This window comes from Quercus lobata, chromosome 4 (genome assembly GCF_001633185.2).
Source record: "Quercus lobata isolate SW786 chromosome 4, ValleyOak3.0 Primary Assembly, whole genome shotgun sequence".
In the NCBI taxonomy this organism is placed as follows: domain Eukaryota; kingdom Viridiplantae; phylum Streptophyta; class Magnoliopsida; order Fagales; family Fagaceae; genus Quercus; species Quercus lobata.
In genome coordinates, this window is record NC_044907.1 from 32661037 (window position 1) to 32733125 (window position 72089).

At 35.3% G+C, this 72089-nt stretch overlaps 1 protein-coding gene and 2 pseudogenes across 2 annotated transcripts; all 3 read left to right on the forward strand.

The window, feature by feature from the left end:
• The first annotated feature begins 36146 nt into the window (after positions 1 to 36146).
• LOC115987824 (UPF0481 protein At3g47200-like) lies at positions 36147 to 38630 on the forward strand. Its single transcript, XM_031111429.1, has 2 exons — positions 36147 to 36313; positions 36958 to 38630. Exon 2 carries the CDS (start codon positions 36972 to 36974, stop codon positions 38376 to 38378), a length of 1407 nt encoding a protein of 468 aa, XP_030967289.1. The 5' UTR covers positions 36147 to 36313; positions 36958 to 36971; the 3' UTR covers positions 38379 to 38630.
• A 7069-nt stretch (positions 38631 to 45699) lies between these two features.
• On the forward strand, positions 45700 to 47357 carry LOC115985058 (annotated as a pseudogene). The gene has a single exon (XR_004090563.1). The product of XR_004090563.1 is annotated as a UPF0481 protein At3g47200-like (transcript).
• A 9461-nt stretch (positions 47358 to 56818) lies between these two features.
• LOC115985059 lies at positions 56819 to 63493 on the forward strand (annotated as a pseudogene).
• Positions 63494 to 72089: the final 8596 nt, after the last annotated feature.

Sequence of the window (72089 nt, forward strand, 5' to 3'; positions counted from 1 at the left end):
GTGGAGAGGCGGATAATGCTAAAGTTACAAATTATTTTGCAATTTTTTTTTCAAACTATTGATGTTGTTAGATCCCAAATAATATTATCACAAATATTAGCAATCTAAAATAACAATCACACACATTAACACAAAATTTACATGGAAAACCCTTTCTCTTTGAAGGGAAAAACCACGGGACAAACTCTGAATAATTTCACTATTATCAAATCAATTACAATAATTTTTATATCTCTTGACTAAAGAAAAAATCTCTCTTATTTTTCTTTACTCTCACACACACAAATTATCTCTCTCAAAGGCGGCAACAATTTGCTTTCTCCTTTCTATTTTCTTCTCCAAGCACAACTCTCTCTTGGCTATCTTCTTTTCTCTAAGTGGCTCCCTCTTGGCTGCTCTCTCTTCTTCTTTTTTTCTTGTGTGGCTTCCTTTTTCTTTGCTCTTACACGTACTCTCTTCGTGTCTTCTTGAAGGCGGCAGTATCTTACTCTTTCCTTCCTCTTGTGTTCCTCCCAAGAGAAAAACCATTTTCTCTCTATTTTTCCTCTCCCCATAGGGAGCACCCATGGGACAAAAGCCAAAGCCATCGAATTCTTTGTAGCATTGTCTATTTATAACTCTCTTGCTATTCCCACTTAGACTAGGAATACATTACCTCTTTAATAAGAAATCTATTCCCTCTTGGATTAAGAATTGTACATAACACCACTAAAGAATGGGAGAATGCATAAGTGGTTGATTCTGGACCTTACACCTGGAATGGTTGTGAGCAAGGGGAGAGGAAGCATTGGCTAAGGGATTTTGTCTTGGTCTGTGCTAAAGGTGTGGCTACCTTGGGAAGGAAGTAAAATTTGCACCTGACATGGTACTCAAGCACTCATCAAAAAGGGAGTTAGTGACTTTCTAAGGTCAAAGGCTATGGGGACACCCTTTTATTGGTTGAATGCATGATGAGCCACCTCAAAGACACGTGTATCAATCACAGTACTCTTGATGTCCCTCTCAATGTCCAAGACTTATCTCCCAAGCAGTGGCAAAGTCACCTACCTATGGGTCCAATTCTTATCCTTTAGCCAGCAGATAATATCACAGTTGTGAAAATGTCCAAAATAAAAAATAATGACTTGACACCTATCTTTGTACTCAGCCACATTCCTTAGAGTATAAGAGGAACATGTAGTTGTGCTATTAGGGCAAGAACCCAAGTAGATATTTTGAGAAGAGTAAAGAGTTGATAGGAAAGAAAGATAACATGATTGTAAGAAATTGGTCTCTTTTTACACATAATTCAAGATGAGTAGATTAAGAATGTTACCTTCTTGCTCAAATCATGATTTTTTATCCCTTCTTTAGGGTTTTCCACATACATCCTGTGTTTTTTTAGTAATCGATTTCTTCTTCTTGTTTAAATGTGCATCTTTTTCATGTCCTATCATCACTTTCTTTTTTCTTGTTCGAGTATCATGTCAAAGCTAGCATATTTTCAAGCTTTTTCAATAGATGTACTATTAGATAACTTATTTCACTTCTCTATATAAGCTCAAATCTAATTTGCACAAAGAGGAATATATTACCTCTTTAATAAGGAAAAGACCTCATTCCACACCAAGGAATAGTCTTTCCTTCTACAATAAGGAAACCCTAATTAATTTTTCCTTCTTCAATTAGGAAACTTAATTGGCTTTCCAAGTCATAATTGTAATTTGAGACAATTTCCCAACAATCTTCACCTTGACTCAAATTCCATCAATTGTCCTCAACAATCTTCTTTCCTCCTGGGATAGCTCCTACCTTAATCAAGTAGTCATCTTTTCCTCTTGGAATAGCTCCACCTTAATCAAAGCAATCCCTTCTCTTCCATCTTAATTCACACAAAGAGTCATCTACTAAATCAACCAAGCTCTAATACCATTATTGGTCTTTTCTTTCACAGCATTGTGAGCAACTGATCTTAATAGAGTTAATCGAATAACTCCCAATACCTGTCTATCAAGAAGGTTCCATTCTTCACCCTTCATAGTATCAGGTTTCTTCCCCAAAAAAGGCAAATGCAATTTCTTCTCATAGAAATAATCTTCAATCTGCATCATCCAATATCTAAAGTCTGTTCCATCAAACTTTTCAATTCCTGAAGCTTTACCTTCTTCTCCGACCATCGCTTCTACTCTAACCTTAGCTTAATACTACTTGTTGGGTCCCAAATAATATTATCACAAATACTAGCAATCCAAAAGAACAATCACACACAAGAACACAAAATTTACGTGAAAAACATTTTCTCTTTGAAGGGAAAAACCACGGGACAAACTCCAAATGATTTCATTGTTATCAAATCAATTACAATAACTCTTGTGTATGTCTCATGGTTAAAGAAAAAATCTCTCTTATTTTTCTTTACTCTCACACACACAAATTATCTCTCTCAAAAGCGGCAATACTTTGCTTTCTTCTTTCTATTTTCTTCTCCACGCACAACTCTCTCTTGGTTGTCTTCTTTTCTCTTAGCAGCTCTCTCTTTACTTCTCTCTCTTCTTTTTCTTTTTTATGCGGCTTCCTCTTTCTTTACTCTTGCTCATACTCTCTTTATGTCTTCTCGAAGGCGACAGTACCTTACTCTCTCCTTCCTCTTGCATTCCTCCTAAGCAAAAAACATTTTTCTCTCTCTTGGTTTCATGCTCTATTTTCCCTCTCCATAGGGAGGACCCTTGGGCCAAAAGCCAAAGCTATCAAATTCTTTGTATCATTGTCTATTTATCAGACTCTTTTGCTATGCCCACTTGGACTAGGAATACATTACCTCTTTAACAAAGAATCTATTCCTTCTTGGACTAGGAATTCATTACCTCTTTAACAAGGAATAGACTTCCTTCCACACCAAGGAAACTCAAATTAATTTTTCCTTCTTCAACTAGGAAACCTAATTGACTTTTCAAGTCACAATTGAAATTTGAGGCAATTTTCTAACAAATGTGGTGAGTGGTTATTGGTATGTAAAAAAGTAATATTAGTGGTGGACTCTAATCAAAACCAATAAGAATTGCCTACATCGATAATGTTGGGTTAAGATAGCTTGACCCCGGTTAATTAAATCAATTACTCAAATTGATTAATTAGGTTCAATTGCATGTAAATCATGGAGGTGCTAACAAATCACCAAAAAGACTAAATGCAACAAAAAATAAATTTGACACGATGATTTGTTGACAAATAGGGAAAACCTCACAAAGCAAAAACCTCATCGGGTGATTTTAAGGTCACCACTCCCAAGAATCTACTAATCAACAATCAAGCGGTTAAAAGTATAAGGAATCTTACTAACTATCTTGGCTTATCTCAAAATACCAACCTAGAGTTGAACCTTCCTTCCAATACCCAATTGGACTTGATCTTGTAATAGCCTTCTTTCCCTTTATGCACAAACCTCCAACTTGTGACTAACTCCTTTGCACGGATCCTAGTGCATGGCTAACTCCAGCAACTTGAATGGCTGTTGCTGGTTGCAAAGTTCTTCACTTCATTAACAATGAAGATTAAGAAGTACTTGATTACAAAACCCAACAACGTACAAATGCAGTAACTTTTTACAGAGAAATTAAGCACTTGGTTGCTATATTTGATATGATGGCTTTTAAAATAAGCCTTATATAGGGAAAAAAAAAAAAAAAAAAAAAAAAAAAAAAAAAAAAAAAAAAAAAAAAAACCCTACATATACACATAAGCTTGGGCCAGATTTAAGATCTGAAAATTCTAAAATCGTAATTCTTGATAAATCGAGCTGGTGTCGAGCTATCTATCGAGCTTTAAATTAAGTCTCGATAGCAATTATCTGTCAAGCTATTTATCGAGAATTAATGAGCAGCTTTTCTTCACTTGTTTCTTGGATCAATCTTCATGTCTTTAATACTTTACTTGAACAACATGTTTCTTGAATTATTACCCATCTTATATCTACCCAATTACAAGTAAAGTGCATTTTGTCAAAAGATTAAACAATTACAAAAAATATAACCCTAACAAATAATTTGTAAAAATATTGTAAAATGTATTTGTTGTGGTGGTTTATTTGGTATGTAATTTAAAAAATAATAATAATAATTTTCCCATCATACGATTTTTTTCCCCTATTGACAACAAATAAAATGTTTTTGTTTAAGTGTGTTTAATTTTCACCATACCAAAAAACATTAGAAAATGAAAGGGAAAAAAAAGTTTTGGTCAAGCATATGGATTCTAAATAGAAGAAGATTTTAACCAATAAAGAAATGATTGTCAATGCAATAACAACCGAAATTGAACAATATGGAATGAAATTTTGAGAGAAATGATTATGCAATCTAAATCTAAACCTCTCTTGAAAAGTACGGCTGAGTTTGGTGATTGACTAGCATACAAAAAATCATTAGATATTTTTAGAGTATCATGATGCGGTAGTCCATCTTCTCATATAAATAGTAAACCACTATGAATTTAATTAATGAAATTCGCTATTGTGTGAGATGAATAAGTATCATGTCACTACACTCTCAAAGTACTAAATAATTATTTCAAACTAACATTAGATTTTTTTTTTTTTTTTTATAAGGGAATAGCGAGGCAATATTTATCCTAGAAGGTCTAGACCAAACAAAATTGGACTCAAACTAAAAGGAAAAATATGAATATTAGGTATTTTTTAGATCAGCTAAAAAATGAGTCAAGGCGTCGAAATGTCAAGTCGAGTCATGTTGGGTTAGGTTAACTTCCTAGTCACACAAGTTTATCCTTTTTCTTTCTAAGTAAAAGGCCCCCCCCCCCCCCACCCCCTTTGGTCTTCTAACTCTATATAAACATGTTTCTTACTTTTACTTCTTACTATTTTTTCTTTTTTTGAGATAGAGTTTCAATTTATGATGTCCAATTCTGATGATATCTTTTTATCATCAAACCAAGACACCAATCAGTTTTTAGTGTAGACGGGGATTGAATCTTAGATTTCTTATTCAACTATTAGAGACTTTCACAAGCACTCATAGCTTCTTTCTTCATTTAATGAAGTCGAGGTATGAAGACTTTAGTTTAGTAAATTGGACTATCTAAACTTTACAATTTATGTTTTTTATTTTTTTATTGTTTTTGTTTATTTTTTCTCTTTTTTGTATTGAAAGAGAGCAAAGACAATATTATCAAGTTTCGTTTATATTTTTATATCATTGTTTGCATGTAAAAAAAAATACGGGGCATAACAAATTTTGACAAGACCCTACAAAGACCAATTAAGATTCATAGGTTTTGCAACCTATTTAGGAAAATTATTTTCTCACTAAAACCCGAGGTAGGTGAACCTGAAATCTATTGGCCCAAAGCATTTGCCAAGTCTAGGGTAATTTACTCCCAAGCACAAAACAATTTCCAAATTATAGTAAGATAAAAATTGTTACACATATTTTTTGAACTGAAATTGTGAGTTAAAAACATAATTTTAGTATTGAAATCATGTCTCCAACTCACGATACAGTTCAAAAAATGGGCCTGTAACAATGTGTTTAGCAAACACTATTCATTACGTTATAAGGCTTGGTTGATATTGCCCATTTATATGGACCCAATAGTTCATCCAGTGTATTTCTCTCGAGTCTCAATCCAAAATTTTTGTAGTGAGAATCAGACCATCTACCCAAATTGCAGATGAGAGGTCTGCTGGACCTGGAGAGAGGGTTTGTTAGGAAACCAAGGAGAAAATTAAAGCCAAGCAATATCATTCTATGATTCTAGCCCAGCGATATCATTCTATGATTCTAGCCCAACTTGATCAAGCCAGTACGTGTTGGTTAATAAAAAATCAGGTGTGGAGGAAAAATAAAAGAAGAGGCAATTGGGACTTGGGAAAAAGATGGGGTACAAGTTGGGAAATAATTGTTTTTTAATTATCTATATCTATAATACTATTTAAGGGCTTTTACCTGTTTGGACTAGATATATATATATATATATATATATATTATTCCAAAATACCCCTATAGCCTATGTTTAAGTCAGGGGAGAACTTGGTAATTAAAAATGTTTCTTTAACTCCTATGTAAAATACTATCTATAAAATAGGACCACACTCCCAGTATACTTACGTTAGTTTTCAAACTCAAATTACTTCTTTTTCAGATCTCCAATTCTCTTAATTTTGTGTTAATCTTCTTTTCACCATTATCACCATTTTTTTTTCTATTTATCTTCTCAAATTTGCTCTTGCTCAACAGTATATGTATGTCAATGTAGATGGGTCTTTTCTATTTTGGTTTTCTAATTTATGAACAACTTATATTCTAGAAACAAATCAAATATTTTTGTAAAATAGCCCTTATATTTCAACCTCACCTTTAATTTCTTTCACATATTTCTTCAAGGAACATGCACTGGGGTGTCTATCTTCAAGATTTTCATATCTAAACTTCAAGGAATGTGCACTGGGGTGTTGATCTACAAGATTTTCGTGTACTCTGTCCTCCAACTCCAACGAATTGTTTGGACTTTGAACTTGAAGTGTAGTCAATGACAAAAATGTAAGTATCTTTGATCACTCTATTTAGATGTTTCATGTGTGTTGGGTTCTCTATGTTATTTTTGCTTTTATGAGTTGCCATTTAGTATTTGCTTTCCCGTATTTGGTTTCCTTACTTTATTATCATTATCCTTTCCATATCATTATCTAATCTTTAAAAAAAAAAAAAAAAAAAAAAAAAAAAAAAAAAAAAAAAACCCACGTTTTCTTGTATTCCTATTGTTTTGTTCAAATATGATTTCATATATTCACGTTTTGAAGTCATATTTGACAACGTTAATATAAGAAATCATATTTGAAAACGTGAATTTGAGTTCTTATATTCATGTTTTCAAAAAAAAAAAAGAAGAGTTCTATTTGAACTCAAATTTTCTTATATTCACTAGTATTATGCCCGTGCGATGCACAGCTTAATAAAAAAATTGTATATAAATTAAAATATATATTTTTTATACTATAATATAATTTAATAACAAAAAAAATAGTAATTTTTAAAAATTATGGCAAGTTTTAAATTTTTAGAAGCTCTTTGTAGTAAAATTTTAATTTGTTTTTTTATATATATATGGCACTTAAAAATCTTTCTATTATACTTGCTAACACGTGGAGTAGTAGAAGTGCTAACCATAAATAAATTTCTAGCATATATAACCAAAAACAAATTCCATAAATTACAAAAATAAAGTATCTAGATTGCAATGTAAATGTAAATTTTTGTCATAAGTGAGGAAATAATTAGCATAATCAATTAAGAACACCAAATCAAAAAATAATATCAATAATTAAGATGAATTGCATTATCTAAATTTTTTCAATAAAAAATCATAGAATTTAAGTAATAATTGAACTGCGTTAATAGAAAAAATAGAAACACAATCAAATAAAATAAAAAAGATAGCTCTTCTCACATAAATCTCCTAATTTCATATTGTAGATGAGTTCCATCCCAAATAGATTTGGTGATAAAATTTCTTGTATATATGACTGAACTAAATATTCCATAAATTACAAAAAAAATAAAATAAAAATAAGTATCTATACCTTCTAGGGTACTACACTCAAAATAATTTCAAAAATAGATAAATAAAGGTACATAAAGAGAAAAATATATATATCATATTGCAATATAAATGTAAAAGTTTACATATGAATCACCCGTGTCTAGCCATTTTGATATTGACATTCATGTCTAGCCATTTTGATATTGCCCTTAGTGAGGAAATAATCTGCACAATCAATTAAAAACACCAAATTAAAAAATATATATATCAATAATTAAAATGAATTGCATTATCTAAAATAATTTATACAAATAATAGAATTTAAACAATAATTGAACTACGTCAATAGAAAAATAGAAACACAATGAATAAAAAATAAAAAGAAGATAGCTATTATGAATAGAGATGAATAAATTAGAATAAACAAATACATATAGAAGAAGAGATGAATAGAGAAAAAAAAATTGTATGGTTCTATGAGTATATATATATATATATATATATGTCCACTCCACGTAAAAGAAGTTGATATGAACAAAAAATCTAATGTCAGTTTAATTTTGTGAAGGTGTGAAGTTAAAATCTAAATCTTGGAAGTCTGAAAAAAAAAAATAATAATCAATATGTACCGTAACAAAAGTTAAGAAAATCCCAAAAACCATATTCAAGCACAACAAATTAAATTATAAACAAACATTATCGTAGCTTTTAGAGTGAGGAAGATAGAAATTTACCTTGTAAATAAGAAAAAAACTGAAGAGAGGGATAGACTGAGCATGTCGTGTATATAGAATGAAAGTGTGAAATTGATATCATTCCCTTGTAGCAATGGAATTGATTTACGTATCATGATATCAAAATCCAATAACTGATCTACTTTAAATAGTGCTATATTCACATGTACTTGTAAGAGAAGTAGAGTTCTAGTTAAACTTTATTATATAAAATCCCATTAGGAAGATGATATTTGATTATATTTAATTATTTAATTATATTTTTCTTTTTTAATTGTGTTTATCTAAATATTTATAAAAAAAAAAAAGAAAAAAGAAGAATAACAAATTGAGAAATCGTAGAAATCAAAAAATGGGAAAAAAAGAAGAATAATTTTTATTTTATTTTTTTTAAAAAGAAGAAGACAAATTGTAGAAATCAAAAATTAGGGAAAAAAAGATGAATTTTTTTTTAATGGATGAGAAGAAGTTAAGTTGATATTAAATTATTAAGTTTTTGTGTCTATCAAGCTTTATCCAAAGAGGTGATTTCAAATTAAAATTTTTTTATGAACTTAGAAATTATAGGAAAAAAAAAAAAAAGATAACGTAGAAATAAAAAATTATGGTTAAAAAGAAGAATAATATTTTTTAATAGATGAGAAGAAGTTAAGTTGATATTAAATTATTAAGTTTTTGTGTCTATCAAACATTATCCAAAGAAGTGATTTCAAATTAAAATTTTTATCAACGGAAAAAAAAAAAGATAAGAACAAAAAAATATATTTATTTTTAAAAAATCTATAAAAAATTCTGCAATTTAATGAAGCCACTTGACGCAACCACGACTTCTAAGCCCAACTTTCAAAGAAGGAGTGGCTCAAGTAGAATAAAGAATTCAATCCTATCTAATTGTGTTATGAGTAATGATTATCACATATTAATTAGTATACAACTAAATTTTGGATATGATACATACGTACAAAGTGTACACATTGTTAAGTGTATAACAATTTTTTTTTCCGCACTATATGGTATACTTTTTCTGTTCTGTAGAAAATGTTTAGCATATTTAAATCACATTATGAATGTATAACAATACTTTTTCTCGTATCTCGTTTCGTATGTTTGTTTCTCAGCCCAACTTTTTTACGTGAAGCAGTATTTTTTTTTTTTGGTAGTATTTTTTTTAGAGATAAAAAAGAATTAGAGTCATGATTTTTTTTATTAGAGATAAAAATGAATTAGAGTCCTGATTAATCTAATATTAATCTGCAGTTTTTTTTAGACATGAATTAGAATCCTGATAGTATATTATTCCTTTTTAGTTCTTTAAAAATCTGAAAATTTAATAAAATTTTTGCAATTTGCATTTTTTTAAGATATGAATTAGAGTCCTGGTAGTATAATATGATATGATTTTTATCTCTCTTTTTTTATGTGAATTCTATCCTTAGGTAATTATATTCTATTGATTTTAGGGTTTATTGATAACATTTTAGATAGACACAATTGTTATTGATTTATCATATTTATCCAAAAAATTTGTATATATCTATTCTTAAAATCTAAAAATTTATTATAATTTCTGCAATTTGGTGAAGCCACGTGGCGCAACTACGACGTCTAAGCCCAACTTTTATTATATATAATAATATGATATGATGTTTTCAAATATGAGTTCTATTTGAACTAAAATTACTTTTTTAAAATTCAAATTGATATTTAAAAATAATAATAATAATTAGTTGAACACTAACTTAGAGTTTAGAAAAAAAAAAAAAAAAAAAAAAAAAAAAAAAAAAAAAACTAATTCTTTTATGTGATTTAGAGTTTGAAAGAAAAAAAAAAATTCTTTTAACTCCCATGTAAAATACTACCTACGAAATAGGACCACACTTTTCTTTTATTTAGTCAGTTTGATAAGTGTTTAATATTTTCTCTAATTAATGACTCTTTTTTAAAGAGTGGGAATGATAAATATTTTTGTCTACTTTTTTGTGGTTATTGGGTTTGACTAATTATTTTTGTGTATGCGTTCTAAGTGGTGCTCTCTTTTCCTCCTATTATTTTTGTCTCTTTTTTTTCTTTTTCTTTTTTTTTTTTCTTTACATTTAAGCCTTACTCTCTATTTTTTTGTTTTTTTCTTTGGGTGACATATCAACAATTTTGTTAGATTGCATAGCTGGTACATTGGATGAATTCAAGTGAACAAAGTGGTAGTCAATATATCAAGCAATTGTTAATGACCATTTTTTGAAAATATTCTACTATTTGAAATTTAATATTTTCCTTTGTTTTTTTTTAATGTGAAAAATTGGTCTTTAAAAAATGGATGCTTACCTACAATGTCAAGGTGTAGTATTAAAGAAATTGTTTCCCCTATCCAAAAATAAAATAAAATTGTTTCCAAGTAAAGCTCAACGTGCATGTGATGAGAAACATAAGAATCGTGGAAGAAATCTATGAACTTGTTTTCATCCAGATTTGGAATGTGGTTATGGATGTGTATGCCTATTTTTTAGGATTAAATAACTGCCATTTTAAAATTTTAATTAAAAAAAAAAATTCTGAGTTTACAACTTGAGAGCCTTTAGCATTTGAAAATTTTGTTATGGATGTGCAATAACTAAGAGTCTTTAGTTACCTTTTAGGACTAAGTGGCTACCTTTTAGAATTTTTTTTTTTTTTTTAATTGATAACTCTCAAATGATAATTGTGACACTCTATGACCCATATATCTTTTTATGTCACTACAAAGTTCACAATCGAAAAGGAACAATTTTCATTCATTAAACTTTTGACCTATTCTATGTTTCAAATGTAGTGAATTTTTTTACAATTTTACCTAATGTAAATATTTAAATTTTTTACATTGATCTATCAACTTCTTCATAATAGCTTTTGTAAATATTTTCACATCTATCAACTTCTTCATAACAGCATCATCTTTACACGCATGCTCAAAGACTAATATTCGGTAATTATCATCAATTTTTGTCAATTTTGTTTATGTAGTAATCAATGTTTTATTGGCTCTTTTATTTTTTTGGTAAAGGTTAATAATTTGAATCCATTATAATTTGGGATTATTACATTTTTCAATCACAAAATGCCTAGGGATGTGATGAAAAAAATACCTAAGAGTGTGATGAGTGTTATACATTTGTAGATGAAATATTTTTTTCATCATACCCCTAGGTATTTTGTAATTGGAAAATGTAGTGATCTCAAATTATAATAAATTTAAATTATTAACCAAAAAATAAAAGAACCTCTGAGCAAGCACATGCTCGGCGCGTACTCAAAGGCTAGTTTCATTTAAGGATTTACTCATTAGTTTTTAAATTGTTCAATTTTTTTTAAAAAAAAAACCCACTTTCCTTCCATCATTGACCATCCTTGTGAGGAAAACTTCCCCATATTACCTTGTTACCTTAAGTGCTTATGCGCATGAAACCCTAATTAATGGAGAATTCCTTTATTCTCCCTTACTTTCTCCCATTGACCATCCTTGTGAGAAAAACTTCCCCAAAATGCCTTGGTACCTTGAGTGCTTTGGTTTGCTAAAAACCACGAAGAAACCAAAAAAAAAAGTCTTTAAGAGACCTTGGAGTGTTTGAAAAATCATACTTGCAGTCAGCATACTTGACTTGCGTTTGGAGAGTATGGAGAGAACTGATAGGTGCACTCTATTGCTAGCAGGAGCTGAAGGCTCGAGTTCAAGTGAATTGCATGACTAGAGGTTTTTTAAGTCGTTATTTTATGCAAGTCTGCAACTATCTCAGTAGAAAATTTTGTTGGAGAATTTTTTTTCTCTTAGGCTTCTCTATATAATAAGATTTTGTCTATGCGTGTGTGAGTTGTAATTTATATTCTGCTCAGTTTTTACTTATTCTTGGTGCTTGCAACTTGGTTTTATTTGTTTAATCCCTTGGTTAAGGTTATTTTTGGATTAAACTGGTAGTAGCAAGTTGGAGCCTAAACGTGAACTGTCACTATTAATTGTTCAAATTTTCAGCTATCTATATTATTCATGATCTTCATGTTAAACCAAGAAAAGTAGGATGGTAGTTAGATATATAGGAGCATATGTATTTCCTGTATTTCCTCTCATTCAATCTTTTATAGTTTTAAAATTGATACAGGAAAATATCTTAAACATGTGCATACACAATAAAGGACAATTGTATTGAAGAGTCGTGTCCAAGAACAAAGAAATGAATTTGTCCACTACTTTGAAAGGCAACATGCCACAGAGTTTTGCACCACAACATCACTTATATAAAAAACAAAAAACCAAAAAAAGAAAAGAAAAGAAGAATGATTCTAGCTAATGTAACAATAAATATATATATATATTAGATTAAAAGGATAATGCAATAAAATTAACTAGCCATGAAAGGCAAAGTAGTGACTGAAAGCCTTAGGGAATACAGGCCATAAGCATCAGAGTTCACAATTACACTTAATTCAGTAGTGGGAGGTACATCTAAAATAACAAAATCAGCTGATAAGGAACATGCTCCTATAGCAAGACTGTCGGCACCATATAACAATATTACACACGCACCAATTGATCAATAATGAGGTGAGGGGTACGCAGAGCGAAGCACTGATTGTTCCAACGTTGGTGTTTTCCCACATAACCATGTAAGTTGAAGGTGAGCAATTGGTAGAATAGAGAGTTCACAAATAAGAATATCCTCGAAATCTTCACAATTAATGACCAACCTAAGCCGAATCATAACATAATTCTCTAACCCTAGTTGTAGGAATCATAACCCAATCAAGTCGTGAATAATGTTTGCTTACAATGGGACAAGGTAATGAATTTGAAATACTATGATCTTCTACATCAAAGACATAGAGGAACCTATCAAAACACTTCGTAAAATAGATTGAGTTCTGTCTAATTCCCTTTTCTGCTGCAAAACAAGATATAGCCTTACGCCCCACATTAAGATGCTGAGAAAGAAAAATAGTCCACCCTCCTATGTTGCTTACTTGCACCCACACCTGACTTGAAAAATCCATTCGAAATATGAGAAAACCAAGAAGCGTGTTAGCTTCCCATCCACCACACATCTTATGAATAAATAAGAGCTCACCACCACATTCAACAAGATAATCATTAATACGGTTTATTTCTGGAGTTGTCGGACTAGGCAAGTTCTCTCTTGTAATCTTTGTAAAATGAAGATTCGAACCCACAAATTCAGCACAAAACAATTCATAAATAGGTGATTGTCCTGAAAACCATGCCAAAAAGTAAACCTTCTCTCCAAATAATGTTGCTGCACATATTGTTGTCTTCCCATTCTCCCAAAGAAATTCAAACATTTGTTCACGAAATTTCATATCTCCAGGTTGACAAAAATAGAATTTGCATCTTGAATGATCAATGAACATTACATGAAAATCATGTTTGGATTCGCTTGATGGTGAGGATAGAACACAGATATCATAATCGGCAATAGAATCTAACCGTGGGAGCTGCACCACCTCTTTAGAGGTAAGATTCAAAAGGCACAGATCCTTTGAGCCAAGATCTTTCAACACCAACCATTCCCTTGTGCTAGTGCATATTGTTTTATTGCGCATCTCAGAAATCGTTCCTGTGTTAAACTTATTATTTGATATGTCAACAAAAGTTTGTCTTTCTTGATCTTTCCCATCACAAATTATAAGCCAAGGATATGATAGAGGGATGTGAGGAGGATGATTTGTACCTTCCATTTCCAAGACTCTGTTTATAAGGAGGAAAAAAAACAAGCAAAAGCTAAGCAGTTTTTAAAATGACAAAATGAACAAGGATAAATTAATAAGAAGAAGGAAGAGGTTTGGATAAGGAAAGTCAAGAATTTTTTTTTTTTTTTTTTTAATAAATATAATAGTATGGTTCAGTCGAGTGCGTAAGAATTTCCTACACAATAATAGTTAAGCCCTTTGAGTGTGTACACTATTGCAAGTCTTTTAGAAATCGTCTTCCCTCTACCTTGAACTACACATTCACGAATTAAGTCCTTTTGAGTGTGTACTTGAGACCAATCATTCTCATATTACAACTATATAAAATAATCAAAGTATATATACTGATATATTCTTCTAAACAATAATTGACATATTTATTGCAAGCTTTATTTCTTATAATGACAAGCTATGCCGCACTAATTTTAAAACTTTATTCCAACATTTTAAACTCTTTTTATTTTTGTTGTTGAGAAACACCTACTTTTCAAACTTAATTGAAAATATATATATATATATATATATATATTTTTCAGAATGCCAATATTCTTGTAAAACAATATTGTCTTAATGGTCTTTAACATGCTGATACTCTGTATATGTGTGTGCAGATTTTTTTTTTTTTTTTTTTTTGAGAAAGCATATATATAGAGTTTGGCTTCTAGGAAACCTAATGAAAAGCTAATTTTTGAGTCTTATTATTTGTTGCATTCCTAATTTAAAATACTTTCAATCAAGCAACGTTACTTTATTTCCTTCGGAAGGAAGAATATTTCAGGTAATCAATTCATAAAACATTGATAATTTAAGTGCAAATTCTTAAAAATATTAAAACAGAAAGACATAATCCAAGGGATAATAAAACAGAATCCATTATAATATCAAGGTAGCAATAACCAATAGCATCATTGTTATAATAATATGTTAAATAAGAATATGTTATAGTCAATGTGCAGTACATCCCTCAGCGCTGTACATGGAGTTTGATAGTCAAAAAGATTTAGCTTAAAGGTTTTTTGGCTCTAAAACAACATAACCAACAGTTTAATTCATTGAGTATTAGAATCTAAATAAGTATTGTAAAATTAAAAATGTAAGAGGAAGCACGTAACAAAAACCAATTAAGCAAACAACAAATCGATAGTCAAAATTATGCAAAGAAAAAAATAATCAAAATTATTCTTAACCAAATTTTGGGATGTATAAATAAACAATGAAGATTAAACTGTCTTTGGAAAATAATAGAAATTTTAATTATATGCGTACCTTCTGATTCTCTTGGTTTCGCTTGATACAGCTCTTGTAAGTTTTTCTTTTAATTTTTTCGTGAGCTCTTGTTAACTAGGTTGGGTCTATATATAAACGATTTTTTTGGAGGCTCACCATCACTTGGAGTCTGGGAATTCCTAATCCTAGATTAATTGGGATTGAAAATTCCTAATCCTAGATTAATTGGGATTGGAATTTTCTAATCCTAGCTAAATTAGGATTGGGATTTCCTAATCCTAACATATATAATTGGAACTGGGATTAGGGTTTCCTATTACTAATTGAAGTCGTATTGGAATTTGTACCTAACCGACTCAAGGTTGTATTATAAAAAAAAACCCAACCCCAACCAAAAGTACCCCTCCCTCCAAAACTAAGCTGATTCCATCGTTTATATATATAGAAAGGCCCTTCTCCTCTTTTTCTTTTTTCCTTTTTTCTCAAGTAATAAGGTTCTCTCACACAGCTCCATCATGCCCTTCAACCCTTTGTGTCCTTCGCAGTTGCACGAGCACGACCCTCAACTGAAGATGGTACGTTTTCTTTTCTTATAAATTTTGTTGTTGATTTATAGTCTTAGACATTAATTTTTCAAAGAAATCAGAAACCATAGTTGTTTATACTTTTGGGTGGTATTTACTATTGTTTTTTTTTTTTTATCGATAATTATTCCGCCATGCAGTACTAGTTAAAACTCTTTTTTTAATGTATTTCTAATAATATCATCAGTTTTAAGGAGAGGGTGTAGGATTATAGTTTTCATTGTGTCATGCTGCTAAATTGATCTCTGGACTCTTTTAGAGTCTAAATATATATTCTTTTGTTGTTCAATACCTTCACGTCGTCTATTCATATTTCGGAGTTCTAAAGAATTACTTTATTTCATTGTTTGGGCCAAAATGAATATTTGCCTCTTTCGTCAAAATTTTCCAGCAAAATGCCCCTATTCTGAAACTATCTAGCAAAATGCTCTTGTTTTAAACTCGATTTTCTAAAAATCAAGTTTAAACGAAAAACTCAATTTTTAGAAAATCGAGTTATGTGAAATCAAACTTATTAAAAAAAATAAAAATAAAAACATGAAACTCGAGTTTCATGTAAAATTTTTCACATTACTCAATTTTCATCAAATCGAGTTTTTCATTGAAACTCGATTTTAGAAAATTGAGTTTCAAAACAAGGATATTTTGCTACATCTTTTGGGCAAAAGGGATGCCCATTTTGGCCCATTAATGTTTGGCATTTTGAGTTTAAGTAATTTTTCTTATTGTTTTCTCTCTAAAATATTCAATACAGTACCTCATCAACGTCCTCAACAGAAGTATTAAAGGAGGTGACAACGATATATCTTCCAAATATATGATTGAAAATATTGTTCAATCTTTCAAGCAAGTGGAAGAGAAAGAGAAGGAAAAAGAGCTAGATAAATCATGGTCTGAGCTTCCACTTCATCTTCTTTGTCAATTTTCAGCACACCTCATTCTCAAAGACTTGAATACTTTTCGTGCCATTTGCAAATCATGGCGATTAAGTAGTCCTATGAGTCCACTTCTACCATTATTGGAACCCCCATATTCTCATTCTCCATGTCTGATGTACTTGGCTAAACACAAATGCACATTCTTTCATCCAATGCATGATAATGGCAGTTATCAAATGGATATTCCAGAGTTGCAGGATGCATTTATTCGCTATTCAAAGTATGGTTGGCTTCTCTTGTCTAAAATGGATGGAAGTGTCTTTTTCTTCCATCCCTTTGATAGAATTAAAATAGAACTTCCAAATTATCCTTGCAAGGAAATATTTGAATCAATGAGTTTTTCATCTCCCCCAACTTCTACTGATTGTTTTGTTATTGGAATCATATATTATGGATCCAAATTTAGCATCATTAGGCGTGGTGAAGTAGCTTGGACTTTGTGCGAATTTACAGATTATTTTCGACCAACGGGTCATTTCATCAATAACAATCCCCTACTATACAAAGGTCGTTGCTACCGGTTGGGTCTACAAGGGGATGCCCTCCCAGTTAAAGTGGGAGTATTTGATCCGCATGAATACTTGAGTCATCCTAATCAATACAAATGTCGATGGAAGTATCTTTCCTATATTCCTCCTCCGGAAGATTTCGATTACTCACTCCGAAGTAGTTATTTGTTGGAAAGTGATGGGAAGCTTTTTGTAGTGTTTGAGCTCCATGACAGTGAGCCAAGTATTCATATTTACTCATTGAATCTCTCCTCGATTGGACCAAGGATGAAATGGCATAAGGTGACAAATATTGGAAATAAAATGTTATGTGTTAGTTCCGGAGGTTCTTTCTTTGAATTGAGTGTGGCAAAAGGTATGAGTAATAAGATTTACGTGCCAAGTGTTCAAGACAACAATAACATATTCTACTCTCTCGAAACTAAGAAGTACCACTCTTGTTTTACTGATTATTCGAGTAGAAATAAATCTCACGGAAGAGAACTACCCAACTGCACTTGGATTAAACCCAGTTGCATAGATTTGGATGAAGGATTTAAATGGTGAGAAGTGGGATTATAGAGGTTGACGACCTTCCAAGAAGCTTATGCTAGATGGGAAGTACTTCACAAGTTTAAAGTTTAGTTTAGTTTTTGTAGGCATCGGTTATATCTTTTTTTTTTTTTTTTTAATTGATTGATTGTACTGTAAAAATTTTGAGTTCATAAGTGGAACTCTGTAACTGCAACATGTTATTTTCAAGTTTCAACATTATTTTTAATGAGCTCCTTTTCTTTTTTCTTATTTTTTCATATGATTATTAGGAATGATTATATTGCAGATATTCTTTTGAATAATATCATCACAAAACAAAATCAAATATTTGTAATAAAAATCCATAATGAATTGTTTAATTCAATTGGACGTAAGAAGAATCACATGGTCACTTATTGGTCGAAATCCAAAACATTTCTTGTTCATTGTCCTATAAATTGCCTTTTCCTAAAAGCACACCTTGATTCTCCAGCTTCATGTATACCTACCATGAATTCCCTACTCCTTTTAACCCAGGATCCCATCCCCCCTCTCAAGTGTTTACTAAGAAATTTGAGTTGGGTTTTTCATATGCATAGCATCACAAGTTCCCAACAACTTGGGCATGTTGGATGGTCAAGGTTAGTATTGATTAATGATATTTACGGACAACAATGTATACTACTGTATAGCGCGTACAACTAGCTAGCGACCTATTCAAATTCAACCAAGGAACAAGAAAAATAAAGATTAATGCTCCATTATTTTAATATGATATATATTGTGAAATAAAGAATAGAATGTAGGATGGATTGTAAACGTGCTTATGTAAAATAAAATATATAAAGGATTTTTGTTTTTTTTTTTTTTCTCTTTTTTGGTGTACAAATGGGAATGCTTTATTGCTCTAACAATAAAAGTAAATTAAAATTGTATGAAATTAAAAGGTTTTTCTTGATTGAAATGACATTTATACTTTTTTTTTTTTTGGTTGGAATGAAATTTACTAATTACTTACCATCATACTATCTTAATACATTCACACCAGTTTGTATAAAAATTCATGTTTATTCTAATATTAAAATAAATTGTCATAGTTTTTTTTTTTTTTTGAACATGCAAAATTTGTTTTCTCTTCCTTAATACTCAATTATTTTAATATGATATATTATGAAATATATAATAGAGCATAGGATGGCTTGTAAAAGTGGTTACGTGAAATAAAAAAAAAAATGTATATATATATATATATAAAAAGTGATTTTTTTATAAGATAAAATGTAATTTTTTTTTTTTGGCATAAACGAATGGGAATGCTTCATTGCTCTAACAATAACAATAAAGTAAATTAAAATTGTATGAAATTCAAAATGTTTTTCTTGGTTGAAATGATATTTATACTATTTTTTTTTGTTGAAATGACATTTATTAATTACCATCTTTTTATCTTAATTAGTGTGTTCGTACATTTTAGCAAAAAAAAAATTAGTGTGTTCGTACGCATTCGTGTTAAGATTCATGTCTATTTTAATATTAAAATTTACATTTTCTATTTTATAGAATAGTTATCTAATTCAATCCAGTCTCGGAGTAAAACCAAGAGTTTACACTATCTACTAACAGAGTATTACATCAGCATTTTACCAAATTATGAATACAAGCACCTACACACAATACCAACTTACAATATCATATATATTCAATACAAAATCAAAACTCAAAACCTAACCCTCCTTTCATGTTGAAAACCAGACCTCCACAATTCTACCCCACCCCACCACACATGCCACCACACAAGGCAACGAAGTCACTTTCAAAGCCTAAAAAACACCAGAGTTGTCGCACCACATCACTATTAAAGGCAAATTCAAGAAAAGGAAACCTGGCTAAGAAATCCAAGCACCACCACTCCACTAAGCCTAATTTACAAACAAAAATAGCAAAAACCATAAGACCCAACTCATTTCTATATATTGCTTATCTCAAATAAGTAACCAAAAACCCAAAAAAAAAAAAAAAGTAACCAAAAACCAAAATATATATGTGGGGCCCAACAATTCGTGGACCAGGCCCATTTGCCCTTAGAGAGTCCGAGGGCCCAATCCGAGGAGAACTGTGGCCCAAGCTCCATGACGCAGAGCACAGACCAATTTTGGGAGGCAGCCGAGGACAGTCTAGTCCTCGGCAGGCCCATAATCCGCCCAGAATAAAGGGATAAATTCGTAAGGAAATCCAAAATACCTTGGGGCGATTACCCTAAATACCCTTCTGGATAAGGCCCAATGCCTGACAGAACCGTACTCTGCAGCTTTATCAAGTCATCCCCAACAATTCCGGGATTAGACTGATGGGACCAATGTCAGTATTTGTAAAGACTGACCCTACATGTGGACGAAGGACATCGAATGCACGCTAGTATAAAAGGAGAAGTAAGTGAATCCAGTGGGTGGAGGAGAAAAAAGAAAGACTTCATGAATAAGATCGCCGGAACGATCCATGCACAGAACAGAGAAGGTCCTCCGTTGGACAGCCGGAAAGGATCACAAGGGTCCTCGGATCAAGTCCGAGGAGCCCATTCTCAGAAGTGGCAGCATGGCGGGGCTTTAAACGTTTAGGCCCAGTCCATTTTCCACAGGGACCTTTCTGAAATCCAGACCGGACCATCGCCCCGTGACCAAGCCCAAGCTTTTCAAGCCCACTCTCTACAAATCGTATTGTAAGGGATCTCTCCCGCGTGAACCCAAAAATGTCACTGGGCCGCGCAGGAATCGTGTCCTTACAATTGGCGCCGTCTGTGGGAAAGCATGCGCGCTTGGCGCAGGTGGCGGTGGAGTCAACTCTCTACTAAGTAAAAATTCACGGAGCTTCCTCCGTCTCCTTTGACGTGCAGCTGTTGTTCCGACATAAACTTCTGCTAGGGGCTACGCCTTGCAGCGCCCATGGCGTAGGCAGCCCTAGGGGCTCTTGGCCTCAAGCCGGCTCTCCCCGCCCTGATCTAGGGGCTTACATCCGAAAAACAAACAAATACAAAAAACAAATCTCAAAAGCTTTGGACAGAACCAAGGTCTTGCATGGTCCTCGGACTCAAACCTATGGGGAAACCAAGCACAAGAGATCAAAATCAAAAGTTTTGGACAGAACCAAGGCTTTGCATGGTCCACGGACTCAAGCCTGTGGGGAAACCAAACACAAAAAATAAATCTCGTAAGCTTTGGACAGAACCAAGGTCTTGCATGGTCCTCGGACTCAAACCTATGGGGAAACCAAGTACAAGAGATGAAAATCAAAAGCTTTGGACAGAACCAAGGCTTGCATGGTCCACGGACTCACCTGGGGGAAACCAAGCACAAAAACAATCTCAAAAGCTTTGACAGAACCAAGGTCTTGCATGGTCTCGGACTCAAACCTATGGGGAACCAAGCATAAGAGATCAAAATTCCAAAAGTTTTGGACAAAACCAAGGTCTTGCATGGTCCACGGACTCAAGCCTGTGGGGAAACCAAGCACAAAAAAAACAAATCTCGTAAGTTTTGGACAGAACCAAGGTCTTGCATGGTCCTCGGACTCAAACCTATGGGGAAACCAAGTACAAGAGATGAAAACCAAAAGCTTTGGACAGAACCAAGGCCTTGCATGGTCCACGGACTCAAGCCTGTGGGGAAACCAAGCACAAAAAAAACAAATCTCGTAAGTTTTGGACAGAACCAAATCTTGCATGGTCCTCGACTCAAGACCGTATGGGGAAACCAAGTACAAGAGATGAAAATCAAAAGCTTTGGACAGAACCAAGGTCTTGCATGGTCCACGGACTCAAGCCTGTGGGGAAACCAAGCACAAAAAACAAATCTCGTAAGTTTTGGACAGAACCAAGGTCTTGCATGGTCCTCGGACTCAAACCTATGGGGAAACCAAGTACAAGAGATGAAAATCAAAAGTTTTGGACAGAACCAAGGCCTTGCATGGTCCACGGACTCAAGCCTGTGGGGAAACCAAACACGAAAAACAAATCTCATAAACTTTGGACAGAACCAAGGTCTTGCATGGTCCTCGGACTCAAACCTATGGGGAAACCAAGTACAAGAGATCAATATCAAAAGTTTTGGACAGAACCAAGGCCTTGCATGGTCCACGGACTCAAGCCTGTGGGGAAACCAAACACGAAAAACAAATCTCATAAACTCTGGACAGAACCAAGGTCTTGCATGGTCCTCGGACTCAAACCTATGGGGAAACCAAGTGCAAGAGATAAATATCACGAGTTGTGGACAGAACCAAGGTCTTGTATGGTCTTCGGACTCAAACCTATGGGAAAACCAACTACTCGTAAGGAAAAACTACATTACGTAGAATTTGGATTCATCTGAGGAAAGCTCTCCACTCGCCATTGGGTCAGTTCCCAAATTGCGGGGATTCGCAAGTCTGCTCTTATATCTGCAGCACCAAGGGAATCGACGCGACGTAGGGCAATACGTCCTCTGAGAAACGATTTGAGTTCTTTACCCTCCGTCAACTCCTCGGACGGTACTCATATTTATCACAGAATATTCAATTGTTATCTTTGCTAGTTTCCTGAGTTAAACTTGCTATGAATTATTGCCGTAATGTTTGGTAGTGTTGGTACATTAGAATTGATTGGATTATGTTTCAAAACTTCCTGCTCTAAGTATCATTGAAGAAACAAACACAGGGAGCACACCCTTCCACAAAATAATGTTGCCAAAAGAGCAGTATTCAAAATAAGTAGGCAAAATTTCCTTTTTTATTAAAACAAAGAAACAGTACAGCATACAACAGAAGCTGAAATCAACTTGTGATAAAACTTGCTACATGATAGAAAGGAAAGTTGCAAGAAAGCAAGAGAAGGCCGAGGAGGTAGCACAGACGAGAGGTTGGCTACTGCTTCGAGGCCTTGTCCCTTCCCCCATGCTTTCGCATGCCCATAGCTCCGGCAGCAAAGGAGCCCAACTTGAGCCTCACGCCGCAGTGGGAGGATGCAGGTAGCACAGAGGAGAGGTTGGCTACTGCCTCAAGACCTCGTTTCATCCTCTACGCTTTCACGTGCCCGAAACTCAGGCAGCAAAAGAACCTGACCTCAGGCTAACACCATCTACAAAGAAGGTGCAGGGAGCCGGAAGTTGGGGAGCCCCCGCAGAAATTTGCCGGCTACAAGGTAGACAGTGCTGATGGTGGAAATTCCTTCTTCGGACATACCAAAAATCTGGCATGACCAGAACCTGCTTCGGATTTTGACTAAAAGCGTGGGAAACACCCTCTCCCCTCTGTCATAAGGGAATATCTCTTTGAATCTACGCCTTCGTTGCCCGTATATCACTCTTCTGAGCCTTAGGAGAACGTGGCGCCTTTGCGGCGGAGAGAGTTTTTCTTCCCCGACCCTCGTCTCAAACATGACTTACTGCGGAAGGGAGCTGAAGGAGGAGACTAAGGAGCTGGTGCCTAGGCAAAGAAACTTGCTCTCTTATTTATTTGAGGAGATAGGGTGGTGGCATTTAATTAGCGCAGCTTCCCAAGGAACGCTACAGACAAAACGTCTCCAGCTCGACTTCCAACAAACCTCTGCAACGACAAGACTAAAGGAGCCTCGTGGAGGTGCACCTCGAACATCGGGACACCCAAAAGTGCCGCGTGGCCAAAGACTATGGAAATATCTCCTGATCTGTGGGCCTAGAAAATTCGCGGCCCATGCCCCTGCTACATGATAGCCCACGGACTACGGCCCACGCCGGGTAATAACTAATGCCAGGGACAACCTCCTGCCCGGCTGCGTACGGGGTACCTAAGGAGAGGGAATGAAACAGAACCAAGGCCTTGCATGGTCCTCGGACTCAAGCCTATGGGGAAACCAGGTATAAAAACTATTATTATTACAAGTTTTGGACTGAACCAAGGCCTTGCATGGTCCTCGGACTCAAGCCTATGGGGAAACCAAGTATAAAAACTATTATTATTACAAGTTTTGGACTGAACCAAGGCCTTGCATGGTCCTCGGACTCAAGCCTATGGGGAAACCAAGTATAAAAACTATTATTATTACAAGTTTTGGACTGAACCAAGGCCTTGCATGGTCCTCGGACTCAAGCCTATGGGGAAACCAAGTATAAAAACTATTATTATTACGAGCTTTGGATAGAGTCAAGGTCTTGTATGGTCCTCGGACCCAAACACGGCATCAAACCTCCAGTTCTCTCCTCGGCCAGCATGTACAGAGAAGTAAACAGTCAGGCTTCTTCTAAACTCATCTTCAAGGTCTCTTCAGTCTCTGTCTCAACATTGCTCATATCGTGACAAGAACCTCCTTCGGAAAAGGATGAAGAACAAGGGAGAAGAACTGAAGGAGAAGGAAGAAGAATTGAAGGAGAAGGAAGAAGAATTGAAGAAGATGGAGGAGATGAATGAGGAAGATGGAGGACATGAGTAAAGAAGGAGGAGAAGAAGAGAGTAGGGATGAAAAGAAAGAAAATGAACAAAAGAGGGAAAAGGGAAGGCACCAAGACGGAACTGGTGCTGGGAAGACTATAAGAAGAAGGTGGAGGAGGGCACCGAGGAGCAAAAGAGGGAGAAGCAGAAGCACTTAGCCCCTGCCTCAGCCCTGACTCCTAACACGTTGGTGCCATATTAGGTACGCTCATGAGGAGCCGGGTGGTGCTGATATTGGGTATTCTCGACTCAGTCACGCCAAGAGTTCGGCGTGATGAGCCCCTGCTTCGGATTTTGGCTAAAAGAGAGGCGGGACGGATCTTAAGTCTGCGCCACCCTTGCCCTGATCGAGCCATTTCAAGTTTTATCAGAATACGGTGTCTAGAGGAGGGGCATGATTTCTTCATCATTTGTCGTGATCTCATAAGAAGGGAAGGGGGTTAGTACGAAAGTGATGGCCTCCTGCTTGCCTACTTATAGGAAGAGCAGAACGGATGGCATTAAATGTATTCAACTTTCCCAAAGAATCTGAAGAAAAAAGAGGCGTCCGTTTCACTTCTCCACCTTATCAAATGAGCCGCCGGATATAAATGAGCCTCGTTAAGGGGATTCATTAAGGGCGCGTCTGGGACATCCAAGCGGCAGGAGCAGATTCCGAGCGGATTAAAAGGAATCCCTCAAAAACCGCCTAACTTCCTAGGAAACCGCTCACATAAATGCGGGATCAAGCTAAATGGGCCATATTAAGGGCCCGGGTTTGCCAAAACCCTCCTTTCCAATCCGGAATTCGGATAGAAGGGTTTTGAGGGGCTATTGTGGGGCCCAACAATTCGTGGACCAGGCCCATTCACCCTTAGAGAGTCCGAGGGCCCAATCCGAGGAGAATTGTAGCCCAAGCTCCATGACGCAGAGCACAGACCAATTTTGGGAGGCAGCCGAGGACAGTCTAGTCCTCGGCAGGCCCATAATCCCCCAGAATAAAGGGACAAATTCGGGAGGAAATCCAAAATACCTTGGGGCGATTACCCTAAATACCCTTCTGGATAAGGCCCAATGCCTGACAGAACCGTACTCTGCAGCTTTATCAAGTCATCCCCAACAATTCCGGGATTAGACTGATGGGACCAATGTCAGTATTTGTAAAGACTGACCCTACACGTGGACGAAGGACATCGAACGCACGCTAGTATAAAAGGAGAAGTAAGTGAATCTAGTGGGAGGGGGAGGAAAAGAGAAAGACTTCATGAATAAGATCGCCGGAACGATCCATGCAGAGAATAGAGAAGGTCCTCCGTTGGACAGCCGGAAAGGACCACAAGGGTCCTCGGATCAAGTCCGAGGAGCCCATTCTCAGAAGTGGCAGCACGGCGGGGCTTTAAACGTTTAGGCCCAGTCCACTTTCCACAGGGACCTCTCTGAAATCCAGACCGGACCATCGTCCCGTGACCAAGCCCAAGCTTTTCAAGCCCACTCTCTACAAATTGTATTGTGAGGGATCTCTCCCGCGTGAACCCAAAAATGTCACTGGGCCGCGCAGGAATCGTGTCCTTACAAGCTTATTAGCTTTACTATTGTCTTTTTAATGGTATAATACAAAATATTGCAATTGGAAAAAATGTCAATATGCAGAATTGCACAATATTTTTAAGGCATTAAATGTTTATTTATTATTTTTCCTTTTCTTTAGATGATAATGATATTAATTACAAAATTTTTATCATCATACACTCTTAGCGTAGTGATCACTCCACAAGTCTAAATTTTTGTTGGGTGAGGGGGATAAGGGACATGGTTCATGTCTCCAGGAGATTCTATGTTGAATAAAAAAAAATTAAAAAATATAAAATTAAAGAATCTTCGAAACCTAACAAAAATGTTCAAAATATTATTTCTCTTTCACACTAAAACTAACACTATTCTAAAATGGCCACATGTTCATCTTCTATCCCATCTTGTGTTATGCATAAGAAGGTAGTTGCTCAACATCATCAAAAATATTGTGTGTTTTCTATTTTATAATTGAATATCTTATTTTGAGTGGGGCTCACTCTAATGATTTTTTTTAAAATTCCCAAAAAGGAGCAAAAGATGGTATTATAATTGAAGCTATTGGTTCCATTATAATGTTAATCCACCTACTGACACACATAAACTCACACTTAATTGTACAACATGCTTAGCTATCAACTTTTGATTGGATTTCAAGACTTACACATGAAACTACCATGAATACTTGCTGGAAAAAAAAGAAAAAAAGAAAAGAAAAAAAAGAACATTAGGTGCTCCAATTACAAGATAACCCTTAATTATATTGTGAATATGGGTCTATAGTTGGGTGTGTCCCTTGAATTATCCTTGTAGTGGTTAAGAATTGTGTAATTTAATAGCATTACCTGGTTTTTTGTATTAGGAGAATAGGGTTGGAATCTCCCCTCCTCATTCATTATAAAAATTGAGTTATAAATAAATAAAAGATTTTATCATAGTGCATGTGATTATTCTGTTTGTCATTAGGAAAAAAAGGAACTTGGCGATACGTTGCCTACTACTGTTGCTGGTTCACTTAAAAATAATCGTATGCGCAAAGAGCTGAGCATTGACATTCCAATAGTCATGGAAAATGATCTTATGTGCCACGAGTCGATCATTGATGTTTCACTAGCCATGGAGCCAGCTTGGTGGCCCGAGTGTTGCATCTACAGGGCCCCCAAGAAACTTCGCGACGTAAATAAAGAGGCGTACACTCCAAAGCTAATGTCAATAGGCCCTTTTCACTATGGTGGAAAAGAACCAAGAGACAAGGATGGTGAAAGAGAACAAAGGGAAATGGAAAAGCTGAAAGTGGGTTACTTAAAGAAATTTTGTAATCGAACTAGGAAATCCCAAAAGGAAATAGCAAGGATCATTGAAGAAAACGAAGAAAAGATTCGCCGTTGTTACTCAGAAAGCTTTGATATTTGCCATGAAGATTTCGTGAAAATGGTTCTATTGGATTCAATATTTATCATTGAGCTCTTCTTGAGGAGTTACATGGAGGAAGAATACGAAAATGATTATATATTAAGTAAACCATGGCTAAAGCTAGGCATAAGTCATGACTTGATATGACTTGAGAATCAGCTTCCATTTTTTATCCTAAAGGAGTTACACAATCAATTTTCCAAGTCTGAAGAAAACAACAATATTTCCTTTCGTAGGCTTGCATGTGAGTTTTTTCATCTCACTGACAAGAATTGATCGAGAAGGAAATAAAACATTTCACAGATTTGAACAGATACTTCTACTATCCATCTACCCTCAAAAGCGGAAATGGCATCATTTCTGATCTACATAGTGCAACAGAGTTGTACGAGGCAGGAGTGATATTCAGAACAAGTGAAGAGGGAAGAATGTTACTTGACATTCAATTCCCAAACATGCCCTTGAAAATATGTCCATGCTTCAATTGCTCATGGCTCTTAAATTGCTTACCATGCTTGAAGTACTTTCCTTGCTTGGAAGGAACTCAAACTTTCCTGTATGTTCCTCAGTTTTTGGTACAAGACAAAACTGAAGGCCTTTTTCGAAACCTCATGGCCCTGGAACAATGTCATTATCCATCTGAAGCTTACATATGCAATTATATATGTCTCTTGGATTATCTTATCAACACTAGAGAAGATGTGGAGCTGCTCGTTGATTAAATGATTATAATTAACATGTTAGGCAGCAATGAAGCAATTGCCACAATGGTAAACAAACTTGGGACTTGAAATTGTGGAAACGAGTTCCTGTTATTTTGGTCTCGCTCAAGAGCTTAACAAGCACTATGACGAATGTTGCAATCGTAATATGGGAAACTTGAGAAGTAGCTATTTCTCCAATCTTTGGAGAGGCACTGCAACTATTATTGGTCTTATAGTCCTGGGGTTCACTCTTTGGAATTTCATAAGGCCTTACGTATACGTACGTCATTAAAAAGATTCAAAACATGAGTTGTGATCAGTATCTGTTGGAGTGTATTGGGTTTGGTTTACATGTTATGAATTGCTTCTGAGATTGTCATTTTTTATCCTATGATACCCTTTGTTCCTAATTACTATATAACTGAGTATGTATTTCAACCAATAATGTTTTATCTACTGTTATTTCACTTTACTACTGAATGCTAATAATAATGTCATTGTTTCTTGTAAGGTTAATGCCTACAATTGATTATTCTTTTAAGAATAACTAGCTAATGTTCGGCGTGTTGCACGTGCATGTTATCAGTTCATTTTGAAAATTTTAAAAAATAAATTATTTCTCTGACTTATTTTAATAGGAACTCATTTTGAAAATTATAAATTAAACAGTCTAATTTTGCCAAAATTTAATTTAGTCATGCAACCTCCGATATATTTTTCATTCTTATAACTTCTTCCATTTTTAACGTAGTCCTTTTGTCTTATTCCATTACAATATGCCGTTACCCCTTATATTCTTACAGAATTTGTAGCCCGGCAATTAAAGAATAGAACTTCATTTTAAAAAGTAATGAAAAACGGTTTTGAGTTAACTGAACAAGCAAGTACAAAACGAATTTAAGTACAAATTGCGGGGTGTGTCAACGGAGAAGAGATTGTGTATATAGAATGGATCAAAGGGGATAGGGTTTATCTACAAATCATTCGAGCTTAACGAAATTGTTTTACTAGTTTTTAGATTTCAAAACGATATAGTTTTCAGGGAAGTTAGTAGAAACCCACTTAACGAAGTAGATATAAGGACTACATTGATAAAAATTTAAAGTAATAGGACTGAAATGAATAAATCAAAAGTTATATGACTAAATTGATATTTAGATAAAGTTGGGTTTAATTTGTAATTTGACTGCTCATATATAATACTTACTGGGTGTTACAATAATTTAGGAATCGATTTCAATTACATCACAGGTCACTGGAATAGAGGTTTTTAAGACTAATATAGTTAAGAATATGAATGTATTTCTTAAGTGGATAGACAAATATTTTTATTTTTTTACTAACTTAAGCACACATTTAATAGTTTTTTAATTATCGATTGCATATGTTATTTAATATTCTCTCAATCTCATATTGGTAGACCTGTTTATAAAATCCCACTTTTTAAGAGTACATCATTTAATGCACTATCTTGTACATAAAATGATAAAAATGTATAAGTTTCCAAAAGTACTCTTCATAATTTAAACTTTAGTGAAAGAGGGGTATTTCCTTTTTTTAAATAAGTAAAAAGTGCACATTAGGAAATTTATTTATTGAATTCTCAAAGATGGTTTTATTTTGGGACATTACAAAATGGAATAGAGGATTTGGTATCGTCTACTAGAGTGAGTATATTTTCTTTCCCTTATGCTTTGATTTTGTTTTCATTGTTTAATTTTAAAGTAGCTAATCTCAAGTATGAATACCATAATCCTAATAAGTTGTTTCCCATATGAATTAGTGCACCACTGATACATAATCAATAAGTGAAAATAGCCAACAACCTTGTAACTTAACTAATTGACACTTCTTAATGTTTTCAATATTGAAGACCATCTAGAACTCAAATTCCCCCAACCCCAAGTATCAAAATATTAAAAAAAAATTAAAACAAAAGTGTGGGGGGATAAACATGAGCTCGGGCCAAGAGCAAAGGGCCCAACAGACCATTTCTCAAAAGATGGGCCCAGCTCAAGGGTGTGGATATGAGTAAAGAGGCCTATGGAATGAAAGATAACTCCTTGAGGCAGATCTTGTGGAGGCCTGGGCCAACCACCATTACCAAGGTCCACTACCGAGGTAATAAGAAAAACATTTCCCTTATCACATAGGCAAGGAACCACAAGCAACCAATTCCCCCCTTTGGATTGAGATGCCACCTTCCATCAAGTTCACCTCGAAAAACACCATGAAGAGATAAGAACCACTAGAATAGTCACCTTTACATTAATGAGACATTTTCACCTAATTGCTTCCATATTAAATGCTAATTGACTGGCTTGAATAGTGAAAACACCCCCAAAGTCTTATTTCATTATAAAAGAGAACAGAAGGGTAATGGGACAAGTATCCCTCGAATCTAGCTGGGACTAGAACAGTTGGGAGAGAGGAAATGAGAAATTGTCTATAAAATGAGGGGAAGTGCAATAGAAAATGGGATTCAGGAAAATTGAGAAAAAAGACTTAGAGAGAGAGAGAGAGAGAGAGAGAGAGAGAGAGAGAGAGAGAGAGAGAGAGAGTTGTAATAGTAGAATAGGTCTAAGAGTTCTTAACTCTCAATCTTTCCCTTTGTACCTCGGGAAAGTTGTTCTTATATCAATAATAGCCTTTTTTTTGTGCCTTATCATCTCGCAATCTATTTTTTAAATCTCCCATTGTGGAATTCTTGCCCTTTTTATTCTAATAAATTAATTGTGTAAGTCATCTACTTTGTCACTATCTTCACAGTGGTTGATTTTGACCCCCACAATAAGCATTTACCTATTAAGTTACACAAACTGTAATTTGAACCAAGGTTGTAGTAGCCTAAATTTGTGTTATATCACAACTTAAATTTTTTTTTTTTAGTGAATATGTATTTTGACCAATCCATCTTGATTAAAAAAAAAATTTTCTTAAACTCTTCTTACTTCCAAACGTTCAAAACAATTATAGATTACTAGATCTTATCTATAAAATGTTTAAATTTAAGAATTTTTTGTAATTTAAAATTATGCATAAAAAGAAGTTTATGAATCGAATAATAAATAAAATTTGATTGGCATGACATTTGACATGCGTGTTAACAATTTAGTGAATATGTAACCTAACGGTGAGACTTTCAAAATATTATTTGAATTAAAATTTATTAGTTGATGCAATATTAAGAATGAGTTAGCCAATATCATGCGTAATACATGATTCATTTTGAAACATATTGCTAGAAATTATATTATGTCACATGCACAATACATATTTATGTTATAATATTTAGAGAATCAACTTTAATTATATACATGTCATTAATTAGAAGAGATAATCAAGAATATGATCTAATTGCTTGAGTGAATTGATAATCATTGAATTATTTTAACTAATTTAAGTCTACAATTACCTATATATTTTTTATTTAATGCAAGTAATTTAAAAAAAAAAAAAAATCTTTTGTTGTACATTTCTTCTTTTGTTGCTAAAGCAACTTAATTTAAGTAAGAATGTCATATTTCAAATCGATTGTTTTTTGACAAGAGTCTTGTACCTCAATTGGTATCTCTTGATATTTCATACAAGAAGACATCCATAATTCAAATCCCTCTTCCTCCATTGTAATTATCAAATAAAAAAATTATTTCTTCTATAATTATTAGAAAATTAATAAAAAAATTCATTTTACATAAATAATTAGTACTATACCACCTATAAATAATTAAGACATTAAAATAAATGCATTTACATTATGAATACTTTGTTTAATCACGTACAACAAATTTAGGCAAGTATATTGTAAGCTCATATATATTTTAAAAGTAAAAATTTAGGAAATGTAAATTTTTAATATTAATATAGTTAAAAATAGGTTAATTATCATTTTGGTTCTTAGTGTTTATTTTATCTATCAAAATGGTCCCTAACGTTTCAAATGTGTTAATTTGGTCTTTAACTATTTAGTATATATTGTGTTGAAATAATTTTTATCATTAAATGGCGGATAAATAATACTATAAAACCAAATCAAAATTTCAAATTAAAAAGATCAAACCCAATGGCGTGGGGATTGGAGAAAGAGATCAGACCTCCGGGTGCCAAATTAATTACATTTTACTAGGGAAGAAGTTGTTTGAGATTGGTTGTCTGTATTAAAGAAAGTGTGACTTAGTACGACAGTGCCTAATCTTTTATTTGTAAAAATCTATTATTAGTGGAGGGCACGTTTGCACCACTCATTAGTGATTAAATTTAATTATCTTACGAAGATGGTTGACTCACGTGACACTAGACTGACTAGTGAATATGCTACATGCGTGAACCGTAGCAACAAAAAATCTTATTCCTAGAGGAAAAAGCTACGGCGAAAAGGCAAGTATTATTGGTTTGCTTTTGCCTAATAATAAAAGTTAAAAACTATGGCAATAATGCAATGATTATATAAAAAAAAAAAAGAAGGCAATAATGCAATGCAATTTCCATTACACCAGTGTCACCATCATGGTTGGTGATTTGAGAAAATCATTTGGCATCATAATATATTAATTATTAAATGGAAGCGATATCCATCTCAATCTATATCATACATATATACATATGGGAGATGATATGCTCGATCACAAGCAGCCAAAATATGGTGGTTCTCTTTTGAAATCCTATTATTTGTTTTCGTCTTGTCTCATTCCTTGTATTTTGATGATTCTGGAATGTAAATTGTTATTCTGATACTACTTTTGTAACTTTATTATACTTGTACTAAGCTAATGGGCACTTTCTTTCACTTTTACTTATTGTAATATCATTTTTCGATTTTAAAAAAAGAAAAAAAGTCATTAGTCTGATTCATTTTCCACATTCATAAATGCCAATAAAATTGAATAAATAATTGTTACACTTTGATTAGAGTCAAGTTGAGACAAATTGTTACCTAACCATGAAAAAAGATAAATAATAATCAGTTAAATATAATATTTGTCTTTGTTCAAGGAAACTGTCATTTGATCCTTATCCTTATCAATTAGCTTAAGTGCACAGTCTGGAACTTGAACCTTTCCCATTAGTGCGTGTCAATTCATTAAGTGTTGAAAACTCGAAATTCCCAATGAAAATTTGACTATAGGGGTAATCACGCAATGCTTTACTATATGGGTTTTCAGAAAAGCCCTTTATCTTTTGCCTACGCACGGCGTGGGGAACACATGGAATATTTTTGCCCCTCCCTTTTTGCAAAAGCACAATGCGATGTGTTTCACTTTCATCATCATTCGGCAAAAATCAAAAAATAGAAAATAAAATAAAGACTTTTTTTTTTTTTTTTTTGAGAATGAAGAAAATAAGGACTTCATGCTGCAGTAAATATATACTATGAACTTTTTTCGGTACGTGGAAATTTTTTAGCTAGAGTAACAGTTCAGTGGGTTGGTGGTTTCTATAAAGAAAGACTTCGTCCTTTAGTCGATATATTAGTATCATATTAAACTATTTTAGGTACGTGAATTTTTTTTTTGGCAGCACTTACCATCACTTTATACAGTATTAAAAAAAAAAAGATTTTACTAGAATACTTTTAAAGTATATATTAGTAAATTATTTTTTAAAAATTTTTATAAATTTTTTTTATAATAATTAAAATATGTCCTAAGAACATACATTAATTAGACTTGATAAAAAATATGTAAGATTTACACAATTTTATTTGCTATTCAACTTTTTTTATTACTATTTATGAATTTTATTATATTTTTTATCACTATTAATGAGCCCTGTCACTTTTTGGTAACATTAATTTTAAAAAAGAAATGTTAACGAGTGTCTTTAGAGGATTGGTTAATAATTTATATAAAGAAAGTTTTTATAAAAAATAAAAAAATAAATAAATTATTAATAAGTATTCTAAAGACACTCATTAATAACATCCATTTTAAAATATATTAATAAAATTTTTAATATATATAAATAAATCTAAATCATGCATAGTTCTCATTTATTTTTTCTACAATGAATCAATAGCAACGTACTATGGTGATAGGTCTAGCCACCGTGATTATTGCTTCAACAGCCTAAGTGTCGGCAATAGTTAAAAAACCAATGGCAACGTACCGTGGTGAAAGCTGTAGCGGTCATGAATATTCAATATTCCTCAACCACCAAACGATGTTCAGACTTGAATTTAAATATTGTAAACATAATTGTGGTCAGTGACGGAGCCAAGATTTCAGTTTAGAGGAGACAAGATTGAAAAAAAAAATACTAAAAACAAAAGTAATCTAAAAATATTAATAGATAATAAAAACAAAATAAATAGAGAATTGTAACTACAAGTATATATTCATATTATTAAAACAAAGAAACAAAAATGATCAATCATAGTTACTAACAATCAAAGTGAGAAATTAATTTAAATACATAAAATTTAGACATAATTTGATTGCTTAAAATGAATTAAAAAAATAAATCAATCTACAAAAGTTAACTATGGAACCTATTAATTGAATTGTCATACAAAAATAACTTTTTCATAATAAATTTTATGATTGTTAAAATAGTGGACTGTGACTTGTGAAGAAAATAAAATAGTGGGTTCATTAATATAAGTTGTTCATCCTTTACAGTTAACTATTTTTATAATTGTGAAATTTATTGTAAAAAATGTTATGTGTATAGCATTATAATTATAATAAGAAAAGAAAAGAAAAATTAGAATAGGAAAGAAAAGTACCGTAAATAGAAGAATGGATGGGACAAGATCAAGACTACTTGAAATAAATACTACTTAAGAATAGTAAAATAGATGAAAGTGTGATTGCATGTGAGAATTGAGGAGCCTTTTTTTCTTTTCTTTCTTTCTGGTGTCAGGGCTGTTTCATAATGGTAGGAGTGCTTTTTCCATTTTTTTCACTGACAGAGAGCAAACTACGGCAGTTGCCCCCTCTCAACCACCCCCCCCCCCCCCCGGCTCCGCCCCTGATTGCGGTGAAAAGGTCATTCTACCCTGAAAAAAAAAAAAAAAAGTAAACATAGACTTAGATCTCTGGGTTTTAAGTCACGTGGTGATTGGTGAAGTGAAGGGCAGATGAAATTTCCGTGGAAGTTAATGCTCCGTTTGTTCGGCTTGCAGTGGTTAAATCTGAATATGTTTTCTTTTGACTGTAAATTAATTTTTTTTCTAAAATTGTGTAAACATTTTACCTCTAAATTATGTTTAGGTAGACGTAAAATATTTTTCAATAAAAAAAACATTTTTAAGGGTTTAATTGCGTTTTTGAAAATGCTTTTAAAAGAATGTTTTAAGTTTTTGGCCATGTTCCTGAAAATACTATAAAAAAATTTCTAATACTTTTCCTCATTTTTCTCATCTCCTAAGAACGTATATAATAAAAAATAGATTAAGGAGAATTTTAGATCAAAAAAAATTTGTTATTCGTGACAATGGCAGCGACGGTAGTAGGTGAACAGAGCCAAGGGTGTCGTAGTTGGGTGGCTAAAAGTGAGAGGTAGAGATTCAATTGATGAGTTTTTGGTGAGATAGAAAATGCCTTACGATAAATAATAAACAATTTTCCACCAAAATTGTCTTTATTTTACAGTCAACGGAAAACAACAATTTATTTGTCAACCAATTTCAATTGCTCCAAACACTCATAAATGCGAAAATATTTTTCAAAAATCAATTTTCATACACAAAATTAAAAAATTAATAAAACATTTTATAAACATTTGATGGTTTGATTGTGTTAGACCACCAACTTCACCCACCAAACTATCTGCACTGACTATCGAATTAGTGACTCCAGTGACTAAATTGTTGGTTTTATGAGTTTGTATTTAAAAAATTTTACATATCATCAAACACTTAAAAATATTTTAATTGAAATGTTTTCATTTGAAAGTATTTTATGGCTAAATAAATGGAGTGTAAGCTCAAATATACTAAGTTGAAAAACAAAATATGCAAAATATAAATAAAATGTTGAGATAAAGACGGTCATAGGTTAGCTAATAGTTTTATTTAGCAAAAAAAAAGTTATCTAATGTGTGTTACTTGTAATGTAATCGTATGGGTTATTTTTATGATTTTTGCAAAGAATTTCATTAATAATTTTATATCTTTTAAAGTTCGAAAGAATTTAATTAGTTTAATTAGTTACGCTTTCTAACCGCCTATAATTTAAATCCTCTTTTTTGCCGTCAATATAAAATAAAATGTTAAATAAAGCTAAAGACAAGGGATGTCCATTTTTGTCCTTTTGCAGATGCATGATTGTTTTATGCTTTTTCCTTGAGAGAGAGCTTTTTACCTATGAGAGAGAGAGAGAGAGAGAGAAGAGAGCATGCTATATATCAGTAAAGAAGAGTAAAGAAAATACTAATTAGAAAAAGAAAGGAGGAGCTTAGATGATCTGAATCACACAAGATTTTCTTTAGCAGAAATATTTGCAGGTTCTTTATTCTCTTCTTCTTTTTTCACTTTAATTATGTTCTTCATAGCTTAATTTTGTTGAAAATATTCTTAATTGTTGAGTTCAGTTCATTGATATAATAGCCAATATGGTATTTTCAGATTCTTCGCTAACTGAGATAAAATCAGATGTTGTACTGCTTCTTTTAATGCAGAAATTTTTTTATTTCTTTCTTTCAATTATATATATACAAAGAAGGGTGATCATATACTTGGATTATCATATAACATGTTGTGCCTTTTGATGCTTACTAAATTCCTTTTTTTCTTAGCCAAAAAGAAATAAAGCTTGCTTGTCTTTAAGAATATACTTTCAGTTATAGACTTATAGTACCGTGTTTCTACATGGTTTTATACCCAGATAAAGGTCAAAAAAGATGACCTTTAAGGCTTTAACAGGTACTGGAAGACTAATCAGTACTTGGTTCTTACACAATTTTTAGACTTTTAAATTTTTTATATTTTATTATCATCATAAACTGCTATTATAAAGCTCCGAACTTTACCATTGATGAATCAAAATGGAAACTGGTGGCAATTGTGCATGCCTATGGAAATATGTTTTGTGGGTTAGATTGACTGAATTCTATGGCTAGTAATAATTGTTTTACTTGTCTGTCACTAGGGAAAGGAAAACCAATGGATCCCCCTGATGCAAATCATGTTTCCAAGAAAGAACTTAAAGGTAAAGAGTTGGTCATTGACATTCCACCAGACCTGGAGCCTGCTGAGTGGCCTGAGTGCTGCATCTACAGGGTTCCAAAGAAACTGCGCAGAGTAAACAAATATGCCTATACTCCTAAGCTAATCTCCATAGGCCCTTTTCATCACGGTAATGAAGATTTGAGGGAAATGGAAAAGCAAAAATTGAGATATTTTAAGGATTTCTGTTCTAAAAATAACAGGAGCCAGGAGGAACTTGCAAGCATCGTTGAAGGGAAGGAATTACAAATCCGCCATAGTTATGCAGAGGCCCCTAAACAAGGCAAGAATCAGTTTGTAAAAATGATTCTATTGGATGCGATCTTTATAATTGAGCTTGTAGTGAGGAATTATGAAACGCCAGAAGAAGAACAAGATGATCATATATTAGGCAAACCATGGCTGAGAAATGCTATACAGCTAGACTTGATATTGCTTGAGAATCAGCTTCCGTTTTTTATTCTGGACGATTTATATAAATTCGTCTTCGATGATTCTTCAAGTTGCAACCATCACAAAGAAGAGCAACAAAAACAAAATGAAATCCCGAACAAATCATATGTTCCCTTTCTTAAGCTTTGCCGCATCTACTTCTCTTGTTATGAGAAGAAGCAGTTAAAGTCCAACAGAACTAGGGAAGTGAAACATTTCACTGATTTGATAAGAAATTTTCATATTGCAGATAACTTGGACCCTACAGGAAAGATTAGACATCTATATTGCGCAACAAAGCTTGATGAAGCAGGAGTGAAATTCAAAGCTGTTCAAGAAAGAAGCTTGCTTGACATAAAATTCAGAAAGGATAGGTGCTTGGAACGCTGCCCATTTTGTAATTGCTCATGGCTTTTGAATTGCTTACCATGTATGAAATGCGTACCATGCTTTGAGCAAATGCAACCTTTCTTGGAACTCCCTGTCTTTGAAGTAGGAGATGCAACTGAATGTGTTTTCAGAAACCTCATGGCCTTGGAGCAGTGTCATTATCCCAAGCAAGCTTACATCAGCAGTTACATTCTGCTATTGGATTATCTTATCAACACTGAGAAAGATGTGGATTTGCTGGTTGAGAAAAAGGCTATTGTTAACCGGCTTGGCAGTGATGAAGCAGTGGCGAAATTGGTTAACAAACTTGGTCATCAAATTGTGGAATGTAAATCTTGTTACTTTGATCTCAGTAAAGAGCTTAATGGGCACTATGAAAACTTCTGGAATCGAAATATGGCATCCTTGACAACAGTATATTTCCGCGATATTTGGAGAGGCACTGCAACAGTAGTCGGACTTATAGTCCTTTTTTTAACCGTCTGGAACATTTTCCTCAGGCATTACGTCAAGTTCAAGTAGATTCAAAAGCTTCTCTCACTCTTGTATTACACATTGAAGTTTGCTTTGCTTTGAATTGCTACGAATTGGGTTTTAATTTATCTACTTTAGCTTGTGATATCTTCTGCTACTATTTATCCTCAACTCATCTGTATGAGGAGTTGCCTCTAGGATTAACTTGATTTGGTGGTAGTAGTAGTAGTATGTACTATTAACTATTAAGCAAAAATTAACGTTATGAATTTAAGATTGGTGCCCTCCACTTGAACACTACGACATGAGCAACTTGAGTGTTTGTTTGTTTTGGAATAGCTTATCTAGCAATTATATTTTACTAAAAATGTGTTAAAATATATTTGTATATTGCAAAAATTTGAAAGAGTGAAAAGATACTGAAAAAGGTAAAAATTTAAAAAGCTAAAAGGTAAAGCTAATGCCTGGTATATTAATATTGAAAAGAAGCAATTAAGAGCTTATACCTGAACTACAGAATGCTTGTTTCTTTGGATAGAGGCTGGTACAGCTAGATCATCAAAGCTTTTGTGCCAATCATGTAAATTATAATAGATGTTGAAGTACAAATATAATCCAAATTAGTTTTTAATTGTTATCTAATTTTGTATAATGTTTTCAATTTAATTATCTTAATTTTGATATTAAATGACCTACACTTCGCCTAATGGATTCTTGTTGCTCAAAGGCCCAGCCACTAGACCACCAATCTCAATATGCTTTATAGTCCTTAAAATTCAAATACACAAATAAAAAGTTAAAAAAGAAAAAGAAAAAATGATGTCTCAAGTGGTATGGTAGCGACCTCAAATCTTAGCATCCTTCATATTGTCTTCTCTTTAATCTATAACCACAAGTCGAATGCTTTTGTTTATAAACAAAGTAAGCCTCCGCATCCAAAGAGCATGCATTTGATGAATTTAATTACTAGAAAATTTGGCATGGGATTAAGCACTCATGACTTAGTTGTCCAATTTCATGTTACGACGACATGCCTTTTCGTTAGAGATTTCTGGAATTTCTATGCCTTGGAAAACATATGCATTGTGAAACGTTTAGAAAGCGATCATTTAAACATATGCACTGTTAATAATTTTCCTTGTGTGGTGAAGCCTGCTCATCTAGCATCTCCAGGTAGCATGCTACTTTCCTCAAGCATGCTGTGACATGATAGGGTCCTTACATTTTCTACTCTAGCTTTCTCTCCACTGGATTTTTAGTGTCTAACCTGATAGAGTTTCTGTGAAATTAGGTCAGGTTGGTATTCATGGAAAATTATTAGGTATTCCCAGAGTATCATAAATGCGTACTTTCTCCTCTCACATGAATGGTGGGTCAACCCACCATTCATGTGGGAGAAGGGACTATGCATTTATCGTACTCCGGGAGTACACAATAATTTTCCAATATTCATATGTTTGGAGGCTGGTCAATTGGATCTTGATCGAGATCACCACTTCTAAAAATGGATTTTATTAATCATTAATAATAAACAATTTTAGGAAACTCTCTTGTGGATGATTAATAAATTCCCTGAAAATGGTTTTTTCAAATTTTCATAATTTTTTTTCTAAAATTAATAATTAATAAATACTCTAAAGACACTTATTATCGGATCCCCTAAAAATTAGTTTGAATGAAAACTCTATTGTGGGCTTCCTATCAATAGTCTGGTATTCCCATAAGAGACTAGAGAGTAATTCTAGACTACACCACTAAAATGATTATGTTATTACATGGTTTAATTGATAAAAATTAAAAGTTTATGTTTAGTTCAAAAATTGGGTCAAATGTTTCGAGTTTATTGTAATTTCACTTAATAATATTTAAATAAATATTTCCATTAATGAATTATTTTGATTTGAATTTGAAAATAAGAATTTATAAAAGAATTAGAATCATTTTTATTTTGAGTTCGAATTTGGTAAGGATAAAGTGTAAAACTTATGTTTTATAATATCTACTTAAAGATTATGATATCAATTTTTTACCTAAAACTCAATACATCTTATCACATATTTTTACATATTTTTTTTGGCATAATTATTTAATTTTGACCAATTATAAATAGTAAAAAAAATAATAAATTCAAGTAAAGTGACATAAAGATGCTGTCTGGGGTTGGTGTCTGCGTTTTTTCAGTTTGCGTTTTCAGTTTTTTTTTTGCACGTAAACAGTAACATCACAGGAATTCACTGTGCAGAGACAAAAATTACTGTTCATGTACTGTTTATCATTGTTCACAATACTGTTCACGTACTAAAAAAATATTAAAAATAAATTTTACGATACTATTCACATATTTAAAAATTATTTTATAACAATATTTTCAATTTTTAATTTTTAATTTCAGTAAGTATAAATTTAATCTAAATGGATCCAAAATAGCCTGTCTATCATGTAACTGAGTTTGGTAGATGGTAAAAGCTGTGGTGGCATAACAACTCAAAAAATAAGGTCATGCATGTGGGAGTAGTGGATCCTGTTTCTGTTCTCGTCCCAAGGAGACTAGAAGCAGCAGTTAGGACACGAAGGCTGTGATGCAAAGCAAATCCACAATGACGGATTTTGCTGGCCAGCTTTAAGTTGAAGGTGACAACATATAAATCATTCTTGTCTTCAGGTAAAAAGACAATGGCAATGCTCCGTTTAAGGCAGGGCAAGTTGATGAGATTCTTGTAAGTTTGTGACAACGATGTCATCTCTAATGACGTAATATTTTCTGCTTTTATATTTGATAGAGAGACATTGATCCGCAAAGCGGATCAACGTTTGCGTTTCTTTATCCAGCCGCATGTTTTGACATTACAACGTTAGGTAGTGTATTCTATACTGTTTATGCGTCCTACGAATTTTACTTTTTAATAATTTTTTATTAAAAATAGATCTTATAATATTATTTATTGGTTTAAAAATTATTTTATTATAATTTTTTTAATTTTTAATTTTAATAAAATAAGTTTTATCTAAACAGATCTTAAGAGTGAGTGTTTGGATATACCGGCGTGACAACGTCTACATTCAAACTGACATTTGACATTTTGCATGAGTTTTATGTATTATTTATAGGACTTATTAATTATTTTGTTTAGTAATGTTTTTTAAATTAAATTATATTATTTATATATTTAAAAATTATTTTATTATAATATTTTTAATTTTTAATTTTTATTAATAAGCTGTATTTATACACACTAAGGGTGCGTTTGAATCGACTTCAAACGAATTTCGGAAATCAATTTCCGGAAAATTCTGCGTTTGGCTGTCACGGAAAACATTATTTTCTGGAAATTGATTTCCTGTTGACCGAAATTTTCAGCCTTGACCACAAAAATGAATTTCTGCCTTTATTTTCACTTCAAAGCATTTCCGGAAAAAGAGAGAGAGAGAGAGAGAGAGAGCGCGCACGCGCGAGAGGGGAGAAGAACATTCCAGTCAGTCTGATGATCGCCGGCGGACTCCGAGCTCCAGGCGGCGCCGATCTCGCGAGCTCCAGTCCGACGCCGCGAAGATCGCGATCGACGGCGCGATCTCACCTTCGCGAGATCGCGCCGTCGCGAGATCGCGCAGTTGATCGCAATCTCGCCTTCGACCGAGATCGCGATCGACGGCGCGATCTCGCGAAGCGTCGATCGCGATCTCGCGACGCGTCGATCGCGATCTTGCTCGCGCCGTTGATCGCGATCGACGGCGCGATCTCGCGAAGCGTCGATCGCGAGATCACGCTGTCGCTGTTGATCGCGAGATCACGCCGTCGCTGTTGATCGCGAGATCGTGCCGGCGAGATCGCGATCGTTGATGATTTTTTCTGGATTTGTGTTTTCCTTCTTCTTTTCCAAACACCAGAAAATATTTTCTGGAAAATTTTTTGAAATGCAACCAAACACATGGAAACATTTTCCTTTTCCGGAAATTAGCATTTCCGGAAAATATGTATTTTCCGGAAAACGTTTTACAGCAACCAAACACAGCCTAAGAAGAGAGTTTTAGTTATAAATTGAGGGGAGAGTAGGGAAGTGTGTCAAAGATTCGTTGCCTTGTTTCGTTGTTTATCACCTCTGTTGATTCTGCTGTTTCTTGGAGTTAGAAAGTATTTCAAATAACATTTGCAGGTTATTTGCTCCATCCTGTCACTTTGTTTTTTTTTTTTTGGGCAAGATAAAGTTAGCAAAATATTGATAATTTAGTAATTTAATTAAGTTCACATTTTGTAATGAGTACTACTGAATTTTTTTTAATTAAAAAATTTACCTTGCATGTTTGGTTTCCAATGTTTTTATAATCAAGTAATTTCCTTTAACAAGTTCTTTCTTTTATTAATGGAAAGTAGACGCTCAGGTATCAGAAAAAGTTCAGTAACTTCATTTATTTAGTAAAATTTAAGCACATATGTAATTAATGTCAAGTAAAATTTCACAGCATGTTGAAAAGAGGGTCAGAAATGATAGACACTTTTTATGGAGCACTTTCTTTTACATCATTCAAGATTGGGCCTTTAGCTTTTTCTTTATTAATTTAGAGTAAAGTATTATTTTTACCTTTAAAATTCATTTCTCATCCTTAAATTATTAAAAAGTTTATTATTCATCTTTAAATTATTAAAAATATTTTATTTATGTCTTTAAATTTTACTATAAATTTATTTTTTTATTCTTAAATTATTATAAAAAATTATTTTTCAATTGGTATCTCTATTTTTATCTATAAACTATTGAAATAAAAAAGTCTTTATAAAGTTTAGGTATTAAAAAAAAAAAAAAAAAAAAACTTTTATAGTTTAGCAACAAAAAATCAAAACGATCAAAACAATATATTACCCTTGTTTTTATATAAACAAGATTGGTTAAAAAAAAAAGTTTTACTAATGTATACCCTAAAGGCATATATTAAGTTACTAACCGAATCTTTCGAAGAATAGAGAGTTACATTTTCTTGTGTATTTCTCACACACACACACACACATATATATATATATATATATAAAATATACACTTATGTTACCATAGAATAAACAAAGGAAAAAGAGTCTAGATAAAGAATTATATAGAAAATCCAAATATGATTTAATTAAAAATAAAAAATAAAAATATTCTTGGCGTGGTGTAAAAATATTTTCTAGAAAACGTTTTCAAAGTTTTTTTTTTGGGATGTTTAGTGTTACTTTAAGATCGATCTTTGTCAAACCGTAAATATTTCTGGTTGTTTACGAGTATAAAATGTTAGCATTTTCCACAATGACCCCCTCCACGACACCCACCTGCCCGCCCGACCGCCCACCATGCAATCCCTCTGCACTCTTGCCAGACAGCGAATTTGCCAATGTCTTTGCTTTTTTGACAAGCCCCCCTATGCTATTGAGTTATTTCATTATTTTTAAATAATAATAATAATAATTTGGTTGAGTTTTATTTGAAATATGCTAGAAATGAACTAACAATCTGTCTGAATTGAAAGAACTCAATAAAATTTGGTTATATTTTATATGCAATACTGAAATAGGTGCTATGTGTTTTATTTATTTATTTATGGATTTTAAATTTGATTTGTTGTGATATTGATTTCCTTTTTGCTGTAGTTTTTCTTACAAGCCAAAATTCGAAAGAGATTTTCTAGAGCATTCTCAAATGCAACCTGTGAGGTAGAATTTAGTCAATCATTTTATTGGCTTTATTCCGTGTTAATTTGCTTGTAATTCAACATTTAGAAATCTTGTATTTAGGTGAGAATCATGTAAGGGTAGTGTGTAAGAAAGTGTGAAGAAAAATTCAAGAGTGTGCACTCAAGCAAGACCTTGCCACTAGATCTCACAACTGGCTTGTGACTGAAGAGTTGCCAAAAGAGGCACATGTGTGAAGCATGCAGGGGAGCTGAAGAACCACGCCAGCTGGAGCACTACAAGACAAAACTTCCAGTTTGACTAGGCAATTAGCTCGCAACTCATTCCAGTCGTGAGTCCGAGTCGCCAAACAACTCTATTTGTTACAAACTTGACCTTTCGCAATCCAAACACACACCGGTATAAATACCCTTATACCCACGTATTGTAGAGAGCATCCATAGAGAATTTTGAGAGAGAAACCCTAAAAAAAACAAGATTGACTAATCCACAATTTTCATCCTTTGATTCTCCAAATTCCTCTACTCTCACCCTCTCTATTGATACATCTTTGAGAGGTACATTAACCAAATCCTTATCTCACCATACCCATATTTGTGAGAAGGTTTTTTGGTGCTTAAGAAACAGTTAAGAAGGGACCAATTCAATTTGGTTGATGCAATGGGCTATTGAGGAATCCGGTAAGATAGAGAAGACAAATGTTCGGCGTAACCTCGTTGGAGTAAGAAGTTTGGAGGGCTTAGGTACACTGGGTAGATTAGGCTTAAAAGGTCTCCTGCTGTTCATATATCCCAACTTTATTCTCTAGTGGATTATTGACCGCTTGAAGGGTGGCGAAGAGGTTTTACGTCGAGAACTTCAGTTTCCTTTTTGATAACAAATCGATGTGTTATCTTTGTATTTGCATATCTTTTTCCTTAATCTTTGCCTTTTAATTATTGCTGTGATTGTGATTAATTATGATTTAGATTATTTTATCAATTCTATTTTAGCTTATATTCATATTCTGCACATACATTGTTTGATAATAAAATTGAATTGGTAATTTATAATTTGAAGGTCTAAATGTTCATAAGTGTTTTACACACTATTTGAATTTTCACATTCGAATATTGAAAATAATTAATTTTATTTGAAAATATTTTTAGAGATAAAATTTATGTAACATACTGAAAGTAAGGAAAAAATTTACCATGCATTGGGTGCATGGGGCGGCATATGAGGTCTAGCCCCATGTGAGAGGTAGGATATATCATATGCACCCTATGCATGTAATAGTAATACCTCCTTCAATAGCAAGACTATGGACCATGGTCTCCCTGAATTTTTAAATACTGGAAGCCTGGTAGGTAGGACCGTATGAAGAAGAGTCCAATTCAGAACCCATTAGTGACAAGGTGGACACTAACGTAAAATAATGGAAAGACAACTATCATTTTCACATAATTTTCTTTTCAACATTTAATATATTTTCTTTAATAGAGATAATCGAATTTAAATAATTCGTTATTTTTATATTCCCAATGTTTTTCAAATCAATTGTGGATATGAAATTTTATAATTGTTTTGTAGAACGTTTGTCAACGTTGAGATAAGCTTTGCTAGAGTTATTTTACCTATTCACTTGGAAATATGTTTTGTGGGTTAGATTGACTGAATTCTATGTCTAGTAATAATTGTTTTACTTGTCCGTCACTAGGGAAAGGAATACCAATGGATCCCTCTGATGCAAATCATGTTTCCAAGAAAGAATTTAAAAGTAAAGAGTTGGTCATTGACATTCCACCAGACCTGGAGCCTGCTGAGTGGCCTGAGTGCTGCATCTACAGGGTCCAAAGAAACTGCGCAGAGTAAACAAATATGCCTATACTCCTAAGCTAATTTCCATAGGCCCTTTTCATCACGGCAATGAAGATTTGAGGGAAATGGAGAAGCAAAAATTGAGATATTTTAGGGATTTCTGTTCTAAAAATAGCGGGAGCCAGGAGGAACTTGCAAGCATTGTTGAAGGGAAGGAATTACAAATCCGCCATAGTTATGCAGAGGCCCCTAAACAAGGCAAGAATCAGTTTGTAAAAATGATTCTATTGGATGCGATCTTTATAATTGAGCTTGTAGTGAGGAATTATGAAACGCCAGAAGAAGAACAAGATAATCATATATTAGGCAAACCATGGCTGAGAAATGCTATAGAGCTAGACTTGATATTGCTTGAGAATCAGCTTCCGTTTTTTATTCTCGACGATTTATATAAATTCGTCTTCAATGATTCTTCAAGTTGCAACCATCACAAAGAAGAGCAGCAAAAACAAAATGAAATCCCGAACAAATCATATGTTCCCTTTCTTAAGCTTTGCCGCATCTACTTCTCTTGTTATGAGAAGAAGCAGTTAAAGTCCAACAGAACTAGGGAAGTGAAACATTTCACTGATTTGGTAAGAAATTTTCATATTGCAGATAACTTGGACCCTACAGGAAAGATTAGACATCTATATTGCGCAACAAAGCTTGATGAAGCAGGAGTGAAATTCAAAGCTGTTCAAGAAAGAAGCTTGCTTGACATAAAATTCAGAAAGGATAGGTGCTTGGAACGCTGCCCATTTTGTAATTGCTCATGGCTTTTGAATTGCTTACCATGTATGAAATGCGTACCATGCTTTGAGCAAATGCAACCTTTCTTGGAACTCCCTGTCTTTGAAGTAGGAGATGCAACTGAATGTGTTTTCAGAAACCTCATGGCCTTGGAGCAGTGTCATTATCCCAAGCAAGCTTACATCAGCAGTTACATTCTGCTATTGGATTATCTTATCAACACTGAGAAAGATGTGGATTTGCTGGTTGAGAAAAAGGCTATTGTTAACCGGCTTGGCAGTGATGAAGCAGTGGCGAAATTGGTTAACAAACTTGGTCATCAAATTGTGGAATGTAAATCTTGTTACTTTGATCTCAGTAAAGAGCTTAATGGGCACTATGAAAACTTCTGGAATCGAAATATGGCATCCTTGACAACAGTATATTTCCGCGATATTTGGAGAGGCACTGCAACAGTAGTCGGACTTATAGTCCTTTTTTTAACCGTCTGGAACATTTTCCTCAGGCATTACGTCAAGTTCAAGTAGATTCAAAAGCTTCTCTCACTCTTGTATTACACATTGAAGTTTGCTTTGCTTTGAATTGCTACGAATTGGGTTTTAATTTATCTACTTTAGCTTGTGATATCTTCTGCTACTATTTATCCTCAACTCATCTGTATGAGGAGTTGCCTCTAGGATTAACTTGATTTGGTGGTAGTAGTAGTAGTATGTACTATTAACTATTAAGCAAAAATTAACGTTATGAATTTAAGATTGGTGCCCTCCACTTGAACACTACGACATGAGCAACTTGAGTGTTTGTTTGTTTTGGAATAGCTTATCTAGCAATTATATTTTACTAAAAATGTGTTAAAATATATTTGTATATTGCAAAAATTTGAAAGAGTGAAAAGATACTGAAAAAGGTAAAAATTTAAAAAGCTAAAAGGTAAAGCTAATGCCTGGTATATTAATATTGAAAAGAAGCAATTAAGAGCTTATACCTGAACTACAGAATGCTTGTTTCTTTGGATAGAGGCTGGTACAGCTAGATCATCAAAGCTTTTGTGCCAATCATGTAAATTATAATAGATGTTGAAGTACAAATATAATCCAAATTAGTTTTTAATTGTTATCTAATTTTGTATAATGTTTTCAATTTAATTATCTTAATTTTGATATTAAATGACCTACACTTCGCCTAATGGATTCTTGTTGCTCAAAGGCCCAGCCACTAGACCACCAATCTCAATATGCTTTATAGTCCTTAAAATTCAAATACACAAATAAAAAGTTAAAAAAGAAAAAGAAAAAATGATGTCTCAAGTGGTATGGTAGCGACCTCAAATCTTAGCATCCTTCATATTGTCTTCTCTTTAATCTATAACCACAAGTCGAATGCTTTTGTTTATAAACAAAGTAAGCCTCCGCATCCAAAGAGCATGCATTTGATGAATTTAATTACTAGAAAATTTGGCATGGGATTAAGCACTCATGACTTAGTTGTCCAATTTCATGTTACGACGACATGCCTTTTCGTTAGAGATTTCTGGAATTTCTATGCCTTGGAAAACATATGCATTGTGAAACGTTTAGAAAGCGATCATTTAAACATATGCACTGTTAATAATTTTCCTTGTGTGGTGAAGCCTGCTCATCTAGCATCTCCAGGTAGCATGCTACTTTCCTCAAGCATGCTGTGACATGATAGGGTCCTTACATTTTCTACTCTAGCTTTCTCTCCACTGGATTTTTAGTGTCTAACCTGATAGAGTTTCTGTGAAATTAGGTCAGGTTGGTATTCATGGAAAATTATTAGGTATTCCCAGAGTATCATAAATGCGTACTTTCTCCTCTCACATGAATGGTGGGTCAACCCACCATTCATGTGGGAGAAGGGACTATGCATTTATCGTACTCCGGGAGTACACAATAATTTTCCAATATTCATATGTTTGGAGGCTGGTCAATTGGATCTTGATCGAGATCACCACTTCTAAAAATGGATTTTATTAATCATTAATAATAAACAATTTTAGGAAACTCTCTTGTGGATGATTAATAAATTCCCTGAAAATGGTTTTTTCAAATTTTCATAATTTTTTTTCTAAAATTAATAATTAATAAATACTCTAAAGACACTTATTATCGGATCCCCTAAAAATTAGTTTGAATGAAAACTCTATTGTGGGCTTCCTATCAATAGTCTGGTATTCCCATAAGAGACTAGAGAGTAATTCTAGACTACACCACTAAAATGATTATGTTATTACATGGTTTAATTGATAAAAATTAAAAGTTTATGTTTAGTTCAAAAATTGGGTCAAATGTTTCGAGTTTATTGTAATTTCACTTAATAATATTTAAATAAATATTTCCATTAATGAATTATTTTGATTTGAATTTGAAAATAAGAATTTATAAAAGAATTAGAATCATTTTTATTTTGAGTTCGAATTTGGTAAGGATAAAGTGTAAAACTTATGTTTTATAATATCTACTTAAAGATTATTATATCAATTTTTTACCTAAAACTCAATACATCTTATCACATATTTTTACATATTTTTTTTGGCATAATTATTTAATTTTGACCAATTATAAATAGTAAAAAAAATAATAAATTCAAGTAAAGTGACATAAAGATGCCGTCTAGGGTTGGTGTCTGCGTTTTTTCAGTTTGCGTTTTCAGTTTTTTTTTTGCACGTAAACAGTAACATCACAGGGATTCACTGTGCAGAGACAAAAATTATTGTTCATGTACTGTTTATCATTGTTCACAATACTGTTCACGTACTAAAAAAATATTAAAAATAAATTTTACGATACTATTCACATATTTAAAAATTATTTTATAACAATATTTTTAATTTTTAATTTTTAATTTCAGTAAGTATAAATTTAATCTAAATGGATCCAAAATAGCCTGTCTATCATGTAACTGAGTTTGGTAGATGGTAAAAGCTGTGGTGGCATAACAACTCAAAAAATAAGGTCATGCATGTGGGAGTAGTGGATCCTGTTTCTGTTCTCGTCCCAAGGAGACTAGAAGTAGCAGTTAGGACACGAAGGCTGTGATGCAAAGCGAATCCACAATGACGGATTTTGCTGGCCAGCTTTAAGTTGAAGGTGGCAACATATATAAATCATTCTTGTCTTCAGGTAAAAAGACAATGGCAATGCTCCTTTTAAGGCAGGGCAAGTTGATGAGATTCTTGTAAGTTTGTGACAACGATGTCATCTCTAATGACGTAATATTTTCTGCTTTTTATATTTGATAGAGAGACATTGATCCGCTTTTGCGGATCTACGTTTGCGTTTCTTTATCCAGCCGCATGTTTTGACATTACAACATTAGGTAGAGTATTCTATATTGTTTGTGCGTCCTACTGATACAATAGCCACCAGAGTAACAGAGGAGATGAAACAAGGGCTGATTGCAGCATTCACAAAGGAGGAAGTGGTGACCGCTTTGAAACAGATGCACCCCACAAAAGCTCTAGGCCCGGATGATATATTAGCTATTTTCTTTCAAAAATATTGGGATGTGGTTGGGGATGATATTACATGTATGGTGTTGAATGTGCTAAATTCTGATATGTCTATTACTGATATTAATAGAACCAACATCACATTAATTCCAAAAATTAATAATCCATCCAAAATGTCTGATTTTAGGCCGATTAGCTTATGCAATGTAGTTTATAAATTGATCTCTAAAGTTATAGTTAACCGCCTAAAAAACATCCTTCCTCAAATTATATCGGAAAACCAAAGTGTCTTTCTTTCTGAGAGGCTCATCACTGATAATGTACTAGTTGCCTATGAACTAATGCACTATCTTGAACATAAAAAGGAGGGGAAGGAAAATTTTATGGCGGTCAAGCTTGATATGAGCAAGGCCTATGATCGAGTGGAGTGGGGCTTTATTAAAGGAGTTATGGAAAAAATGGGATTCCATGAAAAATGGATCCAATTAGTTATGAAGTGCATTACCACTGTTTCTTACTCTGTGATTATTAATGGTGCAGTCCATGGTTGCATTTTCCCTACAAGAGGTCTCCGACAAGGAGACCCTTTATCTCCTTACCTATTCTTATTGTGTGCAGACGGTTTTTCTTCTCTAATTAAGGAGGCAGCTAGGACACAAATGCTAAGTGGTATCTCTATTTGTAGGGGATGTCCTATGGTTACTCACCTATTCTTTGCAGACGATAGCCTCTTGTTCTGCAAAGCATCTGAGTAAGAATGCCTCAAACTCATGGAGATCCTTGAGCTTTACGAAGCTGCCTCAGGCCAGAAAGTTAATGCAGAAAAATCCTCTGTTTTTTTCAGCCACAATACCCCTCAGGAAAGAAGGTGTGAAGTGTTGGACATTCTTGGACCGATGCAAGATACAAGACATGGGAAATATTTGGGACTTCCATCCATCATTGGAAGGTCTAAGACTAAAGTATTTGCAGAAGTGAAGGAAAAGGTCGGAAGAAAATTGGCGGGGTGGAAAGGGAAGTTATTGTCCATTGGAGGAAAGGAGATTCTGATAAAGGCCGTAGCACAAGCGGTCCCTACCTACACTATGAGTTGCTTCCTAATCCCAAAAGGGCTATGTGAAGAGATAGAAGGGATGATAAGAAATTTCTGGTGGGGGCAAAGGAAAGAAGAGAAGAAAATTGCTTGGGTAAGCTGGGAGAAAATGTGTAGAGCAAAGGCAGATGGCGGTCTAGGCTTCCGTAACTTCCATGCTTTCAATCTTGCAATGCTTGCTAAGCAGGGTTGGAGACTCTTGTCAAACCCGGAGTCCCTTTGTGCTAAAGTCTACAAAGCTAGATATTATCCAAATGGTGACATCTTGAACTCAAAACTGGGCTGCAGCCCTTCATACACATGGAGGAGCATATTTAAAGGCCTTGAAGTGGTTCAGAAAGGTTCCCGTTGGAGAGTTGGCAATGGGAGACTCATTCATATTTGGGAGGACAAGTGGCTTCCCACTCCAACAACCTATAAGGTAATTTCTCCTCCTAGGCCTTTTGATGATTTTCCTATGGTTTCGGCTTTAATTGATGTGGATACCAAAAGGTGGAAGGTTGATACTTTGAAAGCCTTATTTCTCCCTTTTGAGGTCGAAACAATCCTCAATATTCCGCTAAGCTATAGTCTTCCTAAGGACAAAATAATTTGGGTGGGAAACAAGAGAGGGGAATTTTCAGTGAAAAGTGCGTATTATGTGGCACTCTCTATGATCAATCCGTCAGATAGGGGTGAGTGTTCTCACGGTGACCCTAGAACCCCCCTTTGGAAGTGAATATGGCAACTTAAAATCCCCCCAAAAATAAGAATCTTCACTTGGAAAGCTTGTGCTAATGCTTTGCCAACAATGTCAAATTTAAGGAAGAGAGGAGTTAGCACGGATGGGCTGTGTCCTGTATGTGGCTTGGAGGAGGAAACTATAATGCATGCTCTATGTAGATTTAGTGCTGCGAAGGAGATATGGGGTTTGTGGAAAGATTATCCGCTTGTTTTTGGGGCTGAACCATTGGATTTCTCTGATCTAGCTCTGAAGCTCTTGGAGGCAAGCAATCCTAAAGATCTTGAGATTTTGGTTGTGGCTGCATGGGCCATTTGGCATAATAGAAACTTGAAGGTGTTTGAGTCGGATAGTCAGGGAGCTGAGCAGACTTGGGATTTGGCCATTAGTATGATCCATGATTTCAAAGAGGCTGAAAAATTTTGCTCCCTGGGTCCGGCGGATTGTGACGTTTGCTGGAGAAAGCCGCCTGATGGAGTTTTCAAGATAAACTCTGATGGGGCAGCAGCTGACGATGGGAGGCGGTCAAGCATAGGCGTGATTATAAGGGACTGTAGAGGACAGGTTGTTGCAGCCCTTTGCCGTGTCCTTCCTGGCTGCTTCACGGTGGATGAGACTGAGGCTTTGGCAATTGAAGCTGGAATCCTCCTTGCTAAGGAGCTGGACCTTAATCAGATCATTGTTGAATCAGATTCTTTGTCTACTGTCCAACGCATTCTGTCCAAGGATTGCAGTGGGGGTTTTGGGCACATTGTCAATGGTATTGTAAGCTTCCTTGATGGCTTTATGAGCTGGCAGATTCGGCACCTGAAGCGGGACTTTAACAGGGTGGCACACAAACTAGCCCGGTTTGCTCATTGTAATAACGTTTGCCAAGTGTGGAGGGGTGTCTCTCCTCCTGTGGTGAGAAACTTGCTGCACTTAGACGGCTTGTAGGATCTCTGGAGCTGGTTCGGTCCTTTAGGAGCTGGAAGGTGAAATATCTGAAATGGGAAGACAACAGAGCGGCACATGAGCTTGCTCAGTTTGCTAATGCAGTAGGCTCTTCACAGCAGTGGACAGGAGTGGAGCCGCCTTTGATCCGGCAAGTGCTGCTGGTAGATAGGGCCAAAAGTTGAGTTTGTATTGTTCTGTTTTTTCGTCCCTACTGCTGTGTTTTCTGTTGTACTCCAATTTCAGATTAATGAAATGCAAGCTCAGTTTCCAAAAAAAAAAAAAAAAAACTGTTTGTGCGTCCTACGAATTTTACTTATTAACAATTTTTTTATTAAAAATAGATCTTATAATATTATTTATCAATTTAAAAATTATTTTATTATAATTTTTTTAATTTTTAATTTCAATAAAATAAATCCTATCTAAACAGGTCTTGAAAGTGAGCGTTTGGATATACCAACATGACAACGTCTGCATTCAAGCTGACATTTGACATTTTGCATGAGTTTTATGTATTATTTATAGGACTTATTAATTATTTTGTTTAGTAATTTTTTTTAAATTAAATTACATTATTTATATATTTAAAAATTATTTTATTACAATATTTTTAATTTTTAATTTTTATTAATAAGCTGTATTTATACACACTAAGAAGAGAGTTTTAGTTATAAATTGAGGGGAGAGTAGGGAAGTGTGTCAAAGATTCGTTGCCTTGTTTCGTTGTTCATCATCTCTGTTGATTCTGCTGTTTCTTGGAGTTAGAAAGTATTTCAAATAACATTTGCAGGTTATTTGCTCCATCCTGTCACTTTGTTTTTTTTTTGGGCAAGATAAAGTTAGCAAAATATTGATAATTTAGTAATTTAATTAAGTTCATATTTTGTAATGAGTACTACTGAATTTTTTTTAATTAAAAAATTTACCTTGCATGTTTGGTTTCCAATGTTTTTATAATCAAGTAATTTCCTTTAACAAGTATTAATGGAAAGTAGACGCTCAGGCATCAGAAAAAGTTCAGTAACTTCATTTATTTAGTAAAATTTAAGCACATATGTAATTAATGTCAAGTAAAATTTCACAGCATGTTGAAAAGAGGGTCAGAAATGATAGACACTTTTTATGGAGCACTTTCTTTTACATCATTCAAGATTGGGCCTTTAGCTTTTTCTTTATTAATTTAGAGTAAAGTATTATTTTTATCCTTAAAATTCATTTCTCTTCTTTAAATTATTAAAAAGTTTATTATTCGTCTTTAAATTATTAAAAATATTTTATTTATGTCTTTAAATTTTACTATAAATTTATTTTTTTATTTTTAAATTATTATAAAAAATTATTTTTCAATTGGTATCTCTATTTTTATCTGTAAACTATTGAAATAAAAAAGTATTTACAAAGTTTAGGTATCAAAAAAAAAAAAAGAACTTTTATAGTTTAGCAACAAAAAATCAAAACGATCAAAACAATATATTACCCTTGTTTTTATATAAACAAGATTGGTTAAAAAAAAAGGTTTTACTAATGTATACTCTAAAGACATATATTAAGTTACTAACCGAATCTTTCAAATAATAGAGAGTTACATTTTTTTGTGTATTTTTCTCTCTCTCTCTCTCTCTCACACACACACACACACACACACATATATATATATATATATATATATATAATATACACTTATGTTACCATAGAATAAACAAAGGAAAAAGAGTCTAGATAAAGAATTATATAGAAAATCCAAATATGATTTAATTAAAAATAAAAAATAAAAAGATTCTTGGCGTGGTGTAAAAATATTTTCCAGAAAACGTTTTCAATTTTTTTTTTTTTTGGGATGTTTAGTGTTACTTTAACATCGATCTTTGTCAAACCGTAAATATTTCTGGTTGTTTACGAGTATAAAATGTTAGCATTTTCCACAATGACCCCCTCCACGACACCCACCTGCCCCCCCCCCCCCCCCCCCCCCCCCCCCCCCCCCATGCAATCCCTCTGCACGCTTGCCAGAGCGAATTTGCCAATGTCTTTGCTTTTTTGACAAGCCCCCCTATGCTATTGAGTTATTTCATTATTTTTAAATAATAATAATAATTTGGTTGAGTTTTATTTGAAATATGCTAGAAATGAACTAACAATCTGTCTGAATTGAAAGAACTCAATAGAATTTGGTTATATTTTATATGCAATACTGAAATAGGTGCTATGTGTTTTATTTATTTATTTATGGATTTTAAATTTGATTTGTTGTGATATTGATTTCCTTTTTGCTGTAGTTTTTCTTACAAGCCAAAATTCGAAAGAGATTTTCTAGAGCATTCTCAAATGCAACCTGTGAGGTAGAATTTAGTCAATCATTTTATTGGCTTTATTCCGTGTTAATTTGCTTGTAATTCAACATTTAGAAATCTTGTATTTAGGTGAGAATCATGTAAGGGTAGTGTGTAAGAAAGTGTGAAGAAAAATTCAAGAGTGTGCACTCAAGCAAGACCTTGCCACTAGATCTCACAACTGGCTTGTGACTGAAGAGTTGCCAAAAGAGGCACATGTGTGAAGCATGCAGGGGAGCTGAAGAGTCACACCAGCTGGAGCACTACAAGACAAAACTTCCAGTCTGACTAGGCAATTAGCTCGCAACTCATTCCAGTCGTGAGTCCGAGTCGCCAAGACAACTCTATTTGTTACAAACTTGACCTTTCGCAATCCAAACACACACCGGTATAAATACCCTTATACCCACGTATTGTAGAGAGCATCCATAGAGAATTTTGAGAGAGAAACCCTAAAAAAAACAAGATTGACTCATCCACAATTTTCATCCTTTGATTCTCCAAATTCCTCTACTCTCACCCTCTCTATTGATACATCTTTGAGAGGTACATTAACCAAATCCTTATCTCACCATACCCATATTTGTGAGAAGGTTTTTTGGTGCTTAGGAAGCAGTTAAGAAGGGACCAATTCAATTTGGTTGATGCAATGGGCTATTGCGGAATCCGGTAAGATAGAGAAGACAAATGTTCGGCATAACCTCTTTGGAGGGTTTAGGTACACTGGGTAGATTAGGCTTAAAAGCTCTCCTGCTGTTCATATATCCCAACTTTATTCTCTAGTGGATTATTGACCGCTTGAAGGGTGGCGAAGAGGTTTTACGTCGAGAACTTCAGTTTCCTCTTTGATAACAAATCGATGTGTTGCCTTTGTATTTGCATATCTTTTTCCTTAATCTTTGCCTTTTAATTATTGCTGTGGTTGTGATTAATTATGATTTAGATTATTTTATCAATTCTATTTTAGCTTATATTCATATTCTGCACATACATTGTTTGATAATAAGATTGAATTGGTAATTTATAATTTGAAGGTCTAAATGTTCATAGGTGTTTTACACACTATTTGAATTTTCACAACCGAATATTGAAAATAATTAATTTTATTTGAAAATATTTTTAGAGATAAAATTTATGTAACATACTGAAAGTAAGGAAAAAATTTACCATGCATTGGGTGCATGGGGCGGCATATGAGGTCTAGCCCCATGTGAGAGGTAGGATATATCATATGCACCCTATGCATGTAATAGTAATACCTCCTTCAATAGCAAGACTATGGACCATGGTCTCCCTGAATTTTTAAATACTGGAAGCCTGGTAGGTAGGACCGTATGAAGAAGAGTCCAATTCAGAACCCATTAGTGACAAGGTGGACACTAACGTAAAATAATGGAAAGACAACTATCATTTTCACATAATTTTCTTTTCAACATTTAATATATTTTCTTTAATAGAGATAATCGAATTTAAATAATTCGTTATTTTTATATTCCCAATGTTTTTCAAATCAATTGTGGATATGAAATTTTATAATTGTTTTGTAGAACGTTTGTCAACGTTGAGATAAGCTTTGCTAGAGTTATTTTACCTATTCACTTGGAAATATGTTTTGTGGGTTAGATTGACTGAATTCTATGTCTAGTAATAATTGTTTTACTTGTCCGTCACTAGGGAAAGGAATACCAATGGATCCCTCTGATGCAAATCATGTTTCCAAGAAAGAATTTAAAAGTAAAGAGTTGGTCATTGACATTCGACCAGACCTGGAGCCTGCTGAGTGGCCTGAGTGCTGCATCTACAGGGTCCAAAGAAACTGCGCAGAGTAAACAAATATGCCTATACTCCTAAGCTAATTTCCATAGGCCCTTTTCATCACGGCAATGAAGATTTGAGGGAAATGGAGAAGCAAAAATTGAGATATTTTAGGGATTTCTGTTCTAAAAATAGCGGGAGCCAGGAGGAACTTGCAAGCATTGTTGAAGGGAAGGAATTACAAATCCGCCATAGTTATGCAGAGGCCCCTAAACAAGGCAAGAATCAGTTTGTAAAAATGATTCTATTGGATGCGATCTTTATAATGTAGGGAATTTAATCAAAAATTCCTAACTTGTGAGAAACAAAACAAATAAAGAAAACACACGTCAAAGAAAATAATCACACGCACAAGACAATATTTACGTGGTTCGGCAATTTACCTACATCCACGGAGTTGCAGAGATTTCACTATTATCAGGAAAAATACAATAGTGCACAAGAACACTCTCAAGAAACCCAAATCCCAATTACACCCTAATACTCTCTCACAGAAAAAAATAAGAATAGAAGCTGACTGCCTCTCTTTTCTCTATTTTCTCTCATGCGGCTTGCTCACTAGGTTAATTGGAAATCTCTCTATATTCTCACGGCTGCACATGCTTGTCAAAACCTAATATATATATATATATATATATATATATATATATATGTCAAAGTCAGCTAAAAAGATGGGTTACTATTCCAAATAGGATTTGGTCAAATAGGTGGACGTGGGCTTGTGGCAATTCAAGCCACACACGGCCCACTTCAACAAATCTCCATCTTGGCTTGAATTGATCAAGCTACATGAGCAAACTCCTCTATCAGCTCCACCTTAGCCCTTAAGGGCTCACAAGCTGCAAACATTAGCCACAATCCTCCATAACACAGTCCCTCATCCCTGCAACTCATCCTCCTGTCCTCAAGCTAGAAGACCAATTGAAGCTGCGCACAGCTTCAACTTCTCAATTGTGACACCTTTAGTCAACATGTCTGTCGGGTTCTTAAATCCACAAATCTTCTCAAGTATTACCAGTTTATCTTCAACAAGGTAACGAATAAAGTGGTATTTTGTCTGTATGTGCTTCGACTTTGAATGAAAAGCCGAATTCTTGGCAAGAAAGATTGCACTCTGACTGTCACTGTGTAGAATGTCCATCTCCTGCTTCTTACCCAATTCTTCTAAGAAACTATGTAGCCAAATCATCTTTTTTCCAGTTTCAGTTGCTGCAACATACTCAGCTTCTGTACTAGACAAAGTAACAATCTTCTGTAAATTTGAAGCCCATGATATAGCTGTACCACCCAGAGTAAAAACAAACCCAGTAGTACTCTTTCTACTATCAATATCACCAGCAAAATCAGCATCTACATAACCCTGCAGTTTCAAACTTGCACCTGTGAAGTAAAGACATGTATCTGATGAACCCTTCAGATATCTCAGAATCCACTTGACTGCGTCCCAATGTTGCTTTCCAGGCCTACTCATGAATCTGCTCACAACTCCCACTGCATGTGCAATGTCTGGCCTTGTACACACCATAGCATACATCAAGCTGCCAATAGCTGAGGCATAGGGCACCTTGCTCATGTGGTCCCTTTCTTCTTCTGTTTTCGGTGATTGTTCTTTGCTTAGTTTGAAATGACTACCCAAGAGTGTGCTCACTGGTTTAGCTTCATTCATGTTGAACCTGCTGAGAACTTTCTTCACATACTCTGACTGTGAAAGCTTCAATGTACCATTAGCCTTGTCTCTAATGATTCTCATACCAAGGATTTGCTTTGCAGCTCCCAAATCTTTCATTGCAAACTGTTTGGACAATTGCTTCTTCAGATTATTAATCTCCTCAATGCTAGACCCTGCAATAAGCATATCATCCACATATAACAGTAATATGATGTAAGAATTGTCAAAAAACTTAACATAGCAACAGTGATCAGCTTCACATCTCTTGAACCCAATTTTATGTATAAAACTGTCAAATTTCTTGTACCACTGTCTTGGAGCTTGTTTTAGGCCATACAAGCTCTTTTTCAGTTTGCAGACTAAATTCTCTTGTCCTTGAGCAATGAACCCTTCTGGCTGAATCATATAAAGGTCTTCCTCCAAGTCACCATGAAGGAATGCTATCTTCACATCTAACTGCTCAAGATGTAGGTTTTCTGCAGCCACCATTCCCAGTATCAATCTGATTGTTGACATCTTCACAACTGGAGAAAATATCTCTGTGTAGTCAATGCCTTCCTTCTGCTGGAATCCTTTAACAACTAATCTGGCTTTGTAACATTTGCTACCATCATGCTCATTCTTTATTCTGTATACCCACTTGTTGTGCAAAGCGTTCTTTCCTACTGGCAATTTAGTCAGTTCCCATGTCTGATTCCCCAACAAGGAATCCATCTCATCCTTCATGGCTAACTTCCACTTGCTTGAATTTTCATCTTGCAAGGCTTCACCATAACATTCTAGCTCACCACCATCAGTCAACAGGAGATAATTTAAAGTGGGTGAATAACGCTGTGGAGGTCTAATATTCCTGGAAGATCTGCGAACTTCAGCTACAGGTGTACTCAGATCTACCTGTGAATTTACATTCTCCTTATCTTCTTCACCCCTTTTCTGGATAGTACCTTCAGTCAATTCATCTAAGTTGACAAACTCAGATTTCTTTTGATCTATCTCTGTAACATCTGACACAACAGTTGACCTGTCCTTGTACATAACCTGTTCATTAAATATGACATTTCTACTTCTGATGATTTTCCTGTTTTGTTCATCCCAAAACCTATAGCCAAATTTCTCATCACCATAGCCAATGAAAAAACATATTTTAGACTTTGCATCAAGTTTACTACGAGCATCAGAATCAATATGAACATAGGAAACACAACCAAAAACTTTTAAGTGTGAAAACTTTACCTCTTTACCGCTCCAAACCTCCTCAGGAAGTCTGAACTCCATGGGAACTGAAGGTTCTCGGTTTATCAGGTAAGCTGCAGTGCTAACAGTATCAGCCCAAAAAGTTTTTGGTAGTCTAGCATGCAACCTCATACTCCTAGCACGCTCATTGAGAGTTCTGTTCATGCGCTCAGCCACACCATTCTGCTGTGGTGTTCCAAGAATGGTCTTCTCCATCCTAATTCCCTGTGCAGCACAATACTCACTGAACCCTCCATCTATATACTCTCCTCCATTATCTGACCTCAAACATTTTACTTTCAAATCTGTTTTTGTCTCAACCATGGCCTTCCACTTCTTAAAGGTTTCAAATACATCTGATTTATTTTTCAGAAAATAAACCCATACCTTTCTACTTGAGTCATCAATGAAAGTGATGTAGTACCTTGAACCTCCAAGGGATGCAACCGGAGAAGGCCCCCACAAATCAGTGTGTACTAACTCCAATTTTTCAGCCTTCGGTGTCCTGCCAGTTTTCAAGAAGCTCACATTTTTCTGCTTTCCTAAGATGCAACTTTCACACATGTCAAAATCAATGGACTTCAATTCTGGTAGTTTTCCTTTTGACAGTAGCATCTTCATCCCTTTCTCACTCATGTGACCAAGTCTTCGGTGCCATAGGCTTGTATCAGTACTTGCATCAGCAACTGCAATTGTGTCTCTTGGACTTGAGGTCATGTACAGAGTACCAGTTTTCTTTCCACGAGCCAATACCCTAGCTCCCTTTGTAACCTTCCAAATACCACCAACAAATAGTATTGCATGCCCTTCATCATCAAGTTGTCCAACAGAAATCAGATTCCTCCTTAGGTCAGGAATATGTCGAACCTTCTCCAGTAACCAAACAGACCCATTGGGCAACAATATCCGAACATCTCCCATACCCACAACATCCAAGGCTGAACCATCAGCCAAATACACCTTACCAAAATCACCTGCAACATAATTCTGTATGATTTCTCGGTGTGGAGTGGTATGAAACGAAGCTCCTGAATCCAAAACCCAATCATCAAGTGGACTGTCTACTGCAAGAAGTAATGCATCCTGTACCTCTTCTGTTACAGCATTAGCAGAATCATCTTCATTCTTCTTCTTAGGACTTTTGCATTGATTCCTAAAGTGACCTGTTTTCCCACAATTCCAGCATTGTACTTGTTGGCCTGATCTAGATTTACTTCTATTTCGATTAGAATTTCTGGATTTTGATCTGCCCCGATTTGAATTTCTGTTATTACCTCTGCCTCTTGTCTCAAGGTTTAGGGCAGAACCAGATCCTGAGGATTCACCTGCATCTCTTTTGCGAATCTCCTCAGCCAGAATTAAATCTCGTATATCATTGTACTTGAGTTTTTCCTTTCCTGTAGAATTGCTTACTGCCATCCTCATTGTCTCCCAACTGTTTGGCAAAGAAGCCAAGATGATCAGAGCACGAATCTCATCATCAAAATTAATTTCTACAGACGACAATTGATTTGTGATAGTATTAAATTCATTCAAATGTTGTGCTATTGATGCATTCTCTGCCATCTTCAGATTGAACAGTTTCTTCATCAAGTGCACCTTATTGTTTGCTGACGGTTTTTCATACATACCAGACAAAGTCTTCATCAGATCTGCTGTGGTCTTCTCTTTTATAACATTGTGTGCAACAGACCTAGACAGAGTTAACCTGATAACTCCTAGTACATGTCTGTCAAGAAGAGCCCATTCATCAGCTTTCATAGCCTTAGGTTTTGTCCCTAAAAGAGACAGATGCAATTTCCTCCCATAGAGATAATCTTCAATCTGCATCCTCCAATACGCGAAGTCTGTGCCATCAAACTTTTCTATTCCAGACGCCTTTCCTGCTTCCTCTGCCATTGCTCCCACTCAAACCTAACCCTAGGCTCTGATACCAATTGTAGGGAATTTAACCAAAAATTCCTAACCTGTGAGAAACAAAACAAATAGAGAAAACACACATCAAAGAAAATAATCACACGCACAAGACAATATTTACGTGGTTCGGCAATTTGCCTACGTCTACGGAGTTACAGGGATTTCACTATTATCAGGAAAAATACAATAGTGCACAAGAACACTCTCAAGAAACCCAAATTCCAATTACATCCTAACACTCTCTCACAAAAAAAAATAAGAATAGAAGCTGACTGCCTCTCTTTTCTCTATTTTCTCTCATGCGGCTTGCTCACTAGGTTAATTGGAAATCTCTCTATATTCTCACGGCTGCACATGCTTGTCAAAACCTAATATATATATATATATATATATATATATATATATGTCAAAGTCAGCTAAAGAAGTGGGTTACTATTCCAAATAGGATTTGGTCAAATAGGTGGACGTGGACTTGTGGCAATTCAAGCCGCACACGGCCCCCTTCAACATATAATTGAGCTTGTAGTGAGGAATTATGAAACGCCAGAAGAAGAACAAGATAATCATATATTAGGCAAACCATGGCTGAGAAATGCTATAGAGCTAGACTTGATATTGCTTGAGAATCAGCTTCCGTTTTTTATTCTGGACGATTTATATAAATTCGTCTTCAATGATTCTTCAAGTTGCAACCATCACAAAGAAGAGCAGCAAAAACAAAATGAAATCCCGAACAAATCATATGTTCCCTTTCTTAAGCTTTGCCGCATCTACTTCTCTTGTTATGAGAAGAAGCAGTTAAAGTCCAACAGAACTAGGGAAGTGAAACATTTCACTGATTTGGTAAGAAATTTTCATATTGCAGATAACTTGGACCCTACAGGAAAGATTAGACATCTATATTGCGCAACAAAGCTTGAAGAAGCAGGAGTGAAATTCAAAGCTGTTCAAGAAAGAAGCTTGCTTGACATAAAATTCAGAAAGGATAGGTGCTTGGAACGCTGCCCATTTTTTAATTGCTCATGGCTTTTGAATTGCTTACCATGTATGAAATGCGTACCATGCTTGAGCAAATGCAACCTTTCTTGGAACTCCCTGTCTTTGAAGTAGGAGATGCAACTGAATGTGTTTTCAGAAACCTTATGGCCTTGGAGCAGTGTCATTATCCCAAGCAAGCTTACATCAGCAGTTACATTCTGCTATTGGATTATCTTATCAACACTGAGAAAGATGTGGATTTGCTGGTTGAGAAAAAGGCTATTGTTAACCGGCTTGGCAGTGATGAAGCAGTGGCGAAATTGGTTAACAAACTTGGTCATCAAATTGTGGAATGTAAATCTTGTTACTTTGATCTCAGTAAAGAGCTTAATGGGCACTATGAAAACTTCTGGAATCGAAATATGGCATCCTTGACAACAGTATATTTCCGCGATATTTGGAGAGGCACTGCAACAGTTGTCGGACTTATAGTCCTTTTTTTAACCATCTGGAACATTTTCCTTAGGCATTACGTCAAGTTTAATTAGATTCAAAAGCTTCTCTCACTCTTGTATTACATATTGAAGTTTGCTTTGCTTTGAATTGGTACGAATTGGGTTTTAATTTATCTACTTTAGCTTGTGATATCTTCTGCTACTATTTATCCTCAACTCATCTGTATGAGGAGTTGCCTCTAGGATAACTTGATTTGGTGGTAGTAGTAGTATGTACTATTAACTATTAAGCAATAATTAACGTTATGAATTTAAGATTGGTGCCCTTCACTTTAACACTATGACATGAGCAACCTTGAGTGTTTGTTTGTTTTGGAATAGTTTATCCGGCAATTTAATTTTTTTTTTTTTTTACTAAAAATGTGTTAAAATATACTTTTATATTGCAAAAATTTGAAAGAGCGAAAAGATACTAAAAAAGTAAAAATTTATAAAACTAAAAGGTAAAGCTAATACTTAGAGTGCGTTTGGGAAGCGCGTTTTGCGCTTCCCAAACGCACGTTTGCGTTTAAGATTTTTTTTTTTTTTTTTTTTTTCCAGCGAATGAACAGTAAAAATACTGTTCATGTACTGTGCGGGAGACAAATTTTACTGTTTGAGCACTGTTTGAGCACTGTTCATGGGACCCACAATCACTTTATTCAGAAAAAAATATTAAAAATGGGTCCCACGGTACTATTTACACATTTAAAAATTATTTTGCTACAGTGTTTTTCAGTTTTCAGTTTCAGTTTTCAGTTTTCAGCTGTATCCAAACGGACCCTTAGTATATTAATATTGTAAAGTAGTAATTAAAAGTTTAGAGCACTCATAGCAGTGGTGTTATATAGGTATAATGGTATTTTTTAGCTCTCAATCACAAAAAACAATGATGCACCAGTGAAGCTAAATCTTTTACAATGCACATCTATCTTTAGATGTGCACTATAGCTCAAAGGTAAAAAAAATATTACACTTCTCTCTCTTCCCTCATTAAATAAAGATTTCCTTCTCTTGCTCTTTCTTTGGCTTTTCTTCTTGCTTCTTTCTTCCTCAATTTTTTTTTTCTCTCTAGCTCGTCGGCCAGCTCCCTCATCACCGATCTGTTCTGTCGACCCAGCTCGCCGACCTACCCTAAGCTTCATCGCCTAGCTTACCCAGTCCGTCCCCAAGCACCAAGCCACCACTGGGATTCATCGTCGATTGTTGATCCAAGCTCTGGGTTTCTCTGGGTTTCATTGTCGAAGTCGTCGCTACCTTCCTTGTCATGGGTTTCGTGGGTTTTCGTCGATCCAAGCTTTGGGTTTTTTTTTTTTTTTTTTTTTTTTTTTTTTTTGTGGATTGTTGGTGGTGGTGATTGTGGCTATGGTTGTGGCTATAGCTGATGGTAGAGGTGGTTGTGGTTGGTGCTGTGGGTTTTTTTTTGTATTGGGATATATTATTTTATTGTAGTGGTTATAATATTTTATTGTGATATTTATAATATTTTATTGTGATATTTATAATATTTTATTGTGTTGAAAGCTAAAATAGATCCACTGCTGCAATATGTATGTAGGTAAAATAGATAAAATAACTTTTGTTGGTGCTAAATAACTAAAATTATAGATTCACTGCTGTGGATACTCTTATACCTGAACTACAGAATGCTTGTCTCTTTGGATAGTGGCTGGTACAACTATATCATCAAAGCTTTTGTCCCAATCATGTAAATGATAATTGTAGGGACGCGTTTCGTGGCGGACCGTAACAGTGTCGGGTTCGCACGTGAAAAGGCCCCTAACAATATCATTTGTAGAGCGTGGGTTTGGAAGGCTAGGCCTTGGTTGATAGGCGGTGGGTTTTTCACGTGTTCGTACCAGTTTAAGTTTTCCTACACCCCTGGAGTCTTTCTCCTGGAGGTGGGCTGGGAGGCTCAGGTTTCTGGCCATTTTTCCCAACCCCCCTGTTTAGGTTACTTATTTTTCCTTTTATATTTGCCTGCGTTCATTGTCCTTCATCCACGTGTAGGGTCAATCTTTCTAAGGCTGATACTTGTCCCATCAGCCCATATTCAAAGTCGTTGGGGGTGGTTGTAAAAGCCAAAGAATGCGGCTTTGTCAGGTTCAGAGCATTGAATGGCAGTAAGGGCAGCTTTCCCTGGATATTTTAAATCTCTTTTCCGAGTTTCAGTTTTATACCATTTTTACCCTTCTTTACGAGGGGGAACTTTGGGTCTGCCGAGGACTGAACTACTCTCAGCGGTACTCAAAGTCTATTTCGTTGAACCTGGGCCATAATCCTCCTCGGCTTGGCCCATAAATCTTTTACACCCTACATTAGCCCCTCAAAACCCGGCTGTCCAACCTCTGGGCTGGACAGGGGGGTTTTGGTGACGCCAAACTTCTTCCTGTGGCCCAATCCATTCGGCCTATTAAACACGCTGGCGGTTCCTCATATGCCCAAGAGATTCACCGGTCTACGAGATAGTTTTTAATTTCGCGCTTGAGGCGTTCTTATCGCTTGGGGTATCCAAAATGAGTTTTGAATAATCACTATTTACGAGACTACTTTAATTCGACGATTTATTCTGATGGGGTGGAGAAGTGGAACCGGCGTGTTTGGGTTTGCTGATTCCTTTGGAGATCTGAACCTATTAAATGCCTCCCGCTCCGCCCTCTGTATAAGTAGGACAGGAGGAGGTTATTGTTTTTACCAAAAATCCCTTTTCATCCCCCTGCGACTCTGGAATACTTAGCCTCCCTTAGGATTCGGTTTACTCGCTGGTTTATACGCTTAATCGTAAAATACTTTACCATAACAACAAGGGATGCAAAAGCCCCACCCCTCCCAAAAACGCCACGTTCCGATAAAGCTTATCATGGCTTGATCGGGATAAGGATGGCGAAGACTCAAAATCAATCTCACCTTTCTTTCAGTCAAAATCCGAAGCAGGGACTCGTCACGTCAAACTTTCGACGTGACGGAGTCGAGAACACCCAAGACCGTTACCACCCGGCTCCTCACGAGCGTACCTAATACGGCACCGGCGTGTTAGGAGTCAGGGCTGAGGCAGGGGCTAAGCGTTTCTGCTTCTCCCTCTTTTGCTCCTTGGTGCCCTCCCCCTCCCTCTTCTTATTGTCTTCCATTTTCTTTATTCATCCCTTTCGTCTTCGTCATTGATTTCTTCCTTACTATTTCCTTCTTCTTCATTCATTTTCTTTTTTAAAGTGAGTCCCTCTCTTAGTATGAGCAGCAATGAGGCAGAGATTGGAGAAACTTTGAAGACGAGTTTAAAAGACGCTTGACAGTTTACCTTTCTGTACTACAGATGTAATGGTTGCTTAGGCAGTTTACATTTTGTATAGGCTCGTTTGAGCCCCTTTTTGTATGTTGTAGCAATTTTTCATATCAATAAAGATTGTTGTCTACCTTGTTTCGCATATTATGTCTTTATGTTTTCATAAATTTGCAAGCACTGCTCGGCACAATGATATAATATCTAAATCAATGACGACTAAAACCAAAATACTCGATAATAAATAGATATCGCCATAACTTTAATAGAAATTCTTGGCCTAATAAGGCCGATCAATGAAGAGTAATACTTACCCCATGCTAGCCGAGGTGAAAAACGAAGGCTTGATGTCAGGTAAGGAATAGCCATTTGAAGATATGGCACCCACCAAATGAGCGGCCTTCTTGTATGACTAAGCGCTGGGGCGTTCCACCCCTTTCCTTACACCTTTATTGGCCTTAACCCTTTATGGTGTTTAAGCCGTGGATGAAGTGACTGGCATTTTTATCAAGTAACTCTTCTTATGAGATTCAAACCTTTTCTTATCCAAGTGTTTGGTTTTTCCATTGGCTTGGGTCCGAGGACCATACAAGGCCTTGGTTCTGTCCAAAAACTTGTAATTTTTATAATTCTTCGTGCTTGGTTTCCCCATAGGCTTGAGTCCGAGGACCATACAAGGCCTTGGTTCTGTCCAAAAACTTGTAATTTTTATAATTTTTCGTGCTTGGTTTCCCCATAGGCTTGAGTCCGAGGACCATACAAGGCCTTGGTTCTGTCCCTGGGCCCTTGTGCTAAATCGGGCCTGGGCCGTGAGTTGACTGGGCCCAAAATTAGGGGGTATTTCCGTATTCTCAGGCCACGCGATACTTTTTGGGCGTCCCAATATTCGAGGTGCGCCTTCTCGAGACTCCTCTAACTTCAGGGTTGCAGACGACGTTGGAAATCGAGCCAGAGACATTTTTTCTGTAGCGTTCCTTGGGACGCTGCGTGAATTAAATGCTACTATTTTATCTTTTGATATAAAATAGGAGAGAAAGTTACTTTTCCTACGCACAAATCCTTCAGCTTCCTCCTTTAGGAAATCATGTTTGAGGCGAGGGTTAGGGAAAAAGAACTTTCTCCACCGCGGAGGAGCCGTGTCCTCCCGAAACTCGAAGGAGTGATGCACGGGCCAAGAAAGCATAAATTTAAAGAGAAATTTACACTTCTACGGAGGGGGGAGGGTGTCTCCCCTCCTTTCAGTCAAAATCCGAAGCAGGCTCTGGTCATGCCAGATTTTTGGTATGTCCGAAGAAGGAATTTCCACCATCAGCACTGTCTACCTTGCAACCGGCAAATTCTTGCGGGGGCTTCCCAACTTCCGGCTCCCTGCGCCTTTTCTGTAGACGGTGTTAGCCTGAGGTCAGGTTCTTTTGCTGCCTGAGTTATGGGCATGCAGAAGTGTCGAGGAATAGTTTCCTTAAACAATAACTTGGCGCAGTAGCCAACCTCTCCTCTGAGCTGTCCCCACGGCCTTATCTCCACTCGCTTGTATTTTCCTTTACTTATGTAGTCAGTTTTAATGTAAGCTTGTTTCAGTTTTTCATTGTACACTGTACTGTTCCTTTGTCTTAATAAAATATGTGTCTATTTCTCCATACATATCTTCCTTCTCCGTAACAACTACTTTATGCATGAATATTAAATGCAAGCTTGCCCTTAAGGATATTCCAGGCAGAAAAAATGCTTTAACACAGGTTCCTTCTAATTTAAACTCACAAATATTATCAAGTATAACAATGACAACTTTCAATAAATTAAATTCCTGGAACTAACCGGGATAAGCGCTGAGTATTACGCGATGCATGCTAGACCGATGTTCGAGAACGATAATCTCTAAATAATTCGTCTGAAAGGGTAGCTAAGTAGCGAGGGACCTTGGTTGTGCTTTTGGGGTAATATGTTGCGCCGTATCGCATCAACCCCTTTGATACTGGGGATCCGAGGGTAGACCGAGGAATCCGCGCAATCAAGGTATTAACCCGTCTGCTAACGCGGAATTCCCTTCGGAGGGATTTCGAGGTTTACGGGCCGTAGTTTTTTTTTTTTTTTTTTTTTTTTTTTTTTTTTTTTTCTTTTCTTTTCTTCTTTAAATGGTTGGTTCCTCATCCAAGTAGTTGGTTTCCCCATAGGCTAAGTCCGAGGACTATGCAATGCCCTGATTCTGTCCAAAACCTAGTTTTCTACATCCAGGTAGTTGGTTTCCCCTGAGGCTTGGGTTCCGAGGACCATGCAATGCCTTGGTTTTGTCCAAAACCTAGTTTTCCACATCCAGGTAGTTGGTTTCCCCTGAGGCTTGGGTCCGAGGACCATACAATGCGTTGGTTCTATCCAAAACCTAGTTTTCACATCCAGGTAGTTGGTTTCCCCTGAGGCTTGGGTCCGAAGACCATACAATGCACTTGGTTCTGTCCAAAAGTTAGTTTTCCCCTGAGGCTTGGGTCCGAGGACCATCAATGCTTGGTTCTGTCAAACTAGTTTTCATAGGTAGTTGGTTTCCCCTGAGGCTTGGGTCCGAGGACCATGCAATGCCTTGGTTCTGTCCAAAACCTAGTTTTCATTACATCCAGGTAGTTGGTTTCCCCTGAGGCTTGGGTCCGAGGACCATGCAATGCCTTGGTTCTGTCCAAAACCTAGTTTTCATTACATCCGGGTAGTTGGTTTCCCCTGAGACTTGGGTCCGAGGACCATGCAATGCCTTGGTTCTGTCCAAAACCTAGTTTTCCCACATCCAGGTAGTTGGTTTCCCCCTGAGGCTTGGGTCCGAGGACCAATGCAATGCCTTGGTTCTGTCCAAAACCTAGTTTTCCCACATCCAGGTAGTTGGTTTCCCCTGAGACTTGGGTCCGAGGACCATGCAATGCCTTGGTTCTGTCCAAAACCTAGTTTTCTCCTTGTGCGGGATCTTGGCTTTAGGGGAGTTAGCTCCTCAGCCAAGCCCCTAGAGTTTATCCATACGGTTAACGTTGCAAGGTACCTAGTTTACTCTTTACAGGGGACCTTGGCTTTAAGGGAGTTGGCTCCTCAACCAAGCCCCTAATCAAGAAACGTAGTTCCTAACAGAACTTTATACTTAGAACTCTGTAACCAACGGCTAGACATATCAGAGAAACTCTATCGACCCACTTCCTATACCAACACACAAGCCCTCCCCACAGACGGCGCCAATTGTAGGGACGCGTTTCGTGGCGGACCGTAACAGTGTCGGGTTCGCACGTGAAAAGGCCCCTAACAATATCATTTGTAGAACGTGGGTTTGGAAGGCTAGGCCTTGGTTGATAGGCGGTGGGTTTTTCACGGTGTTCGTACCAGTTTAAGTTTTCCTACACCCCTGGAGTCTTTCTCCTGGAGGTGGGCTGGGAGGCTCAGGTTTCTGGCCATTTTTCCCAACTCCCCTGTTTAGGTTACTTATTTTTCCTTTTATATTTGCCTGCGTTCATTGTCCTTCATCCACGTGTAGGGTCAATCTTTCTAAGGCTGATACTTGTCCCATCAGCCCATATTCAAAGTCGTTGGGGGTGGTTGTAAAAGCCAAAGAATGCGGCTTTGTCAGGTTCAGAGCATTGAATGGCAGTAAGGGCAGCTTTCCCTGGATATTTTAAATCTCTTTTCCGAGTTTCAGTTTTATACCATTTTTACCCTTCTTTACGAGGGGGAACTTTGGGTCTGCCGAGGACTGAACTACTCTCAGCGGTACTCAAAGTCTATTTCGTTGAACCTGGGCCATAATCCTCCTCGGCTTGGCCCATAAATCTTTTACACCCTACATTAGCCCCTCAAAACCCGGCTGTCCAACCTCTGGGCTGGACAGGGGGGTTTTGGTGACGCCAAACTTCTTCCTGTGGCCCAATCCATTCGGCCTATTAAACACGCTGGCGGTTCCTCATATGCCCAAGAGATTCACCGGTCTACGAGATAGTTTTTAATTTCGCGCTTGAGGCGTTCTTATCGCTTGGGGTATCCAAAATGAGTTTTGAATAATCACTATTTACGAGACTACTTTAATTCGACGATTTATTCTGATGGGGTGGAGAAGTGGAACCGGCGTGTTTGGGTTTGCTGATTCCTTTGGAGATCTGAACCTATTAAATGCCTCCCGCTCCGCCCTCTGTATAAGTAGGACAGGAGGAGGTTATTGTTTTTACCAAAAATCCCTTTTCATCCCCCTGCGACTCTGGAATACTTAGCCTCCCTTAGGATTCGGTTTACTCGCTGGTTTATACGCTTAATCGTAAAATACTTTACCATAACAACAAGGGATGCAAAAGCCCCACCCCTCCCAAAAACGCCACGTTCCGATAAAGCTTATCATGGCTTGATCGGGATAAGGATGGCGAAGACTCAAAATCAATCTCACCTTTCTTTCAGTCAAAATCCGAAGCAGGGACTCGTCACGTCAAACTTTCGACGTGACGGAGTCGAGAACACCCAAGACCGTTACCACCCGGCTCCTCACGAGCGTACCTAATACGGCACCGGCGTGTTAGGAGTCAGGGCTGAGGCAGGGGCTAAGCGTTTCTGCTTCTCCCTCTTTTGCTCCTTGGTGCCCTCCCCCTCCCTCTTCTTATTGTCTTCCATTTTCTTTATTCATCCCTTTCGTCTTCGTCATTGATTTCTTCCTTACTATTTCCTTCTTCTTCATTCATTTTCTTTTTTAAAGTGAGTCCCTCTCTTAGTATGAGCAGCAATGAGGCAGAGATTGGAGAAACTTTGAAGACGAGTTTAAAAGACGCTTGACAGTTTACCTTTCTGTACTACAGATGTAATGGTTGCTTAGGCAGTTTACATTTTGTATAGGCTCGTTTGAGCCCCTTTTTGTATGTTGTAACAATTTTTCATATCAATAAAGATTGTTGTCTACCTTGTTTCGCATATTATGTCTTTATGTTTTCATAAATTTGCAAGCACTGCTCGGCACAATGATATAATATCTAAATCAATGACGACTAAAACCAAAATACTCGATAATAAATAGATATCGCCATAACTTTAATAGAAATTCTTGGCCTAATAAGGCCGATCAATGAAGAGTAATACTTATTCCATGCTAGCCGAGGTGAAAAACGAAGGCTTGATGTCAGGTAAGGAATAGCCATTTGAAGATATGGCACCCACCAAATGAGCGGCCTTCTTGTATGACTAAGCGCTGGGGCGTTCCACCCCTTTCCTTACACCTTTATTGGCCTTAACCCTTTATGGTGTTTAAGCCGTGGATGAAGTGACTTGGCATTTTTATCAAGTAACTCTTCTTATGAGATTCAAACCTTTTCTTATCCAAGTGTTTGGTTTTTCCATTGGCTTGGATTCGAGGACCATACAAGGCCTTGGTTCTGTCCAAAAACTTGTAATTTTTATAATTCTTCGTGCTTGGTTTCCCCATAGGCTTGAGTCCGAGGACCATACAAGGCCTTGGTTCTGTTCAAAAACTTGTAATTCTTATAATTTTTCGTGCTTGGTTTCCCCATAGGCTTGAGTCCGAGGACCATACAAGGCCTTGGTTCTGTCCCTGGGCCCTTGTGCTAAATCGGGCCTGGGCC

Excerpts from the sequence above, each read along its gene's own strand:
- LOC115987824 (XM_031111429.1), top strand. The coding sequence starts at position 36,972 with ATGGATCCCCCTGATGCAAATCATGTTTCCAAGAAAGAACTTAAAGGT.